At 40.1% G+C, this 72,089-nt stretch overlaps 1 protein-coding gene across 1 annotated transcript; it reads left to right on the top strand.

Annotated features, from left to right (window-relative positions):
* Positions 1-18,334: 18,334 nt before the first annotated feature.
* Positions 18,335-50,358, top strand: FAM204A (family with sequence similarity 204 member A). Its single transcript, XM_032608935.1, is given in 9 exon segments — positions 18,335-18,433; positions 24,529-24,770; positions 25,306-25,393; positions 25,740-25,770; positions 25,959-26,059; positions 32,162-32,172; positions 35,856-35,945; positions 49,337-49,443; positions 49,746-50,358. Coding segments are annotated over 8 exon segments (714 nt in total). The 5' UTR covers positions 18,335-18,433; positions 24,529-24,536; the 3' UTR covers positions 49,798-50,358.
* Positions 50,359-72,089: the final 21,731 nt, after the last annotated feature.

The following is a 72,089-nucleotide window of genomic DNA, read 5'->3' as shown; positions in this document are numbered from 1 at the left end:
CATACACGATGGGAGGAACATCAACCTGGAGGAACAATTTAATCATTTTAAAGTTTGAGACTGTCATGTGGATGATAGATTGGGCAGCCTGCAATTAGCCTGAGTTAATACTTGGCAGAGCCAGATGTACAGCTCTTAACATCTAATCTCACAGAAAGTGTTCTTTAGTTAACAAAAACCAAATGTACTTTAGTTCAGCATCTTCTCTGGAACACAATACATTCACCTCATTGTCTCGTCTCCATTTATGAACCTCAAATGCAGGTTTGGTTCTACGGTGACCAAGCCCAGAAAAGTGTGAAGTGTGCAAGGATGGGATTCTATGCCTCAGCCATCCCCAGAAGTGTCTCCTGCCTTCCTCTGTCTAGCCTGGCCGCGCCCTTCTCCCTGTGGTCCCCAGTCCTCTTTCCTCTTGTTAAATCCTCCTGTCCTGAAATCAGCTGGTCATTTAGTCACAATGCCGTGCAGTTGGCTATGTTTTCACTCCCAAGGATCATCTTCATTTTGATTGCGACGAACCCTGGAGAAAAAATATTTAGGCACCAGGTAAATGTTCCCAGTGACCATCAAATGATGTGACTTCGAACCAGGTTCTTGGGGATATTTTAGGTGTAGAATTGTTGAATCCATGTGGAAGATCCGGGTTCCTTTCCTGGTCTGTGACAACTTATTCTCTCTTTTTTGGAATGGTTTACTCATATACAAAATGAGGATAAAAAAGAAATCTCTCTCAGATGATTGCTGTAATGATTTAATTAGTTAATATGTATAAAAGCAATTGGAATTGTGCTGGCATTTAGAAAGTACTCAGTGCATTTTGTAGATATTCTTCCTCTTCCCCTTCCTCCTTCTCTTCTTGGAGGCAAGAAAGCGCATGGGACTGGGAATCAGATGATCCTGGGCTCAGATCTAGATTCTGCCACTTGCTAGCTATGTGACTGTGGGTACATAGCCTTTCCAAGCTGTAATTTCCTTTGCTATAAAATAAGGATAATAGAAGTACTTTATCTTGTTGTCATGAAAATTAAGTGGGATAATGCATATGCTATGCTTAGCAAGGTGTTTTGCACCTGGCAGGTGCACATTAAGGAATTATTTCTGATGCTAATAAAGGCAGAAGACATACATGTATCTGAGGTCAACAGCACAGTTTTCTAAATATTAAATTGTCTCATAGTCACTTAACTAAATATGAATGTCAGCTTGTTTTCATTCAAATAGTGGGAGTTTCCAGGTTTATGAATCATAAATACGATTTCCTTTATGTAAATATTTTTCCACGATTCAAAACAAATAAACAATAACAAAAGAACACAATAGTATTATTTGGAGAACATTCTAATGAAGTGCTAAGGAGGTGCTAGCAAGCGGGTTGTTACTAGAAAGAAAAAAATTGTATCTGTGAAAGTATGAATGTTAATTATGTTAAGTAGTTATGTTAATAAGACTTCAATGAACAAAGAAGTAGAGAAAAGAAAATATAGAAATTCTATTATTAAGCAAAACTGGGGAGAAAGTTCCTTGAGTTTCTTTTTAATTAAAAAATTAGAAAACTGAAAATTATTCTTTCTCTCAATATCTTTAAAGTTCCATTACCATTTAAAGGTAGTTTATGATTATATTAATATATGCATCAGATAATTGCCTTTATATCAGCAAAAGGGAACCCTAGGTATATACCATACTAACTGTAATCTACAATCTGGTTCTACCAGTGTCCATTAAATTCCCTGAGTTTTCACTTCTTTTTTTCCTCCATAGAATCTGTTGCCAGATTGTTTATATTTGTACCCTCATTTTCATTTTCTGTTTCAACGAGAGACTTCTTCCAAAGTCTATGGTTGAAACAGAAAACACAGTCTTTTGTTTTCAGGTGCAATCTACTTGCAAGTACTTTTCACCTGCATTATTGCTATAGCTTCCTAACAGGCTTCCCCAACTACGGTCTACACGCCTCTATCAACCTGTCCTTTAGCCTCTCCACAATTTGATTTCCACTTTTTCCCCCCCCCCCCCTTTTTTTTTTCTGATGATGAAACAGGTTCAGGGAAGTTTAAGGAGTTGAACAAAGTCATACGTATCCTGTGACTTCAAAGTTCAAGGTCTTATCACTAAGCCATGCTACTCTTCCCCAAACATGACCTATAATGTGTCAAATTTTCCTAAAATGAATTTCCCTATCAGCTACACCTATTAAGTTCTTCGCATCCTCCCAATGCCAGTATATAGGCTACCTTTACCAAGAAACTCTCCTGGAATTCCAACCTGATTTCATTGCTTCCTACTTACTGCAATCATAACACGTTGTTCTCTTCTTGAAATAGCATTTAGCATTGTCTGCTTTATATTAGGATTATTTATATCTGTCTGTCTCCCCAGCAAGATTTTGGATTCTTGGGTGGCAGGGACCTTGTCTTATCTGTCTCATCCTTCCTTTCATTCTAAAATAGTCAGTGTTTCCCACGGTGCCTTGTATCTAGTAGATATCAAATCAATATTGAATAAATTGCATAAAAGCTTCATTTTAAAATGTAAGAAAGTAGGCTCCTGTGTTTCTGAAATAAATTTAAGGGCTTTATTTTGTTCTAATAGCAATTTTTATGAAAAATAGCTGTCATTAACTAAGTGTTCTTGTATAGAATAATTTTTTTCAACAAGAATGTATTCTGTATAGGTAAGGAAAAGTTTATGCTACGTTAACTCATTATTCATCATGTAATAATTGACTGAGTGCCTAACATATAGGACAATAGAGTATGCAGATGTTGGGTGGTGCCGAATATAAAAGTGATCAGTCTTGATCTTAAAAACTATAACCTAAATATGAATAAACTCAACAACAATAAACAACAATAAGATTCCATGAAAAACACAAGGATGTTTAAGAAGATATGCACCTATCTGAATTAGAAATGCTTGCATTTCCAGTCATGGCCAAGTAAGCTCCTGTCTGACCAACCTTTCTACTGATGACAACTCTATAGACTCTGGAAGAAGCAAAATAGCTTCTTGAAGGCACTGGAGAGTGAACAAAAGCAGTCAGATACTGGAGGGTTCAGATACTTCGAAGAAGCAAACTGCAAGGGATGACTTTATCATTGCTTTTCAGCTCTTAGCCTCAGGGAAGTTCACAAGTAGCATTATGTAGGAAGGCTAGAAATTGAATGGAAATACAGTCTAACTGGGGAAAGAGTTTGGGTCAATCACAACTGCTAAAAAGTGAAGAGGCATCTTGAAAAGAAGAGAGGTAGAGAGGGTGAGCCTAAATTCTACTTATGAACTATGCCCTAATCTTTGGATGACCCTTGAACTATGCAAGTGAAGGACAGACTCCCAGCAGCACAGCTAACACTAAAATAACCGAACGTAGATTTGAACTGCCACCTATAACAGGGAGACAGAGCTTGTACCTTGGGCTTAGCCAATTAACTGCCTGCTTTAAAAAACAAACAAACAAACAAACAAAAAAATGTTCTTTGGAGGAACATAACAGAATCTAGAGTTTTACAACATGTCATTCACAATTTCCAAGATGAAATCCAAATTTTTCATTATATAAAGAAACAGGGAAATATGAAACATTTTCAAGAGAAAAGAAAGTCAATGGAGACTAACTCTGAGATGACCCCAATGTTGGAATCAAAAAATAAGAATTTTAAAAATAGTTATGCTGAGGACTGAAAGGAGAATACTATACTATAATGAATGAGAGCATAGGAAATCTCAGTCAAGAGATATAAACAATAAAAAAGAACTAAATAGAAATTATAGAACTGAAAGATAAAATACATAAAGTGAAAAATTTACTTCAAGGCTTAACAGCAGCATGGATGTGACAAAAAAAGAGATTCAGAGAACTTGAAGATACATCATTATAAATCATATAATCTAAAGAACAGAAAAAAACATTTGTAATAAATGATCAGAGCCTCAGGGTCTTGTAGACCAATATCAAAATGGTAAATATTTGAGAAATGGAGTGACAGAATCAAATAGAAAAAGTATTTGAAGAAATAATGGCTGAAAATTATCCAAATTTGTTTGAAGACATAAATTTTCTAGTTCACAAGTTCAGTGAGCTCCAAGCAAAACATATAAAATCTAAACTGTGCATCTAGAAACGTTATAGTCCAACTGCTGAAAACCAAAGGTAAAGAGACACTCTTAAAAGCATGCGAGAAAAATGGCACATTTAATACTGGAGAACGATAGTTTGATGGATTTCTAACAGCTCATCAGAAACAACAGAGGCTAAAAGACAGTGAAACAACAGCTTTAAAATAATAAAAGAAAAAACCCCACATCAACCTAGAATTCTATATCCAGCAAAGATATCCTTAAAAAAATAAAAATGAGTTTCATTTCCACCTAGAATGTGAAAGCTGGAAAGGGCATCATTCATACTCTAAGAAAGTGCTGTATAAATGACAAAATTATAACCTTCCTTGAGCCCATCAGAACACTAAGTTTATAGGGCAAACAAGTAGCTAGAAATCCAAGGAACGACAGACGGCCAAAAGGGAGAGGTGAGATGGGAGCACTTGCTTACCTGAGATAAGCACTGAAAGAAGGAACAAAGAAGAGACTGAACAAATAGAAAATAACTAGAAAGATAGTAGATTTAAATCTACCCATATGAATAATTACATTAAACATAAATATTCCAGGTACAACAATTAAGAGACAGAAGTTGGCAAGATAAAAATGCAAGACCCAAGAATGTGTTGTCTATAAGAAACACATTTTAAGTGTAAGGGCTCAATATTTTAAGAATAAAATAATGAAAAAAGATGCCATGCAAATATGAAAAAAAATCCCAAACCTAGGTGGCTATATTCATACCAAACTAAGTAGACTTCATAGCAAAGAATATTACCAAGGATAAAGACAGCTATTATGTAATGACAAAGAAGTCAATTCACAAAGAGGTCATAGAAGTTCAAATCTACATGCACCTAAAACTAGTTTCAAATACTGGAAACAAATTGCTACAAATAAAAGGAGAAATAGACATACCCACAAGAAGGATTGAACAAATAGAATATCAGTAAGGAAACAGAAAACCTGAATAACACTATCCGACAGTTTGATCTAATTGATGTTCACGGAACAATCCTAACAACAGGAAAATCCACATTCTTTTCAGGTGCACGGTCTAAATTTTAAAATTGTATTTCTATTTAATAACAATGAACCGTTGGAAATTGAAATTAAAAACAGTACTATGTACAATATATCACAAAACCATGAAATACTTAGGCAAAAATCTGTAATATGTGCATGACATATATGCTTAAACCTATATGCTTAAATGCTTAAGCAAAATATGCTTAAACCTATATGCTTGCTTAAATGCTTAAGCAAAATACCCCTGAGGGAAATTAAAGGAAACCCAGATCAATCAGGAGATAAACTGTTCATCAATTAGAAGACTCAGTAATGTTAAGATGTCAGTTCTCTCCAAACTGATTCAATGCACATCAAAGTATTGTGTTTTTTGGTAGAAATTGACAAACGAATTCTAAAATTTGTATGAAAAGCAGGCAAACTATAATAGTCAAAACAATTTTGGAGAAAGAAAGGACTGTGTCTTGGACGACTCAGACTATCTGATTTCAAAACTCACTATAAAACCACTGTAGTGGGCTTCCCTGGTGGCGCAGTGGTTGAGAGTCTGCCTGCCGATGCAGGGGACACAGGTTCGTGCCCCGGTCCGGGAAGATTCCACGTGCCGCGGAGTGGCTGGGCCCGTGAGCCATGGCCTGCGCGTCCGGAGCCTGTGCTCCGCAACGGGAGAGGCGACAACAGTGAGAGGCCCGTGTACCACAAAAAAAACCAAAAACAAACAAAAACAACCACTGTAGTTAAGAAAAGATATATACATATACACATAGACCAGTGGAACAGAGTTGAGGGTCCACAACATAGATCTACATATATATGGTCAATTTGATTTTAAACAAAGGTGAAAAGGCAATTCAATGGATGATGGCATTTCAATAAATTGCCAAAAAATAAACCTTGACTTATACTTTGTACCATATACAAAATTAACTCAAAGTGGATCATAGCTCTAAAATCTAAAACTGTGAAAATGTCTACAATAAATCAGAGGAAAACTGTCTTTGCGACCTTGGGCGAGACAAAGATTTCTTAGACATAACACAAAAAGCACAAACCATAAAAGAAAATGGCAAAAAATTGAACTTTATTAAAACGGACAATTTCTGTGCTTTGAAAGACACTTAAGCAAATCAAAAGACAAGTCACAGACCTCATTAGTCATTAGGGAAATTAAAATTAATGCCACAATGAGATACCACTAAGCACTTATTTGAGTGGGTAAATTTCTTTTTAACGTCTTTGCCAAGAGTTTGGAGCAACTGGAACTTTTGCACATGGCTGATAGGAAAGTGGTACAGCCACTTTGGAAAACAACTGGTAGTTACTTATATAGTTAAACACAAACTTACCATACAACCCAGCAATCCTACTCCTGGGTATTGACTCAAGAGAAATGAAAACTTTATTCACACAAAAACCTACATGAGAGTGTTTTTAGCATGCTTTGTTCATAATTCATAATTGGTAAAGATAAAAAACATTTCAAATATCCTTCAACTGGCGAATGGATAAACAAACTGTTATAGCTACATAATTAAATACTACCCAACAATAAAAAGGAGGAAACTGCTGATACATTCAACATGAATGATCCTCAAATGCATTACGTTACGTGAAATAGGCCAGACTCAAAAGACTGCACACAACTGGATTTCACTTATATGACTTCATTCTGGACAAGGCAAAACCATGAGGACAGAAAACACCTCGGTAGTTCCCAGGAGCTGAGGGTGAGAAGCGGTTTACTTCAAAGAGGCATGAGGGAACTTGAGCTGATGGCAAAATTCAGTGTACTGATTGTGGTAGTGGTTACATGACTATTCATTTGTCAAATCTCATAGAACTTACACTATAAGGGGTAAATTTTATTGTACTTAAATTCTACGTCAATAAACTTGACTGAAAACAAAGAATGAAGGTGAAATAAAGATGTTTTCAGATAAAAGAAAACTAAGAAAATCCATTGCCAGCAAAACTTCTCTAACAAGACATGCTAAAGGAAATTCTTTAGAACGCAGGTAAATGAAAGCAGATATAAACTCAGATCCACAGGATGGAATGAAGAGCATCAGAAACACTAAATAGGTAAGTAGATGTCAAAAACTAATTCCACCTCTTTATTCCTTTAATATACATATATGGTTTAAAGCAAACAAATACTGGATTGTGGGATTCACAATGTATGTGGCTGTAGTGTATGTGACAATATCAAGGGTGTGTCCAGAACAGTAAATGGACCTGTATAGTTGCAAGGTTTCTACATTTTTCATGAACTGTTAAAATACTAACTTTAAGTCGTCTGTGAAAAATTAAGGATGAACATTGTAATCCCTAGAGTGACCACTAAAATATAAGACAAGGAGGTAAAAAGAAAAAGCCAGTATATAAAGTAAAATGAAATTCCAGAAAGGACCTAGGAAGTGTGCTTGGGGAGAGGGAAGACGTTGCTCTAGGGATGGGCAAGGCTCGGAGCTGGGAGGGCGAGATGGCAGCGTCTGTGTGGCTGAGTTTCTGATTTGTTTGGCTGGACTGAGAGCATAACCACAGAGTAAAATGTACTTTTCTTTCTTTTTTTTTTATTGAAGTATAGTTGATTTATAATGTGTTAGCTTCAGGTGTACAGCACAGTGATTCAGTTGTACATTTATATATATACACACACACACATATATATGTATATCCTTTCTCAGATGTTTTTCCCTTATAGGTTATGGCAAAATATTGAGTAAGTTCCCTGTGCTATATAGTAGGTCCTTGTTGAAAATGTGCTTTTCGTAACTGGAATTAAATAAGTAAATTTACCCAAAGTTTGTATAGAAAGCAATTCGAAAAAAATCCTAAGACAGAACCTAGCAAGGGTAAGATGGTATGAGGCAGATCATTCAGGATAACCTCAATTTAGCAAGTACATGGATTCAAGTGTTTATTTCCAAATAGTTACAGGAAATTCAGAATAGTCATTTCATTAGAGACAGACAATATCCTAAATGCCAATTACATTCCCAGGTCATAGAAGATAATTTCACATGGTAATAAAAAAAATCAAACAAAATAATACTGAATAAAAAATGATTCTCCCTTACTTTGAATGGTGGAAACTTTGGGAAACATTCTGAAGGGTTCTTCTGGACACATTCAAGGTGAGATGCTAGTTCTTTAATTAGTTACTTCACTTTAAACTTCCAGCTTTCTTTTTCTTCGCCAGCACATCATCACCTTGTGCTTGGCAGTCAGGATGAGCGTGGTGGGTAGCGGTGTTTTATGTGTCACACACACACACACACAAAGACGATGAAGAAGAAGACGTCAAAGTTATTGAGCTAAAACTGGAAAAGAGGTTTCCAGATGGGGTACCTGTATCTACGAGGAAGAGATTAGCTGGTGTGGAATTTCCATCCTGTGAACTGTAAGAAACAAAGGAGAGGCAGAGCACACTTCTTCTGTTCTCTGCACCAGAGGAAAATGTGTCAGGTCAGCCTCCAAGCAGACCACCAGGAGGCCACCTACATGACCACTGCTCATCTGGAACAGTATTGCTATTTTTTAGAATAAATTGAGGATGTTGTGCTGAAGGTAGAAGGGAGGTGAGAGGTGGCATACAACAGGTTGTTTGTGGGGGGGAGTTCCTAGTGAAGGGTATCCTCAAAGGCTGGGTTGAATTCATCCAACTGAATGCAGAACATGAATGGGTAGAAAGCAGGGAGCAATAAAAGAGCAAAGGCATGAAAGCAAGAATGAAAGGGAATGAATGAATGAATGAATGGAGAAAATATTAGACTTGACGATCAGATTTGTCTCTTATCCTCCATTACCACTGCTTTTATCCAGATGCTAATCATTTATTCCATAATGGTCTTCTAACTAGGTGTCTTTCATGTTGGCTCAACTACTTCCAAATACATCTTTCATATTCACAAGACTATAACATTACTTTCCCTGGAGCCCCTTGTTTATGGTTTCCTTTGCTGTGCAAAAGCTTTGAAGTTTCATTAGGTCCCATTTGTTTATTTTTGTTTTTATCTCCATTATTCTAGGAGGTGGATCAAAAAAGATCTTGCTGTGATTTATGTCAGAGTGTTCTTCCTATGTTTTCCTCTAAGAGTTTTATAGTGTCCGGTCTTACATTTAGGTCTCTAATCCATTTTGAGTTTATTTTTGTTTATGGTGTTACGGAGTGTTCTAATTTCATTCTTTAACATGTAGCTGTCCAGTTTTCCCAGCACCACTTACTGGAGAGGCTGTCTTTTCTTCATTGTATATCCTTGCCTCCTTTGTCATAGATTAGTTGACCCTAGGTGTTTGGGTTTATCTCTGGGCTTTCTATCTTGTTCCATTGATCTATGTTTCTGTTTCTGTACCAGTACCATACTGTCTTGATTGCTGTAGTTTTGTAGTATAGTCTGAAGTCAGGAAGTCTGATTCCTCCAGCTCCATTTTTTTTCCCTCAAGACTGCTTTGGCTATTTGGGGTCTTTTGTGTCTCTGTACAAATTTTAAGATTTTTTGTTCTAGTTCCGTAAAAAATGTCATTGGTAATTTGATAGGGATTGCATTGAATCTGTAGATTGCTTTGGGTAGTATAGTCATTTTCACAATATTGATTCTTCCAATCCAAGAACATTGAATATCTCTCCATCTGTTGGTATCATCTTTAATTTCTTTCATCAGTGTCTTATAGTTTTCTGCATACAGGTCTTTTTTCTCCCTAGGTAGGTTTATTACTAGGTATTTTATTCTTTTGGTTGCAGTGGTAAATGGGAGTGTTTCCTTAATTTCTCTTTCAGATTTTTCATCATTAGTGTATAGGAATGCAAGAGATTTCTGTGCATTAATTTCGTACCCTGCAACTTTACCAAATTCATTGATTAGCTCTAGGAGTTTTCTGATGTCATCTTTAGGATTCTCTATGTATAGTATCATGTCATCTGCAAAGAGTGACAGTTCTACTTCTTCTTTTCCAATTTGTATTCCTTTTATTTCTTTTTCTTCTCTGATTGCTGTGTCTAGGACTTCCAAAACTATGTTGAATAATAGTGGTGGGAGTGGACATCCTTGTCTTGTTCCTGAACTTAGAAGAAATGCTTTCAGTGTTTCACCATTGAGAATGATGTTTGCTGTGGTTTTGTCATATATGGCCTCTATTATGTTGAGGTAGGTTCCCTCTATACCCACTTTCTGGAGAGTATTTTATCATAAATGGGTGTTGAATTTTGTCAAAAGCTTTTTCTGCCTCTATTGAGATGACCGTATGGTTTTTATTCTTCAATTTGTTAATATGGTGTATCACATTGATTGATTTGCGTATATTGAAGAATCCTTGCATCCCTGGGATAAATCCCACTTGATCATGGTGTACGATCCTTTTAATGTGTTGCTGGATTCTGTTTGCTAGTATTTTGTTGAGGATTTTTGCATCTATATTCATCAGTGATATTGGTCTGTAATTTCCTTTTTTTGTAGTATCTTTGTCTGGTTTTGGTATCAGGGTGATGGTGGCCGCATAGAATGAGTTTGGAAGTGTTCCTTCCTCCGCAATTTTTTGGAAGAGTTTGAGAAGGATAGGTGTTAGCTCTTCACTAAATGTTTGATAGAAATCACCTGTGAAGCCATCTGGTCCTGGACTTTTGTTTGTTGGAAGATTTTGTGTGTGTGTGTGTGTGTGTGTGTGTGTGTGTGTGTGTGTGTGTGTGGTACACGGGCCTCTCACTGTTGTGGCCTCTCCCGTTGCACAGCACAGGCTCCGGACGCGCAGGCTCAGCGGCCATGGCTCACGGGCCCAGCTGCTCCGTGGCATGTGGGATCCTCCTGGACCGGGGCACGAACCCGTGTCCCCTGCATCGGTAGGCGGACTCTCAACCAGTGCGCCACCAGGGAAGCCCTGTTGGAAGATTTTTAATCACAGTTTCAATTTCATGACTTGCGATTGGTCGGTTCATATTTTCTATTTCTTCCTGGTTAAGTCTTGGAAGGTTACACTTTTCTAAGAATTTGTCCATTTCTTCCAGGTTGTCCATTTTATTGGCATAGAGTGGCTTGTAGTAGTCTCTTAGGATGCTTTGTATTTCTGCGGTGTCTGTTGTAATTTCTCCTTTTTCATTTCTAATTTTATTGATTTGAGTCCTCTCCCTCTTTTTCTTGATGAGTCTGGCTCATGGTTTATCAATTTTGTTTATCTTCTCAGAGAACCAGCTTTTAGTTTTATTGATCTTTGCTATTGTTTTCTTTGTTTTTATTTCATTTATTTCTGCTCTGATCTTTATGATTTCTTTCCTTCCGCTGACTTTGGGTTTTGTTTGTTCTTCTTTCTCTAGTTCCTTTAGGTGTAAGGTTAGACTGTTTACTTGAGATTTTTCTTGTTTCTTGAGGTAGGCTTTATAGCTATAAACTTCCCTCTTAGAACTGCTTTTGCTGCATCCCATAGGTTTTGGATCATCGTGTTTTCATTGTCATTTGTCTCTAGGTATTTTTTGATTTCCTTTTTGATTTCTTCAGTGATCTCTTGGTTATTTAGTAACGTATTGTTTAACCTCCATGTGTTTGTGTTTTTTACGTTTTTTTCCCCTGTAATTGATTTCTAATCTCATAGTGTTGTGGTCAGAAAAGATGCTTGATATGATTTCAATTTTCTTAAATTTACTGAGGCTTGATGTGTGACCCAAGATGTGATCTATCCCAGAGAATGTCCCGTGTGCACTTGAGAAGAAAGTGTAATCTGCTGTTTTCGGATGGAATGTCCTATAAATATCAGTTAAATCTATCTGGTCTATTGTGTCATTTAAAGCTTCTGTTTCCTTATTTATTTTCATTTTGGATGATCTGTCCATTGGTTTAAGTGAGGTGTTAAAGTCCCCCACTACTATTGTGTTACTGTCAATTTCCTCTTTTATAGCTGTTAGCAGTTGCCTTATGTATCAAGGTGCTCCTATATTGGGTGCATATATATTTATAATTGTTGTATCTTCTTCTTGGATTGATCCCTTGATCATTATGTAGTGTCCTTCCTTGTCTCTTGTAACATTCTTTATTTTAAAGTCTATTTTTTCTGATATGAGAATTGCTACTCCAGCTTTCTTTTGATTTCCATTTGCGTGGAATATCTTTTTCCATCCCCTCACTTTCAGTCTGTATGTGTCCCTAGGTCTGAAGTGGGTCTCTTGTAGACAGCATATATATGGGTCTTGTTTTTGTATCCATTCAGCCAGTCTGTGTCTTTTGGTGGGAGCATTTAATCCATTCACGTTTAAGGTAATTATCGATATGTATGTTCCTATGACCATTTTCTTAATTGTTTTGGGTTTGTTATTATAGGCCTTTTCCTTCTCTTGTGTTGCTTGCCTAGGGAAGATCCTTTACCATTTGTTGTAAAGCTGGTTTGGTGGTGCTGAACTCTCTCAACTTTTGCTTTTCTGTAAAGGTTTTAATCTCTCCATCAAATCTGAATGAGATCCTTGCTGGGTAGAGTAATCTTGGTTGTAGGTTTTTCTCCTTCATCACTTTAAATATGTCCTCTCAGTCCCTTCTGTCTTGCAGAGTTTCTGCTGAAAGATCAGCTGTTAACCTTATGGAGATTCCCTTGTGTGTTATTTGTTGTTTTTCCCTTGCTGCTTTTAATATGTTTCCTTTGTAGTTAATTTTTAAAGAATTAATTAATTTATTTATTTTTGGCTGTGCTGGGTCTTCGTTTCTGTGCAAGGGCTTTCTCTAGTTGCGGGGAGCAGGGCCCACTCTTCATCGCGGTGCGCGGGCCTCTCATTATCACGGCCTCTCTTGTTGCGGAGCACAGGCTCCAGACACGCAGGCTCAGTAGTTGTGGCGCATGGACCCAGCTGCTCCACGGCATGTGGGATCTTCCCAGACCAGGGCTTGAACCCGTGTCCCCTGCATTAGCAGGCAGATTCTTAACCACTGCGCCACCAGGGAAGCCCTGTATTTAATTTTTGACAGTTTGATTTATATGTGTCTTGGCATGTTTCTCCTTGGATTTATCCTGTATGGGACTCTCTGTGCTTCCTGGACTTGATTAACTATTTCCTTTCCCATATTAGGGAAGTTTTCAACTATAATCTCTTCAAATATTTTCTCGGGTCCTTTCTCTCTCTCTTCTCCTTCTGGGACCTCTATAATGTGAATGTTTGTGGATTTAATGTTGTCCCAGAGGTCTCTTAGGCTGTCTTCATTTCTTTTCATTCTTTTTTCTTTATTCTGTTACACAGCAGTGAATTCCACCATTCTGTCTTCCAGGTCACTTATCCATTTTTCTGCCTCAGTTATTCTGCTATTGATTCCTTCTAGTGTAGTTTTCATTTCAGTTATTGTATTGTTCATCTCTGTTTGTTTGTTTTTTAATTCTTCTAGGTCTTTGTTAAACATTTCTTGCATCTTCTCGATCTTTGCCTCCATTCTTTTCTGAGGTCCTGGATCATCTTCACTCTCATTATTCTGAATTCTTTTTCTGGAAGGTTGCCTGTCTCCACTTCATTTAGTTGTTTTTCTGGGGTTTTATCTTGTTCCTTCATCTGGTACATAGCCCTCTGCCTTTTCATTTTGTCTATCTTTCTGTGAATGTGGTTTTTGTTCCAAAGGCTGCAGGATTGTAGTTCTTCTTCCGTCCCCACTTCTCTTCATCTCATGCCTTGACATCTCCACTTCCATCATCCATCCATCCTCTCCACAAACATTTACTGAGCACCTACTGCAGGACAAGTACTGTGCCTTCAGAGGAGTTCACAATCCATCAGGGAAGACTCACCTATGACAAATAATTGTATTTCAGTGTGCTGAAGCCCTAGTTCTCTGTGTATCAACTGTTATGAACACACAGAGAAGAAAGGCATGAACAGTATGAGTCAGGAAAGGTTTAACTTAGAAGGTAATATTTGATCTAGGTTTTGAAGAATGAAAAGAAGCTCAACAGCTAGAAAAGAGAAAGGTATTCCAGGCAAAGGAAATAGCACATTCTGAATTCCATTCTGGGACTTCTGTAGTTTCTACTTACATCATGGACCTCATAGTTTTGGTACTTATAGTGTAAAACGTATCATTTATAACCTCATTATATGTCTTGGACTACAAACTTCTTGACACGTCAGTTCATATACTTCATTTGTATTCTCCTCAAACCTTAGCAAAGTGCTAAGCATTGGGCACATAGTAAAGACCACGAAGATGTTGACAGAGTAATCTGATAATCTGTCAACATTTATGTAATCAGTTTTTTTGTGTGTATGTATTCCCATAGAACTTTATGGACATTAAAATTTGGATTTCATGTAATTTTCACAAGTAATGAAGTGTTATTCATCTTATGATTTTTAAAAACATTATCTTTAGAGCAATTTTAAGTTCACAGCAAAACTGAAGGCAAGGTATAGAGATTCTTTCCTATATGAATTGCCCCTCCCCCACGACTGATATCCCCCACCAGAACGGTACATTTGTTACAAATGATGAACCTATACTGACACATCGTAAATCACCCACAGTCTGCATTACAGTTTGCTCTTGGTGTTGTACACTCTATGAGTTTGGACAAATGTATCTATCATCATGGTATCAGACAGTATTTTCACTGCCCTAAAAATCCTCTGTGTTCTGCCTGTTCAATTCCCCTTGCCCCAAAACACACACACACACACACACACACACACACACACACACACACACACACACAGTTTTTATGTGTAAGGGAAGGGAACTAATGTTTATTGACTATTGACTGCATGCTAGGATGAGTGTCAAAAGCTTTACACGTGTTCCTTCATTTAGAGAGATTAATCAGGCAATGGGCTGTTTCGGAGGATGAAGGTGTTAGGAAAAGGGAAAGTAACATAGATTTCAATGCAGCAATCCAGCAATAATTGAAGAGGATGCCTCTGATGGGATTTGATCACTCACTAGGTACTAAGAGAGATGGAGAGAGAAGACACATTTTGCTCCTGAAGCCTCTCTTTTCACGAGCTCCCGCCCGGTACACATCCCACTGGGTGTTAATGGTGTCTACACTTTATTGACTGCACTATGCTGGGATTTATCAGGAACTTCACTGTAAAAGGGGTAGCGTGTGACGGCAGAAAGAGCAGGAGCCTCAGAGTGCAGTGAAACGTCCCCACCTTAGTTTTGCATGTTACTAGCTGTGTGACATTAGGCAAGTTTCTTAAAACTCTTGAAGCCTTAATTTCCTTGTCTGTCAAATGGATACAATAATAAGTACACCATAGGTTTATATGACATTAGTTGCAAAATACCTAGCACCCAGACATGCTTCCTCTCCTATCTTCCTATGTACAACCTATTGGACCTGAAGAATTTGAAAGTACCAGACATGATGAATAAAGAAAAAGTACTTTTCTTTGGCAACATCCTATATTACAGAAATTTTGTTTCCTCCAATATCAACAGTTGCTGATGTCATAGTGTTAGTTGTTCAACATATTCTTGGAAGATTAACATTGTTATCGATGCTTCAATTTGCAAATTAAAAACAAAATTCAGATAGAGAAATTGTTACACAATTCCTAAAGTTCAGAACTCTCTTGTTTCTATTCTTTCACATAAGTCACTAGACTACTTTTTCTTCAATGAGGCATTTTGTACAGATGGAAATAACTATTCTCTTTCTCAGTTTCAGCAAGAAGCACATTTATCCTTTGTTCAACAAAGTCATATTCACTTTTTACAACTGAGAAATAGTTTAGGGATTTCATTATATTTGGGGAAATTTTCAACAATCAGAGATTTAGCAGCTGTCAAAAAAGACCTCCACAATTAATCTTTTATGAGTGTGACTTGTAATCTCTACACTAAGGATAAAAATTACTAAATATAAGGGAAAATAATTCATAAACTATAATATTTCTTGGCAAAGAAAAACTGCTTTATTCTTTTTAAGATGTTTGAAAATTTAAATGAAACTTACATGTTTGAAATTAGTGCCAGATGCAACACAATTCACTAGCTGCATCACATTCACTATGATTTAGTAAAAGATATTCAATAATTCTATGTTTCATAGAAATCTCACAAATACAAGTATTTCATTCACAAAATGCATGGTTTGGCAGGGTTCCAGGACAGGAATTTGCTGGAGGGAAGGTAAATTTATTGATTAAAATAAATCAAATGACTGACATTTCCTCCAGAAAACTGGCAAAATAATAATATTCAGAGACTGAAAGTCTTACAAGCAAAACTGGAAGAAAGGTCTGAGCTATTTACGTTTCTCATAGGAATCCAATAATGTCATAAGAGTAAACAATCAGATATTTGAGAATTCTCAAGTTAACATTGAGAACATTTTAAACTACATATTTTTGGAGTAGGACTTTCCAGAAACCTTTGATGTGAAATCTGGTGGCTGTAAGTCTTTGGAGTACTTATAATTATATTCCCCTTCTATCCCTTGCACATTTATATGCACTAAACAATGAGTATTCTTTGATGGAACATATGTAGAAACAATCCAGATAGTTCTGAAACAGGCCAACAATATTTCCTTCCTACCTCATGTCTCAGTTCTTCCCCTTCTGTGCTCTCTTTCCCCATTTTGGTTACACCTCCACCATCAACATTTGTTATGGACTGAATGTTCGTGTACCCCTAAAATTCATACGTTGAAATCCTAACCCCAGGGTGGCTGTATTTGGAAATGGGGCCTTTAAGGAATTAAGGTTAAAAGAGGCCATAAGGGTAGGGCCCTGATCCAATAGGATTAGTGTCCTCTTAAGAAAAAACAAACACCAGAGAGCCCTTCCTGCCCCCACCCACCCCATTCTCTCTCTCTCCTTCTCCCTCTCCTTACACAACTGCACAAAAAAGATTTTATGAGCGCACAGCAAGATGGATGCTGCCTACAAACCAAGAGAAGAGGCCTCAGAATGAAACCTACTTTGCTGACACCTTGATCTTAGGCATCCCAACCTCCAGAACTGTGAGAAATAAATTTTTGTTGCGTAAGCTACTTAGTCTGTGGCATTTTGTTATGGCAGCCCCAGCAGACTAAGATAGCAATTAAAAGGCACAATGTAACGGTCACAACAGCATTTTCCTACACATCCTCTCTTTAACTACTTTTTATGGATTGGATTCAGGGAAAAACACTATTGAGGGGCTGGACACGTTTGGCCAGGAGAGTTTCATACAGATCCTCACACCACTCAGCCCAGCTTCTAATCGAGCATCAGAGAATGTGAGTGTGAGAAAGGACTTTAGTAACCCAAACTTGTCATTTCAGGTTTTGCTGTGATTCTGGGGTCATAGAAAACTACTCCATACACCTGGCACATGTTCTGGAAAACAATGGGGGTGAGGTAGTTGATAGTTAAGTATTACACTTAAACATCGGTTTATACTAAATTGTGATATGTTATTGAGTGCAATACAAAATTCTTTCACATTTTTAGAATGCTTCAAAGAAAGGCATTACTGATAAGGCTAATGCCAATACCAACTGAAAATTATTGTGGGCAAGGTAGTGCCTTACGGGGTTTATGTGTATTTTGTTACATAATCGTTACAACACTAGAAAATAGGAATGTGTTCTTCTTATTATTATTACAGAACGTTATTTCAGAAAATGGAAGCATTTCTAAAATAGCCCCACTCCCATCACGGTCATATTATGCCGTTTTATTTTCCTCATAGAGCTTTTTTTTTTCCCGTTTTTTTTTCCCTTGCTTATTTTCTATGCTTCCCTAAGCCCCTTCTCAGAGCCTAAGACAGTGGCTGCCACGGAAAAGGAGCTCAATGAGCTTTTGGCCAAGGCCACGTAGCTGGTCCGTGAAGCAGCTGCCACGATCACCAAACGGTAAGCGCCACTAGAGCAGAAGTAGGGATCATTTTGCTCTAAACATAGGCTGGCAGGGTGCCTGCTCAATAAATATGTACAGAAAGAAAAAAAAGTAAGGAAGGGAGCGAGGGGAAAAGGGTGTATGAATGGAAACGTTCCCGGAAGGGTCTAGAGAGCTTCTAGAGAGCTTCTGCAGGGACTTTCCGTCCTTGGGGAATGAACTCAGTTCAAGGTCTAAGCCAGCACTTTCCTCACCACGGAGTACGGGAAGGAATGGAGAAAGAAGAGTCTTTAAAAACGTCCAGAAGAAAGAAGAAAACGGCGAGAGAAAAGCTGGGAGAAAAGAAGTAGAAAGAAAGGAATCAACCCCTTCCGGCCTATTTAAAAGCACAGCTGAGCGCGGCCGGTTTCCATGGCGACCCCAGGCCAGAAAGGCCTTAGCCTATTGGCTGAGATTCCGGAGCCAATGAGAAGGCGCGATGTTGACGGGTCTTAAGATGTCTGCTGGACGGCCGGCTACGGACCGGTGAGTAGAGCTGGTGGCTGGCCTGGCTCCCGGGCTGCCCGGACTCCGGTGTGACGGACCTGGGAAGGCCGGGTGCGGGGAGCGAGGGAGCCAGCGTGGGTGGCCTCACAGCCTCTCCGCGGAGCCTTCCAACCCTTTGGCCGGGCCCGCGGGAGAGTCGGCGGAGCTGGCCTCCGCTTTGCTTGGACCCGGCGTCGTAGCGCCTTCCCCGTCCTGTTGGTGGGAGAGGGGTTCTTCGTCCCACCTCAGCCAGAGTGAGAGGAGACTAGGAGACAGACTTTCGGTCCGGGAAACAGTCTCTGGTTTACAGTTGCTGTACCCGGAAGACAGCTGCAGTCAATGGGAGTGTCAGCAAGCTAGACGTCCTACATCAGAATTTGCAACGCTTAGTTCTGTTGTGGGAGGGGATTCTTCCCGCTCGGGGATCGGAGTGTGACCCTGCTGCCGGAGAGCCTGCAGAGTTACGGGTTGTGCAGCCAAACAGGAAAAGATGTACCTTTCTAGAGCCACCCTATTGCTGTCTTGCACCCTGTAAGTATTCTCACAGCTGCATCCAATTTGAAATGAGCCTCGAAGTGTTATTGGTTACTTGTAAATCCTTCCGTGTAGGGTTTTGAGTCTGGGGAAGTGTTGGCTAAACAAAACGCTCACTTTGATGAAAACATAAGCATGCATGCAAAATCCTGCTAAATAGTTTATCAGGGTAATCAGATTGGTAACTTAAATCCGAAGTCAGGCCTGTGATTCAGTTGTACTTTCTCTACCTTTTTGAGAAAAGGGAACGTATTTATTTCATAAACATGAATAGGACATTTACATTAATGTTGATGACAGCATGCTTAAAAGTATTTCAGTTAAGTAACTAATTCCCAGTCACAGAAACTGATTATTGTGTAAATTATTTAACACAATCTTGAGATCGGTGGGTGGTGGCTTGTGACTGTCATACAAGTAAGATTAAATTCAGATCAGACAAGATTCAGATTTCTTTATTTCTAATTGAATATAAAATCTGGGAAATAAGACAGCTTCATTTGGTAAAAATGGAATTGAAATTCTGGAGTACTAGAGGCAGGAGACATTTACCCAGTAAACTGCTCAGATTGAGTTTTGGTTATACACAGTTGCCTGGACTTCCAGAAAGTGTGACATTATTACCCAGACCTCTGAATGTGACTTCAATGTATGCGATTTAGCCTAGCATTTTACATAGCTTTCTGCCCTTAGAAAGTGAGAAGAAAATTCTCACTGTTAACAAATGTTAACAGAATTACAGGCTGGAGACATTCTTCAGACCCATTCTCTAATCTGTGTCACCAAGAATATATTACTATTTAAAGTTTATTCTCTATAGAGTTTTCAAGCTATAGAGTTCTATTTTTCTAAGATAAGTGGATTACAGTGCATTAGGTGAGTCCGTTACCTCATCTGTAAAAGGGGTTTAGATAATAATTCCTAGTGGAAGGGTCACTGGTGAGGATTAAGGGTAAAACGGTGCCTGTCACATTGTTTGTATGCCATGTATAGCGGTGACCTGCTTTGTTTTTCGTTTTGTTTCTGTTTCTTCTGTCACAGTTGGGGTTTCTTTCCCTTTCTGCAGAGCATCTTTTAGGTGTTCTCTCTGAAGTGCAGAGTCTTACTGAAAACTAGCAAGCTTGCCTGTGGTGGCTGGGTTAGGAGAGAACCCCTATCTTCTGGGGTGTTGAGGTTTAATTAGTATTGTTCTGACTGCGAGAGGATGGAATGTTACAGCAAAGAATGAGGTGATTCTGGGCATTTGGGCACGTATAATACTGAGATCCATAAAGAAACATTTTAGAGCAGCAGGACATCCCAGAGATCTGATCACACCCTTCATGTTATAGCTAAGAATGAAGACCCAGACAGATGCAGTGTCTTCCCCACAGTTTTGTTGTTCAGGACCAGGAACCCATCTTCTGACTTTCAAAACAGTGTATTTTTCTGCTGCTCTACCACTGGTTCTCAATCCTTTCACAACCCAGAACTCCTTTTATTATAATTTGATATCTCCATGGTTGCTATATTTTGAAAGATTGTGTCCACTAAACTATATTCATTAATTTTTGTTCTTGTTTTTTTTTTAATAAAAATCAGGTCTGTAGCTGCCAGTCAGAGTCTCTGCTGAATGAATGTGTGGTGAAGAATAATGTTTCATTGAATTTCGGTCTCCTGACCTAAAGGTGGATGATATTGTTTGAGGGATCATAAAATATACTGGGCTTTTTGAATATTGAAATTAGCTTAGAGACCTCCATTACTGTCTTCATAAAACTTTGGGAAAACCTAAGCTGAGGAACTGCTGAGCTGTGTCGTGTTCTTCTAGGTGCATTGCCATCTGCCCAGGTGTGCTAAGTGTAGTGACTGTGTTTGGTTTCCACGGGCAAAAGAAAGCCCAGCCATTGAGACGAGGATGATACATAAATATTTTTTGTTCATCATAAATCATGTTAGCCCCTGGACTAAAGATGTGTTCTGCATAGCATACACAGCATTTTTTTTGTAGAATAATTGTGCAATTGGAAAAATCTCTCCAATATGAAATGGAGAGGCTGATACTCAAAACCATAGAGAAAAAAGGGATTCTGAATGATTTACATCTTCTTTGGGGCTAAGTGATGAAACTAAAATATTTGACGTGCAGGCTAAAAACGTGAAAATTTATGTATTGATACACGGACTGTTATATAGACCTGGCTATCATCTACACTAAAAAACTTGTTTCTTGTTCTCTGGTATGCCACGTCTCTTGAGAATGGCTGAGTAATTTTCACATGTGAAGGGTAATTTGGAGTGATCTGCTTTAAAATGAAGGAATGCACTCTGGAAGGTATGAGGTGAGCAGCACTTCAAAGAACTGGAGAATCACAATCCAGACGAGCACAACAGAAGAAACAGGGGGCCTGATAGGACCAGTTGGTACCATAGTACAATACAAATGTATAAATAACACGTATGTGCTTTGAGTAGAAAGACAGTGTTTTGGAACGTAAGCCTAAAACAGGTCACGAAGCAGCCACTCCATATTGGCTGATTTGCAGCCAAGCTGCTGTTCAGGTGGGCAGTTTCACTTTGCACGCTCCTCAGTGAATAATCTGTGTTTGTCCGTGGCCACCAAGTTGCCCTGGTATTTGTGTGTGTGTATGTGTCTTATGGTCAGAGGAGAAGGGCACATCACTTTACAGATATTTAGGAGTTAAGTTCAGAAACACACCTTATTTGAACTTTGCCTTGTTTTATGGATTTGGACATAGAGTTCACTTTTTAAAAGTTATTTTAATTTCTTTCCCCTGTGGGCACACACAAGAAACTATCACACCAGTCAGTGGCCTCCTGAGGACAGCTCTTAATGCCACATCAGCAAGAACTTACTAAAAATAGATGATTTTGAGAAAGTCCAAAAGTGATCAAAAATGATTGAGGGCTGATGAGGAAAGGCATGCCCTGTCCACGGCAACTGGCACTGCTTCCCAAGGTGAAACCCATTTGGGTGCCCAGAGCACAGAGTCACCCTGTGGAGATACTGAAGCAGTGGCCCAGTGGAGGAACTGTGCCCATCTGAGCAGTCACAGCTGAAGTCTGGGCTGAGTGGTACTTGGCTGATGGACAGAAGCTTGCCATTTGTATAGAATGTTGGTTCCATGAGGATAGGCATTTTTGCCTGTTTTGTATACTGCTGTTCCTATGTCTTGAAGAGTGCCTGGCACACAGTGGGCATGTAAAAGATGCTATGGACAGGGAGGAGAAACAGTGGCTTCGAACGTAGAACCCCAGTTGGTGCTAAGAAAGCTAACTCTGAAACTTGTTACTGTCCTTAAGTCCTGAAATGGGATAGTGAGCCTGAAGGTATATCATGTCAGTGGCAAAGTCATGATGGAGCTTATTATCACTCCCCTCCCCCTGCTTCTCAAAACAGTAGAAATATTTTTATTAATAGCACAACACCTGTTTTTCAATATTGGCATGTTTTACACTATGTCCTTTGTGCTAACAGAATATCTCAACATAACCTCCATTCCAACTTTTAAAATCCTCAGGCCAGATTTAGGGATGGATCCAGCTTTTATAGGGCTTGGAGCTTATGTAATTTGAGGTCTCCTCTTTAAAAAAAGGAATACAGATTTAAAATATAGAAAATCAGGTATAGTGCTTTGGAAGGACCTGTGAAAAAGAAGAGCCTTGAAGCTTAGGTTCCATTTATCTTCCTGGTAATTTGCTTCTGGTTTTATTGCTCCATTCAGAAAAAGACATCAACATTTTTAATTGAAACTTCAGTCAGACTGTGGAAATCAAGGAAGTAACTGACTTGCATCAATTGTGAAGTGAATGCACCTTAAACATTAGAAACTTCAAAGCTACCTTATGGATGCTGCCACCCATGATAGAAATGATAAAAATGCAGTACCTGGCCACAGAAGTAATAATAATGATGGCAAAAAGAACTTAGCATTGATCGAGTCCCCAGAACCTCCTAAACACTGTGTTGAGTGTTTCAATAGCTTATCTTGTTTCATCCTCGGAATAACCCTGTGTGCAATATAGTTATTCCTGTAAAACAGATGAAAAAACTGAGGGTCAGAGGAGTTAAAAATGATTTCCTCATACCACTAATATGTGGTGGAGTCAGGATTACAGCTGGAGTAATTAGATGTTAGAACCCTTCCTCTTGAAAAGCCAAGAGAATGTTTTGGTGAGGATGTTTCAGAGAGCCAGCAACTAGGAGGCTGGACCCAGACTGGAAAGTGAGAGCTGATTCTTTGGACTTGGGAGGAGGTCCTTAAAAGTTATCAGGCGTCCATTATTCAGAGTAATGCAAAATCCCGTGATACTTTGTCTCAGAGACAGTGCTGGTGGTTTTCTTACTAGGTTAACGCAATAGGGGGCAGAAAGGTTAGCAAAAAAGATTTCCATCTTTCTATTTTATTCCTTTAAGTTGATAGTAAATCTTGAGCAGTACAGCCAACTTCTGTATTCTAGGCCTCTTTTGAATGAACTGGTTTTGGCTCCTTACGTATGCTAAAATAGACTGTGTCGTGGAGATTAATAGTGAAAATGTACTCAATTATAATTTTAGCAAATGATTACCACCTCAGTTTTTAAAAATCATTTTTATTAGACTTAACAGTAGTTAATGGTTCTCTCTACCAATGGGCTGTATAACTAATGATAAGAATTACCCTGAACTTTAACTTGTTTCCCAAATACACTATTATTTTAAAAAGCTGTATGTTTTTGTTAAATTGTTAGGATTGTACTCCATTTAGTATTACTTTAGCAAGCAGTATAAAATGTAAAACTAGGACATCCTTTTTACCACCATACTTTTCTCAAACTACCTGCATAGCTTAAAATTTTTCCTTTGAGTAATACTTTTCCTACTCTGTAGTCCCCTGAAGTTTCGTACGTTCAAATACAGGCGAAACATCCAATTTTATTTTCTTCTCTAACTGTTACAGCTTGAAATATGTATTATAATTCTTAAGTTGCCTGCAGTGTATATTGTTAGGCTCTTAACATTCTTGAGCAGTGAATGCTTTTACTGAATTTCCTCTTTTCTTTGGACAAGATTATCCATATGTTAGAGAATCGAGGTTCTATTGTCATTAAGTCATTCATCTGTAGGTGTGTCTTGTAACAAACTTGCTGAAAATACACTTTTTAAAAATTTATACACACAGGGCTTCCCTGGTGGCGCAGTGGTTGAGAGTCCGCCTGCCGATGCAGGGGACACGGGTTCGTGCCCCGGTCCGGGAAGATCCCACATGCCGCGGAGCGGCTGGGCCCGTGAGCCATGGCCGCTGAGCCTGCGCGTCCGGAGCCTGTGCTCCGCAACGGGAGAGGCCACAACAGTGAGAGGCCCGCATACCGCCAAAAAAACAAAAAATTTATACAAGCAAAATATTTAAATTATCTTAATATGGAGGATACATCCCACTTTATACCAATTAAAAAAAAAGTTTCGATAGACTGTTCCCGAACCACTGGTATAATTATTAGGTTCCTGGGGTATCTTTTAATGGTTTTAAAATTGTTTCCATGTCTACTTTATACGTCTTAATTCATTTTTTTCCCTTTAGCAGAAAAGATGTGGAGTGGGCTGCTACCACCTGGCCTAAATGAAAGTGATGTTGAGTTGAATTCTGATGATGAAGCCACAGTAGAGAGCTCTGAACTTAACTTAGAAGAAGGTAAAGAAGATGGGACCATTACAAACACAGAGGTCTCTGATATCCCTACAGATGGACCAAAAACTGAAGCAGAGGCAAATGTAAATGCATATGAAGAGTGTCCCTCTGGAATTCCCTTAAATATGTGGAATGTAGGTTTTCTCTGACGTGTTCTTATTAAAGCCTGTACCTGTGTGTTTGTGCATGGTCCTGTGTGTGTCTCTGCTGTGGTCAGAATGTATATGTTCTTGGGAGGTAAATAGGCACGGAAGATTGACTCAGAATAATTTTATTACTCTGTGGGTCTGTGGGCAATTCACTGGCCACTCAGATACTTATGTTCATTTTTGTTTTGTTTTTCATAAAAAGAGGAAGGAAAAAAAAACAGTTAGTAGGATTAGCTACTTGGCCTAACATAATACAGTCTTAATCTCTTTGTTGTCTATGAGCCATTGACTTTTACCCTCAGATTATCAGATTGACTTATTTGGAAATAAATGAAGATAAAAACTCAGGTTGTGAAAGTCTCAGACAATAGAGTATCTCAAGAAGAACTGAACTACTTTCATTAAATTTGTATTTTTATAAATGTTATAGTTTTTTATTACTTAACATGTTATTTTTCAGATGTATGCTTTGCTTCAAAGCATATTTGCTTCTCTTTCTTTTTTTTTTACTTTTATGTAGAAATTTCAAGAACTGCATACAAAACATTCTGAACAGAAAATCTCAACTTCAAGATCCAGAAAGAAAAAAAGAAAACGCTCCAGAAAAGGTGTTTTAATTTAGGTTAATTGTCAGTAGTGCTAATATTAAATTGTGACCAATTGAGCTCAACAATTTTTTTTTTTTTTTTTTTGCGGTACGCGGGCCTCTCACTGCTGTGGTCTCTCCCGTCGCGGAGCAACAGGCTCCGGACGCGCAGGCTCAGCGGCCATGGCTCACGGGCGCAGGTGGTCCACGGCATGTGGGATCCCGGACAGGGGCACGAACCCATGTCCCCTGCATTGGCAGGCGGACTCTCAACCACTGCACCACCAGGGATGCCCTCAACAATTTTTAATAACCATGATTTTGAAATAACTGAATACTTGGTATTGACACTGTGAATTCTTTTTCAGGTAAATTGAAGAATGAAGAAGAATCTCAAAGGTAGGTGGAATCTAAAATATCTGTCTGTCCTAGATAGTATTGTAGAACTTATACAAATAGTTGAACTACTTAACCTCTGAAACGTAAGAACTAGTAGATGTAATATAATTGTAGTAACCAATTAAAAACAGTAAACGTAAAAGTGAGTACATTTTGTAAAACATAAGTTATTGTCTCTCTTCTTACAGTGAACAGTCCTCAAGTGAAACCCAGTTGAAGGAGCTTACTCAGTATTTTGGAGTCAACGATAGGTTTGACCCCCCTGTTAAAAGGAAAAAAAATTGAAAAGGTAAGATCTTTTTTATTGCATCTTACATTAGCCAGTGGGAAATGTTTGTAATTAACCTTGCCTAAGGTGTTTCTCCTCATTAATTCGTTCAGTGAAGAAGTTAATGTGTGCAAGATGCTAGATAAACAAGTAAATATATAGTTACAAATCGTTAAAAAAGCTGTTAAGAAAGAAACGAACAGGGTATAGTGAAGAAATTAATATGGAAGCCCCACTTTAGCTGAGTGGTCAGGGAAGGCCTTTCTTAGAGGGTGCCGTCTCACTAAGACTGTAGGATGGGAAGGAACCATCTGTATAAGGAATGCTAGTGTAGAGGTGATAACCTGGGTAAAGATCCTAGGGGTGGAAGAGTCATCATAGAACATTTGAGTAGACGTAAGAAGGTCAGCCTGGCTGGACGGGGTCAGTGAAGAGGAGGGTGGGTGGCCCAAGGTAAGATTGGAGAGGCAGGCAAGCAGGGACCAAACTCTGTAGGACCTTAGAGGACGAGGTAAGGAATTGGGTTTTAGTCACAGTGCAATTGAGAGACATTCAAGGGTTTTAAGTTAAGGGAGTGATGTGATCTAAGTTATGTTTGAAAAGATTGCATCTTACGTGGAAGATGGACCTTGGGGCAACACAAGCAGATGAGAAGAGGACAGTTAAGAGACTCTTCCAGGCATGAGATGATGGCGGCTTGAACAAGAATGGTGCTGCTGAAGGTAGAAAAGTGGGTAGAGTTGAGGTACACTGTAGAAGTAGGATCAACAGTATTTGCCTCCTGATAGCTTATGAGGTGGTGGGGAGATTCAGGATTATGAGGGCAGGGAGAGAACCATTCAGGGTTTTACTTAAGCAGTGGTGTGAATAGTCATGTGAATTACAAAGATGGGAAAGCTTTGGAGGGGAGGTTTCGAGTGGGGCCTAATCCAGAGTTAATTCTGGGGCATGGGTAACATCAGCAAGCAGGAACAGAGTAGACTGTTGGTAAAACAAGGCAGGAGCTTCAGAAGAGTCTGAGCTTGAGATGCATGCTTGGGAGTTGTCAGTCTAGAGATGGCGTTAATATTTAGTAGAGGCTTGAATGAATGAATAACCCATACATTCACTTAGGGGAATGTTGACAGACTCCAGGAGCATGAAAATTGAGCTCTGGGCCATAGGGACAGAAGTACAGAGGCCTACTGGTTGAAGCCCAAGGATATTGTATCCTGCATGTATAGACAGGATCATTGCTGTATACTACTGTGTATAGAGATGATTACCATTTTCTGGTTAATCAGTATTTCTTATGAAAAACCTCTGATTTTTAAACCCGTCATTGGGTGGAATTGCCTCCTTGAGGGCACATGCATTAAGAAACTGACACAACAGAGTTTTACATGCGAACCTTTTGATTCCAAGTTTGCCAAGAATTCCTGTCACCTAATCCCTAGAACACTGTGGAATTGGAACCAGGATCACCTGCTGCTGCAAATAATTAGAGCTATTGAGCAGTCTCCTTTTTCCAAATGTTCAAGCAGGTGCGGAAATGCTAAATTTCTTACAAAGAAAGAACACTGGTAGAGGAGAAACTGAAACCCAGGGTTTATTGCGCCATTCTCAGTTCTCCAGCTTCACTGCCCAAGGGGCTGGTGAGCATTTTAAAGTGTGATTGCTGTGCTCTTGACTCCTGTGATTCTGGTGGGCCGGGAGGAGGGATCTTGCCAGGAGGATGCTCTTGACTGTACCAAACCTGTCCCGAAGCCTGAGGGAGGAGGCTTATGCTGATGGCAGCGGTCCACGGGCCATCTCTGGCCTGCCTGCTTTAGAGTCCCAACCTCTGAATGGATTGTTCTTTTGACGGAAGAAACGGTTAAATGTTGGTTCTCATAGGAAATATTTTTTAAAGTTTTATTTGTGACTTAGGTGGTCTTTGATCTTCAACTGTTAGAGTATTTGTTGTGTTTTCTCATAACTGTATTGACTTTAGAATGTCTGAATTGTTTCTTAGTGAAGTTAAAGCTATGAAATTCAGATTTTTAGCCTTTCTAAAAAGTAGAAATTTTGAAGGCATTTTTTTACAATCTATCTGTATTAGAATATTTTTATTTCCCTACATATATGAAATTGTACCTTCTTGATACTTGCAAGATAAGGCCAACTTATTCTTTGTCTAAAATTTAGAATTTGTGAAGAGTAACTTTAATCAAGGATACTAGGATTTCATGTGCAAAATCTTATAAACAACTCAGTTTTAGGAACTAGTGTTCTGTTTCGCATTGTACATTAGATGAATTCTAGAAAGAATTATAAGTCAAACACCATTTTAAAAAGGAATTTCTGTTTAAGGGAAGACCGCTCTAAACCCTTTTATAATCACCTGTTGATCTGTTTTATAAGTTTGGCTTTTCCTAATGGTAGGCATTCCTCTGTATGAATGGCATCTGCCCAAGAAAGTCATGGCATCACCTAAACAAGGAAACTGATGCCGGCCAGGCTTGTATCTGCCCAGGATGTTGCCAGCACTTAATATTCTATAAATAAGTGCAAGCATAGAGGAAAGGAAGGATTTGGTGAAGCCAGATTATCTCATATTCTCTTGGTAGTTCAGCTTAACTGCACGCCAGCAGGTTCACACTCATTCTTTGGTTTGGGATCACTGTATCACATGCGCCCCTTTTGCTGTCATGCTAAAGTCTCTAATGTGAATCCAACAGAGTAGATAGACATTAAAGAATGTCCACACGGGGGGCACCAAGATAAATGCTAAGAATAAATGTAAGTTCAGCAGATAATAGCACTGCCCAAGAAATCTAGAGAGGATCATGAAAATCCGTGTTGCAGTATGGACAAAACTAGCATGGATTTATAGTCCATTTATTTTACTTCTCTGGAGCAGAGGCTGATCTGTTACCATATCTCAGAGACCCTTTTTAGTCTCTCTTCGCTCAATCACTCAACTCTCAAGAATGGTAAAACAAAACAAACTTCTTACATCTATCGTGTAGTCCTTTTTCTTTTTTATTCTTTTCCTTCTTTTCTTTTTCTCTTTCTTTCTTTCTCTCTTTTTCTTCCTTCCTTCCTTCCTTCTCTCTCTCTCTCTCTCCTTCCTTCCTCCCTCCCTCCTTTCCTTCCTTCCTTCCTTCCTTTCTTCCTTCCTTCCTTCCTTCCTTCCTTCTCTCTCTCTCTCTCCTCTGTCTCTCTCTCTCTCTTTCTTTCTTTCTCCACTGCCAAGCCAAAACTGTTGCTCAACCAAGGATGTGTATTTACAACACTGCTGTCACCTGCTTCCCTGACAGTGCAGAGAGACTTATATTTTTAAAATGTAATCTTCCTAATATCCAAAGCTGTTTTAAAGTGTTCTTTGTATTAAATACAGCTATAATTGTGTTAATGGCAGCAGTTCCGGCACTTATCAATAATTCTGTAATCATAACAATTGTTTTGTGTCTATGTGGGAATTTCTTTAGAATAAATTTTACTCAATTTCATTATAAATGTCTCAAGTATTCTTTAGTTGAATCAGTTTGATTAGTCAGTCCTTTTTGAAAGTAGTTTTATGTATACTTAATGGATACTTTCTGGCAAGAAAAACCAGAGGTACTTTTAAAAATTTTGAGAGTAACTGCACAATGTCTTTGATAATTTTTAGTTGTTTATGAGAGGAAGCTGCTATTGTATAGTACGGCTTTTTTCAAACTTATTTTTTTAGCAGAATACTCTTTCTTACTAGAATCTTACACGGAGCGCCAATACAAAGATCACAGGCTGGTTGCCTTGAGTGGGCGGGTGTTGGGTGGGTAGGGTGGATGGTGGGGTGTAGAGGTACCATGTTGTTCCCCTGGGATCAGGTACAAACCATTCTCTCGTCATCCTTATGTGATCCCCGTCGGGTGGGTAGTATGGCCAGTATTATTCTCACAATACAGATGAAGAAACTGAAGCCTAGCATGATTTGTCTAAGAAAACAGAGCAGGTTGAAAAGTAAAATAGTCCCAAATCTAGATTTTTCTGAAGTAACAGTCCAACTTAGTTTTTTACTTACCTGATTCAAATAATTTAGGTAGGCGTGATTTTTATGTAAAAGTAGTAGCACTTAATTCTTAGTTCTTTTTTTTCTTCCTCCTTTATGGAGAGATTACCTAATTTTTTTCCCCTAGGTATTTAGGTCTAATCATAGAACAACAAACTTGAGTGGACACTTCATTTGTATTAAGGTTTGAAAATTGAATATGTTATCTGAATAAATATTTAATAGCAAAATTTCTCTAGAAATATATTGTTACAGTTTGACTTAAAGAGCTTTAATCGGTATGTTAAGAGATTTTACTACACACATATGGATGGTTAGTCCTTAATGTTAAACCTAATACCCATAAATTTCTTAGATATTTATAGTACTGCCTTGACGTCTGCAACAAAACTGTTAATAGGAGCTTACTTATTGCCTCATGGGAACCTGTCAGATACTGGCCTTAGATGATTTTCCACCTGGGGCCAAATTGCCATCCCTAAGTTTGTCTGTACTGAGGCATATCTGAAGCTCAATTTCGATTCCTGCCAGAAGGCCTCTTAGGAGCATGCTGAGGACCTGCAGAGTATCAGCAGTGCTTCTGTGCCCCCTGCCACTCCTGTGGTATGAAAGATGCCCTAGATAATTCCAATAAAGGTTACTCTGGGGTCCAACTTAAGACTTTTAGAAAGCTTTAATACTCAAATCTTATTTCATGAGACTACTTACTGACTCACAGTTGAAATCTTGGGTCTTATACTTGGGTCTGAGCCCTTGACAAACTATAATGAGGTCTGTAGTAATACAGAGCTGAACCTTCTTTTTGTTTCAATGGTATCCTGATAGATGCAATGTAAATAGCTTATTTATTGAATGACTTCTATGATCTAAAAACTTTGCTAGGTATTTTACTTTTTTTTTTTTTTAACCTTTACCATAACTTTGCAAAGAATGTGGCATTATTCTCATTTTACAGGTGAGATAACTGCAACCTTATAGAGGTTTAGGGACAAAACCCAGGGTTTCTTGGCCAGTAAGTAGAGGAGCTATAATTTGAACCCACGTCTGACCTCAGCAACCATGTTCTTTGTAAACTATTACTAACTTTTAGTCTTAAGGTGATGGAAATGTTTTACCTCCGGTTTTTTGTGTGTGTTTGTGTTAACATGAGCATTTTGAAAATATTTGGAATGTTAGTATATTCTTATAGAAGCAGAGAGTTTGGGTGTGCCTGTGGAACCAGAAATTTTTCAGAGCCAAAAAGAACTATTATATTTTACTTAAATAAATTGCTAAAAAAAAAGAAAGAAAAAAGAAAAGGGAGGAAAAAAACAGTCATGTGTAGCGAAACTTTGTTGAAATAAAAAAAAAACTTTTAAAAGAGCTAAAATCAAAGTTGACCATGTAAGTGGAATTCTCGGATTTTATTTCTAGGAGAGAATTTTGGTCATCCAAGCTGATTCTCTCATTTTCTTGAAAGAAACGGAGCCTTATGAGTTAAGTACCTCTTTTACCTGGCGCTGTGACTGTGTCCTCTGACTCCTGGTCCAGCACTCTTTCCACTATATTACATGCTGCTTGGAATGGCTGGGGGAATGGGAGTTAGTTGATGGTGGAGAGAGAGATTTGTAATTTTAGCTAATTTATTTTTAAGTGAAAATTATACCTATCGGCCCAGCAGTTCATATAAGTTTCCAGAAAAGGGGAATGTTCTTGTTTTCCACTTTGTGACATTAACTGTAATCTGTGGCTCTGTGGCAACCAAAGGGTGTTAAGTTAGCCAGTTGCTGCAGCGAAATGCCTCACTAAATAAGCAGACTGCTGGTTTAGTTCCTGGGCATTGGTAGTAAAAAGAGATCTGCATTATCCTAGGGCCTGGAGTAAAGGTGTACAGCACCCAGGTCCTAAATAATCTCAGGAAGCCTAAATAATTAGAGGGAAACAAGCAGACCTATTATGTGGAATAAGCAGGACAGGCTGGAGAATGGATGCTGTTAGGTTGCTGAGTTGAAAGTGCTGGAGAGAGACGTGGCGTGCAGGCACGGCAGCAAGCAGGGAGCGGTTAGGTACTGGGCATCGGGGAGGGTGCTGTGGGGTCAGCGGGTGTATAGGCATGAGGGAACCTGCAGAGATAGAGAAGGTAACGTTCGACATGAGACTTACAAGGGTGGTTAAGATTTTTCAAAGAGAAACACATCCAGAGGCACAGGGAGTATGAAGAGACTGGTAAATGTGGCCAGAGCATAGGAAGTACAGCCTTGCCCAAGATGGGGCTGAGAAAGCATTTGGGGACCCTGTTGTGAAGGGATTTGGGTGCTATTCAAAACGAGGAAAGAAGTGATAGTGTTTGGAGCTGGGTAATGACATGGGATCTGCTTTAGGAAAACAGAAGACTAGTTTGACGAGGGTTGAAACCTTACAAACAAGAGGTGATGAGGCCCTGAGGAAGCGCAGAAGGGAGACATGAGAAACACTACAAAAACAGAGTGAAAATAAGAGCCAGGGATCGGAGGCGTTGAATATAACGGAGGATTCTCTCCGGGGTGACTAGGGGTCACCCCTGAAGGAGAGTCGGGGCAGGAATTGGTGAGCTTGCTTTTCCACATGATAAACATGGAAGACCCTGCCTCTGCAAGGCCTTCAACATGAAGATGACTAGCAAGCAGCTGGAGACACAGGTCTTAGTACAGGGGAGAGGTCAGGTGTTTTGAATTATTTAGAGATACAAAGCAGCTTATAAGAAATAATTGAAGGCCTAGGATCGAGTATGATACTGAGGAGAGGGAAGAGTAAGAAGAAAAGGGGGCCAATCACAGAACCTTGAGGACTGCTACAATGAGGGGACAACAGGAGGAGATAAAGGGCATCAGAGGAGAGTTAAGATAGACATTTGGGGAGATAGTTTTAAGAATGAGGATGTAGTTGACATAAGAGATGATGGGAGGACAAATGGTATCATTTATGACTGTAGAGGGAGCAGTTTCAGAGGAATGATGAGGACAGAAGGAATAGAGAAGAATGGGAGATGACACGGGACAGCTGATATACTGCTTTCGAGAGAGATGAAGTACCGACATAAGAAGAAATCAGTTTGAGGGAGGTGAGCTGTGTCATCTCATCCAGCCCCTGGTCCAGATTGGGGAGGACAAGCTTATTTATAGGATGGGAGAAAGATGGAGAAAAGAGAGAGAGGGGAGAAAATTTAAAGAGAAGGGTTCTGGCTAACATGTAAGCAGGTGGAATTATGATGAGCACAGGAGGTGGGATAAGTCTTGGGAAGAGAGATGATTCCTTCTTGGAGGCAATAAGGATGGAAGGACAGAGTAAGTGAGAAGCGGGTGAGAGGAAGATTATAGAAAGTACATACGTACCCTTGGTTATCCTCTTCCCTCTCTCCCACCACCTCAGCCTCTCATGAAGTAGGGGTAGAGTTATAATCTGCTGAAAAGGAAGGAGGTAGGGTTGAGGGTATTTGAAAAAATGAAAAAGACATGCAACAACTTCTTAAAGGAGTGTGGGAACTTTCAAGGGCAGAACTGAGAGCCCACCCAGCTGAGTTTGATAAAGAGCGTTTAGTAAAGCCAGTGAATTGAGTCATTTGATTTTCTCTGACTTTGCTGGGACACCTAGATGTTAAAGTAGTGGAAACAAGTGGTTGGGAACAACCAAAACAAGATGTGATGTTGGAGAAAGTTGCTTAGTTGCCTAAGGTATTGCTTAGGTCAGTGGTTCTCAAACTTTAGCCTGGTTAGAATCAATGAATTTCTGGGCCCCAACCCCAGAGTTTCTGATTCAAATCTGCATTTTTAACAAGTTCTCAAGTAGTGCTAATGCTGCTGGTCCAGACTCAGACTTTGAGAACTTTTGGCCTAGAGTCTAGTTTGAAAAGGTTAATCATGGGTTGCAGACCAGAGAGGCAGGATAGGAGACTCCAGGAAGGGGCTGAAGGACTGTGAGAATAAATATGATGGTGACAGAGTATGGGGTTCCAAATGAAGACAAGGCCGGTTCACTGGCTCCGAGGACTTGGGGTAAGTGGAAGGACAGAATCTTGTGTTTAGAGAGAATCCTAGATTGTAAAGCTCTTACATGGCCTAGAGCAAGCGTATTCAAAGTATTGGGCTTCCAGGAAATAAAGAACTTGTGCCTGAGTGTAACTCAGTGTACTACTTCCTTCTTTGAGAAAGTCTTGTTGTCCCCATCCCATACCCTTCCTCCCCTGAAAAAAGTCAGCTAGACAAACCTGTGCGTAGTCAGGTAATTGATTTGCACACTGGCACAAGCTCAGTTCCTAGACTGGCATCACTCGCAGACCTGACCTGATACACAGACCACACTTGGAGAATCCCTGGCCTTGAGTATAGATTCTGGGGTGGGGTATTATTTAGCAGGCACTGAAAATGAAGGATGTTGGAAGAGTGAGTCCAGGACGTTGTTTGGACTATCAGGAGAAGAATTCTGCAGAAATACAAAAAAGAGAAATTTCTGGAGACTGGTGGATGATCACAGGACCAGAATGGGAAAAGGACAGTAGAGCAGCACGGCCTGGGCTCTGAGGCTCTGAGAGGCTACTGAATGCCAGTCTCAGGCTCCAGTCGGGAGCAAGTAAAAGAAGCCTAATCATCCTCCAGGCCCTTGGGTTGTCGAATGAGGGATCGAGAGAAGGAACAGTCTTCACTTTAACGCAGACATCAGTGACAACCTTGCTGGTCTTTGTTTCCAAAAATCGTTTTAGGCAGATTTTGTGTGGGTATTTTTAAAATCTTGTTTCAGTAAAGGCTACATGGGAGCAAAGTTTCTCTTAGTTGACTGGTATAATCAAGCAGTATACTGCTGGAAGAGACATTCCCTGGACTTCTTTTATTAGGTCAAGGAGGGAGAAGTCCATTAACTGAAAATGTGGAAGATACACTAGATAAGCCATCGTTGGGATAAAATTTTCTTCTAAGAAGCATATATTAGACTATTTTTAAAAAGTTATATTTTCTTTAGTAACTATTTCCATAAGCTAAAACTCAGTTATTTAACTCTAAGAAGCATCTTTCCATAAAGTATGATGTATCCTACACAGCCTGTTTGGTGATCCCATGAAAATTTTCATTGTGATTTCCTGAAGTATCTTCAACTAGTAAATAACATTTCCATAGGAAAGTACAATCATTCTTATATGTAACTTTCTTCCCATGTTTAATATCCAACTTAGTACCCATCCCATCGTCAGAGACTAGGAGGGGCTGTTGAATGAAAGTCTCAAGTTACAGGAATAGGCCATAGTGAAAAGAGGCAGAGGAAAATGGTGGTTTAGAATACAGGCTCTGGGCAAACCTAGATTCATGTGACGGTGGCTTTAACATTTACAGACGCTGTGACCTTGGCCAAATTAGTGAGTCTAAGCTTCTGTTTCTCCATGTTCAAAACAGGATAACGGTATAATTTCATTGAGCTGTTATGTGGATTAAATGAGCTTTCTTATAGTACTAAGCACAGGGTGTACCACATAATAAGCATGCCATAATTTCTAACTTATTATCATTAGCATTATATTGTTATTAAGGGAAAGCGTAGTCCTTAGGGTCACAGAAGTTTGGATTTGCATCTCCTTTTTCTTAGTTCAGGAAATGATCTGACCTTGGCTAAGTTATTAATACCTCTGAACCTTCTCATCAGTAAATGGGAGTGGTACCAACTACCGTATACGATCATTGTGAAAATTAAGTAGTCTAAATGTGTAATGTGTTTGGTGTGGTCCTGTGACGTAGTCTTTACTAGCAAATGTTTGCCTTTCTTTCTTGCCTCTAACTTTTAGGTTTCTTTTCTTTCTAGTCGGGCCTTGAAAAGAGCATAGACCAGGCTGTGGAAGAGTGGAACATTGAGAAGGCTGAGGAGCTCAGCAATCAGCTAGCTACTCGAGAGGTGAGTCAGCCCAACTGATGACACTCTTCTGTGCTTCCAGATCTTCTAAAATGAGCGTATGTTCTTTCTGTGATCATGAGTGAGTTCAGTATTCAAATATTTGACCTAAGATTTTCCTTTCCGTTTTCTTCCCTCTTAAATCCACCTTTTATTTCGAAATGCTGGGTTTTATTTTTGTCTTTAATGTTATTAAATTATTCTGATCTAAATCTTGTGCTGGAAATAATCCATGATTAATGTTCAACCCCTAGATTTCATCTAGTTCAGAGAGCTTTTTGCCAGTTATGATTAAAAGGCTAGCTTTCTTTTTCCATTTGCATCTTTAACTCAGTTTAACTCTCCCTGAGGGCAGCCGTGTGTTCTAATGTCACATCTCTCAACATGTTCCTAACCCTTGCTCCCCAGAATGCTTTCTTACTGCATATTCTAAGTAGTTGCCTCAACCCTAAAGAATTTTCAGCCTTTTTTTAAAAACCTGTAGTCTATAGTATAAAACTAGTAGGTTTATTGAATATTCTTTTTCCAAGTACGAAGGCATCAGAAGGTTCTCACTTGCACCCTCTGGGAGGAATATTCCTCCAATTAGGAATGACTGCCAGGTATCGCTAGGTAAAGTCACACATAAAGAGTTCATAATTGGCATATGTTTTTTTGTTGTTGTTTTGTAAATCTTTTTTGTCCTAGTTTCTAGGAAGAAAGCTCTATCAAAGCTTTCTTTTTTAATATATCCCTACCTTCTTTGCCTCATTCTTAAACTATAACTACTCCATGGTGTTTAATTACATAGAGAATATCATCGGTCACCTGTGTAAACTCTTGACACATGCACTGATCTTTCTTATTCACATTTTTGTGAACATTTTTTCTAAACTAAGACTAGTGGTGAAATTACTATTTCAGTAAATTCTTCTATGGAAACACCATTCCACTCTTACATCTGCTGATGTCAAAACATCTACCATTGGTGGCTGTATGTTGGCTTGTTTTCTCTTTTTGGTTGCTGGCCACAGGTATCTTTTGGGATTTATACTTTCATGTAGGGGAGAAAACCAGTTCAGAAGCAAGGCTTAGGGATTCACAGGTTGTCTTTTTTTTCCCCCTAAGCCTTAAAATCAGTTGTCACATTAGATATTGATACTTCCATTTATAATGTTTATGTATATGTATGTGCATTTATTAATGGCTAATCTAAAGAAAATTAGTAAGCTGTGAGCTTGAGTTTGGGACCTAGGTAAGAAGCAGCATAAATGGCAGTTATGTGGCCTTTCAAAAATGTGAGATTTTAAAAAAGGATTTTTTTTTTTTTTTGGTAAGATTCATTCATCCCTCCTAGCCTATGATATTCTTGTGCTTTCAGTTTGAAAATTGCTCTTTTCATCTTTAAAATAACCATATTTTGATTTCATTGATTATAGCATTCATTGAGTATAATAGCATTTTATTATTCTCTTTCCAAGTAGAAAGATTCAGGTATTACATTTGAATGCAGTGAATTTGATGGTGTGTTGAATGGTACCACAAACTCAGGAGGATTTCAGTGTTAGCTGTTAGTTATTGTAGTGGCTTCTTCAGTCACTAAGTTTCCTCAGATCTTTGCCTTGCTAAAGGAAGAAAGAGTAATGCCAGCCCTGGTCTATAACGTTAGAATGTGGGCTGCCCGTGATCCATCCATGGCTGGCTATTGTTCTTTTTGTCTTTTTTTCTGTTTTTTAGCACCCATACCACAGGCCAGGGGAATTCAGAGAGAAGCATTTACTTTACTGCAGCACTGTGTTCCTTTTAGGTAAAGTTAGTAATGCTGAAATTTTAAGAGTTGAACACTTTGATTTTTTTTAAAAAAATCTTTCATCTTGAAATAATTTCAAACTTTCAGCAAGTTGCAAAATTTGCAAAATGTTAACAGTTAACATTTGCTTTACCATTCTTTCTAATTTATGTACCTTATTTAGATTTACCAAATATGTCACTGATTTCCTTTATAGCAAAAGAAAATTTTCTTTTTTCTGGTCATGTCTTTTTAGTCTTCTTTAATCTGGAATGTTTCCTCAGTCTGTCTTTGTTTCTCAGGACCTTAGTATTTTTGGAGAGTAGAGGCCACTTATGTTGTAGGATGCCCCTCAGTTTTTGTTTGTCTGAGGCTTCCTCATGATTAGATTCAGGTTATGCATTTTTTGGCAGGAAGATCACAGAAATGATACTGTGTCCTTCTCAGTGCAAGATATCAGGAGGCATGTGATATCTATTTGTCCAATTTATTGCTTATGTTCCTTTGATTATTTGGGTAAGGTGGTGTCTCCAGGTTTCCCCTCTATAACGTTACTGTTCTTCCCTATATAATTATGAGTATCGTATGGAGAGGTGGGAGATGATTTGAGACTGTAAATACGCTTTTCCTCAGTGTTCTTTACTTGCTAGTTTTAGTATTCACTGCTGATTGTTTTCCTGCTCAAGACAATTATTATTACAGTAAGATCTTGAAAACATTATTTGATTGTACTTTTCATCTTTACCTGGCAAATCAGATCTAAAATGTGCCTTCAGTGAGATACCGGATTCTAGAATCTTTTATGTATCTATACTAAATCTCTCAATAACCTGGTCAATTGGGAATTGGATACAGTTTCCCTAAGTGATGCGCTGGGAGGGCTGGGGTTGCAGTGGCCTTGTGTCCACCAGGGTTGCATGTTCACTCCCTCCTTGTCTGCCTTATCAGTGGCCACGCGTGAGCTCTCCTTTCGCTGCCGCAGGAAGCTGCTTGTCAGAGGGAACAGAAGTAGTGCCTCCGAGGCCTCAGAAATCTGTGTTTCCTTTGAGAATATTAAGTTTCTGTGTTTTGTTTTGTCAGACTGCTATTTTAGAAATGGGAATTGCATAATACTGGCCAGGTATTTTCCATTTTAAGAGTTGTTATTTCCTGTCACACTTCATGGCATATGAATGAGATTGCTTTAGGAATTTATACTATTTTTAGCACTTGTAAGGATAGTAAACACTTTCCCCAAGTGTTCTTTTTACTTCCATACAAGTATAATGCTTTGTTCTAGTAAAAGAAATTTATATAGTGTGGGGTTAAAGAATTCTGATTAAAAGGCAAAACAATAATTTGGGCCCTATTCTTTTACTTGTATAAGTGGAAAAACATCTGGAAAGTTTTTGCTGGTCAGACACAGACATTGGAGAGATACTGATGCCGTGTTAATTAAACACCCGCGAAGAATACCTAAAGTAATCAAGATGGAATTCTTGAATGAATAGTTTAGTTTGAGGTTTAGTTTCTCATGTTTATCTCCTTGGTGCGAATCACTGTGGATATGAAAGATGGGATTTTGCAAAGTAAGTAATTGTGAGTTTGGGGCAGAAACTCTTTATGAATTAAATGTATATGTGCATGGTAGGTGTCCTTTTGGAAATCAGGTATATGGGTTTTTAATCAGTACCGTTTTCTTTTTTTAAGAAGCAGTGACTGGGACTTGCTGATAAAGCCTTTGCTCAAAGGCACAGACCCCAGAGTTCTTAAAGCCTTTTCCAACCATAATAAGTGAAACTAATTTTCGATGTTTAACATTTATAAGCCTGTGAAACCAATAGGGCGGCATCAGTATTGAGAAAAATGAAGCCAAAAGAAGAGCCATGTCTGAGAATGGGCCTTGAAAACAGTTCCTCAAAACAGGGCAAAACAAAACAGAACAAACTGGCATGCCAGAACAAAGCTGTCAGTGCGCTAGCATTTTGACACAGCAAGCACATATTTTTCCAGAATCATATTCCCTTAAATTAATGATGACGTTAAAGATGTATTTAATCTGGTTTGGGGGATGGCTTAAGTTCACATGTTGGAAACCTAGATTGTGCTATCAAGTTTGGTTTTGCCGTGTAGTAATGTGGTCGCTTTGGGACTGTCCCTCCTGTTGATTAAATCCTTCTTTGTTGTTAACAATCTTGGAGGAGAGCTAAAGTGGAAAAGTCCTGTTGATTAAATCCTTCTTTGTTGTTAACAATCTTGGAGGAGAGCTAAAGTGGAAAAGTACACTTGGGTTTGTGTCATACTGATGAAACTGTTCTAATTTGAAAACAAAAGTTCTTTTTTTAAACAATACTATTTATATATATATATATATATCATACGAGTACATTCACACACGCACATGCACACAGGTGTTTGAGCACATTTGTAGCTTGTTAACCTCAGGCCTGAATTGGAAGGGCGTTCCATTCATTGATAGTGATCCTCGAAAATGCCATCCTTTGGTACTTGCCTTTTCTGGCACACCATCTTTGTTACAATCCAGATCATACCAATTTGTAGAAACCAGAAGAAACAAGTATCTCAAAATTAAGTGCTAAAGCCTAGATTTAATAAAGTAAGCTGCACTTCAGCTGAATCTCCCATTTTGGAAAGAGAATTTTTCTCTAGGCGTCTTCGTGGTAGCCTGCTGTAGATAAAAACCAGCGTGGTTTGGCAGCAGTGAGTTTCTCCCATCGAATGAGTCACACCTACGTTAGCTACATCGATTGCTTTCAATTATAGCTGTACAATGTCAGGGCAGAAATGAGCGGGGAAGGGAGGTGGCCTGTGAATTTGGTTTGCGCTTTGTATACCTCATGCCCTTAAAGGTTGCCTTTTCTGTAAGTGACTCAAACAGGATGGCCTTCGGCAGCACCAGCTAAACTTAATTCCTTGAAAACATCAGTACATACTTCATGTTGTAATGTTATAACCATTTCGTATAACTTAGAATAGTCATTAAAAAAATAATTTGCAAGGTTTTAATATTCACATCTGAGATATTTTGGTTATAATCTGCTACCATCTTTGCTAAGGCCAAAACCTTTCAGTTTGGAGTAAAGAATAAAATGTTTCACATTTTAAAGCTCTTTTGCTGCAACTTCTGGATGGAGGCCTAAGGCAATGACTTCAGCCTTTAGTGCTGTTAAGTATAGTATTTATTTAGAACCTAACCAAGGTATCACAAGTATAAAATGATTTTAAAAAAGTATCTCACTTTGATAGTATTCTTTTTATAGATATAGATAAAGATAAATATTACATTGGCAGTATGAATTAAACTGAGAATTTAATTTTAACTTTATTAAATTTATTAAATAGACTACCTAGATTTTTGGATTCCAAACATAGGTAAACTTAATAATGTTGAAATAGTAATAGTTTGTTAATATTTAAATAACAAAGGTAGGAGTGGCCTTTTTAGAAACTAATGTTTGAATTGATTAAGTTGTATTCTTTCCTAGCTCAATACATTAAATACTCTCTAAATTTGGGCAGATTATTAATTTGTTGCCTAAGTTCTATTTTTAGAGCCATTTCCTAGAAAAGCTGAAGGCATTCTCATTGGAGAGGGATACACACACACACACACACACACACACACACACACACACACACACACACACACACACACATTTGAGGAGATAGCATCTGTATTTTATGTTAACATGTGAGAAGTGGTCCTTTCTCAGAAATATTTCAGGTGCTACAGCACTTGGCCCTAGCATTCAGAACTTTTCCAGTACCGTTCCTTGTTAGTCTTTAGCTTCCCTGGGAGGATTCTGGCTACAATTCACCCTTTTCATTTTGGTTATTAATTTTATGTCGATGTACATGCTGTGTTGTCTGATGGAATAAGAGCTTGAATTCACTGCCCGCCCCCACCGCGCGCAAAAAAGCAAAACACCCTGCCCCAAATAGTACAATTTTGACAGATTTATCCATCAAAAAGTACCTGGAGCATTCTCACATCTAGAGTTCAGAATTGAAACATTTGTTTACATTTTTGAGATAGGGATGCTGCCAAACTTGATCAGTTTGAAGTTACTTCTCATCAGTGCTGTTTTCAGAGCTTCGATATTTTAGGAAAGGTGTTTGCATCACATACAAAATAAAGACTAAATTGAAAGACATTATAGTGAAGCAAGTCTTATGGTTCTAAACTCTTTATTCTGTATTCCAGAGAGCAAAATTATTTTCTTCCTGTTTTTGTGACTACTTTTAGAACTATCTTAACAGCCGTGATTTCAAAGGTAAAATGATTTGTTCAGGTATGAAGCTGAACGTGTATTCCAATTAGCTATTGTAAGAATTTATCATTAGAACCATGAAGGCTGGCAGGTGCTTTCTATTCTCTTAATTATTGTGTTTTCTAGCCACTGAAGGTAAGGTAAACAAAGTGAAAATGCATTAAATAGTACTCATTTGTACATATTAAGAGTTTAAAATTAAATATCTCCATTTCAACATTTTATTTTTACAGAAAGGAGATTTCCTTTTTTGCTAGTACGAGGGGTGTATATGAAGAATATATTATTTCATACAAAGTCATCTAATGCCTGCAAACTCTGGCAAAATTTGTTTTATGCCCCTATTTGAAATTTTCCTAACGCTGACTTCCATCCCTTACTTTTTCTTTCTTTCTTTCTTTTTCTCTTTCCAGTTAGCAGAGTGTAGGACCAGTTTCTTTGTGGTATATTTCACTGATTAGCATTGGGAGAGAATCTAGGACACTAGGGAGAGAAAGCCCTCACTGAACAGGCTCTTGCTAGTTGGCAGTGATCAGCCACCTGGGGAAGCCGGCTGCGCTCTGCCTGCCGCGGAGGGAGGGGTGTGTGCTTCCATTTAGGATCATCTAGAACTGACTCACTTTCATTAACTTTGGTCATTTCTCAGTGGTTTTTTAATTTAGATGTTCCTCTGTGTGTCATTTTGTAGTCTGTGCATAGTATGCGGGACTTTTAAATGGTGATTTTAATTCTTTGAAGCCTTGTTCTCCTTAGTTCTTAAAAGTAACTCAGTTATTTCATATAGATGAACAATTAGCGCATCGTATGGAAAATCAGCTATGCCTATCCAGGTGAGGGAAGGCCTAGTTGAATTCCTTTACGTGGAACCTAAAGATACGTTCTTTCCTATAAAAAATGGTGTACATCCTTGAAGTTGGAGCATTTTAGAAATGCTCCAACTTCAAGAGAAAAATAAAAATGGTACCGAGGGATGGGTTTTCCTTTCAGGCTTCTAGGTGTGCTTTTTAGATCTCATTGCACTGAGGACATTTTCTTTTAACCTCTGGGGTATGATTGGGTGATCACCTAGAATGGTGTTCCTTATACTCTCTTTTAATTATGTTTATCTGTGCTTTTAACAAACCTTAAAAAAAAATTCAGATGTTACAAGTCTAATTAAAGAGACAGACAAAGCACAGTTTATACTGTAGATTTTTTCTGCAGTTCAATTAATCAGCATGTTTTCTCTTTTAATTAAAACCATTTTAGTAAATTAAAGCCCACAGCAAAACACATATATAATTTGTTTGTAATTAGCTCTTAATTGGTGGTAGTTGAAGCTTAGCACCCATGGTTTCTTTCTTCATGATTGCCATTTTATTAGCAGCCAGTCATTAATTAATCTTTTTCTAATTAGCTTATAAAACTGTTGATGGCACATTATTGTAAATGTGATTTTAAGTTCAAAGCTTGTTAATAAGCTTTCTTACTTAGAAGAACAGAGATAAAGAAATTGCTGAAAACAGTACTACAGTTCTTTAAAAAAACTGTCTTTCTGATGGGGACTGTGTAAAGCATCTAACAGCTTATGGTTAATTTTTTAATGCTTTTTTCCCTTATGAATGGAATAAGTTGCTTGAATATAAATGTCTGTATCCGGGAGTGATTTCAACAGTATAACATCTTTTCTCCCTGCTTTGGAATACTGTAATCTACATATAATTTGAAGCCTTACCAGTCATCATTAAACCAGGTGTTATATAAACTATTCCGCTATGAAATCAGAGTTGAGGATATGAATCAAAGTCTATCTTCTCATACCTCATGGACCAAATACAAAATTTTTTTATAAATTGCAAGGTGAATCACATACACACACACACACACATATATGTAATATGTCTATACAAATATATCTTATAATGTATTTTAAAAACAGGGTTTGTTGGGTTATGCTTTGAAATAAAAACCATTTGGATTTAACTGATAATGAAGTTGTAGGTATAAAAATAAATAATAGGTGTTTGTACAGTTGTGTACACAACATAGGTGTAAGTAGTACACAAACATGCAAACCTGTGTGTGCACATTTTAAGATGACAGTGAAATTGGGCTGTTTCCTCTAACAGAGAGAAAAAGACTTGATTTACAGTCAGTGTTTAAATGCCTGGATATGGCAGAGCTTATTTGCTGTCCTCAGAGCTTTGGCATCTCAGGTATGACCGTGGAGAGAAAGGTACCAATCCGAGTGGAGACATCCTGAATCTACTATAGCACCTGCCATGTTAAATTGTGGTTTGAGTGAAATACATTAGCCACATCATCTTCCTTATTGAAATATACTAGCGATTTCATAAAACTCCTTAACTGCATGGTGTTCTGAGCTGTTAATATTTTTGCAAAGTTTTGAAAGTTACTAAAAAAAAAAAATAAAGCATCATCAGTCCTTGGAAGTGCTTTTTCTTCTTTGCTTTTTGAACTTTGCATGTTATTTCAACTTTGGCTATTTCTCTGCTTGTTTCTAAGAAGGCATTTTGTGATGCCATGCAGGAGACACTAGAAAGGGATAGCTGACAAGGAAAAAATTAAAAATTGGATAAAAAGTAAATGAATAATGTCATATTACCAAAAAGATGAGAGGCTAATTTGTGCCGACTTTTTGCTAATTTTGTTCAAGCCTCAAAATGAGGAGCTGTCACCCGTTCTGTGTAGCACTGATGACAGTGCCAATGATCCATGAAATAAGCTGCCGCTGGCTTTGTTCTGATAAGAATGAACAAATCTGCACAATGTTCGGCTCCCAGAATCTCATTTTCATACTTGCATGCAGGCGAAAAGAAATAAGCTGTTTGCAGGCTTGATTAATCAGACATTGGAGGGGTTTTTGTCTCTTTGATCTCTTTCGTCTCCTAGGTAACTTGCTTGACATTAATGTTGAGCTCGAGTAAAGACAATCATGAATTGTCGACCAAACTGATATAGAAATTAAAGACCTTAACACTTTAAGTGCTCCAGTAATGGTTCCGCTTTACTTCAGAAAACATCTGTTTTCATTTAATTAAAGAACAAAAGAGAATGGCATAAATATTTTTTCATAGAGACCTATTATTCCATCAAAAGTTAAAGTATGATAATTGGTATTTTTAAATAAGTGCCTTGAAAGTGTTCAGAAGGGAGGAAAACTTCATAAATCTGTTACAAGCTAGTAATTCAAAGATGAGTAAAGTATTTTATGAAATGGATAAGAAGTTTACAGTGATGCTAGATTAAGCTGTTTGAATCAGATGCTTCAAATGATTACCGGCAAACTTCAGTAGGGCAAGGTTTAGTGAGAAAAATGAACTTTATTTTGCGAGTTTGTCTTTTAAAAATCTCTACTGTGTTACAAGATGTGCCATTATATCTATTTTACAACCCAATATGATTTACGCATGCTAAACCTGTAAAATTGAAAGGAATTAAAAAAATGTCGCCGGGTGCATTTGCTTGAGGTTATGCAGACGCTTTTACAAATCTTCCAAGTGGCTGTAAAGATGAATGCCTCAAGGGTCCAGCCAGGGCCCTGCTTTTCCAACCAGCTAAAGCCCTTATCTTAAATCCAAGCAAAGTACCATTAATCTTTTTGAAAGACCTTTTATGGCTTTTAATATATCCCAAATTAGAACATTTTACACCCTTGGTTCCTGAAATATGGTGATAAAAAGCCTTTAGAGCTTAATTTTCCTTACCGTTTGCTCTGACCAATTTGCAGTTCTTTGTGATAATGTTTAGACACCTTAATTAAAATGCAGCAAAATATTGGATGTTCTATATGGAAAATGCTGATACTTTGGCTACACATACAAGAAATTCTGTATATATTTTTGTTTGTTTAAAAAAATTTCTTCCCACATTGTGTTGCTATAGTTATCTGATGACCTGAAACAGTTTTTTAATATAAAAACCATTGACCAAGCTTTTGTGATGTTTACATTGGGCACGAAGATGCATTTTTCTTTTTAGAGAAGCAGAAGGGGGATTCTTGTGGGCCTATATTGTTTGTTTGTAATACGGAAACATAGCACGGTATTCTTTTATCTTCTGGAACTTGGGCTGGTCATCTTGCCTGAGAAAACATGTTTCTTCTCAACTGTGTCTTCTATAGAAGATCTCATGATCCTTTCATATTTCCAAATATTTCCTTTCTTTTTACTTTCTCCACAGGAATAAGTGAAACATTCATTTTAAGCATGGGAAGGACACAACATTGATAAGACTTTTCATCATCATTACAAGCTAAAAGATTCTTTCTGTAAAATGCATTAGACCAGGCTTGTTTAATGTTCATCAGTTAAAGAACATTTCATTGAACCTAACCCCAGGCAAAATACAGTTAGAAAATATACCTTTCCTACAAACAGGTCTGCTTGAACGTATGGCCTGCGTACCTAATCATTTACTATATTTAATTAGTCTACAAAGCGATGGAGCCCTCTCATGTAAATACATGTTTCTTACATTGTAATGAATGCTTTTTAACAAGTTTATGCTATGTCTTCTGTGGCATATGTGCTCTCAGTCTTTACTGTGATGCTGATTGTGCTGGGTTTGTCCTTCGTGTTGCTAGAAAACTAAAATCTTTTACATGGTAAGAGTATATGACCATGCTGAAGAGGCCCCATTTAAATCACATGACCACGGTCAGTGTCCAGACACACTGAGATGCTCTTTGGTTTGTCTATCCCCAAACCAGAAAATCCATACTGGGAAATTTCAGTAAGCTAAAACTGTAAGCTGCGTCTTAATTTACAACAGTTTTAGGAAATAATTTTGTCACGGGGTTAATGGTACGTGGCAAATATAGTTCAGGTCATTTTTGTTTCATGCTCAAAAGTATAGGCTCAATTTAAATATAAGATAAACTAGCTGAGTGGAACTTCAGTTAGGGAGTGATCCTGGCAAAACTATATCATATTTCAAATTTGCATATGCTATCTAAAACATAGGAATATAATTAGATAGGCAAATACTGAGTTCTGTGTTTTATCTTTTGGAGGTGGGGGACAGAGAGGAGACTAAATATCCTACACGAATGTGGAGAGACCCAGCGTACCTCCTAAACCCAGGCGGCAAGCTGCATGTTATGACAGTAGACAGTTCATTAGGTGCATTTAGTGTTCCCCTGATGTCCCCCAGCACCCCTGTGGCCAGCCGCCTCGCAGCCAGGTGGAATTGTGAGTAGTTCTGACCAGACGGCTTTGAGCAGAAACGCTGTGTGTCGCTTCTGGACTAAAGCATTAAAGAGCCAGCGTGAGACCCTCTGGCCGTCTCTAACTCTGCCACAGCGCCTTGAAAGCCACGTGTTGAGATGTTGGCACCACAAGATGGAGAGACCTGCCAGTCCACAGCTGACATGAAGTGAAACACGAAATAAAAGTTCAGCCACTGAGATTTGGGGGTTTGTTTGTTACTGCAGTTTTGACTAGCCTAACCAGACAGGCGTAACTTGATGTTTTTACATTTATGACAAGTGAATGGCGTTTCAGTTGATAGGAAATCCATCTTCGTGATAAATGATTCCAGAGCTTTCTTCCAGAGCTTCGTTTTCTCCTTAGATGATGATGCTATAGCCCTTTGATTCTTAATCTTCTTTATAGTTGACTTATATGAATTTTTCTGTAATAAAGAACTGGAAATGAAAAGAGAGCCAAAAGAACAGGTCCGGGATTGAAGCAGTCAGATGTAACTGGCAACCCCTTCTCCCCAGCTGCCCCCGAAGCCCTCTTTATAACAGCTGTATCTGCAGCGCCTGCAACAGTGCCTGGCAAAATAATGCATTTGTGCCCTTGTGATATTGGTTGAATGAATGTCGTCCTTGTGAAAAAAGATGCTGCTGCTAGTGTTGGCTTGAGTGTCAGGAAGGCTCCGAGTTGGTCTGCTTCCCCAGGTGGGCTCACAGCCACAATCGACCCTCCTTCCTTCAGTGGCTTTCCTTTTGGTGTCGACTACCTCAGCACGCCGGCTTGATTGTCGTATTGCTTCCATTTACTTACCTTCTTTATGTGTATTCTTTCCTAGACTGAAAAATCAGATCTGTTTTTGTTCTCATTTATAAACCCCAGTCAGTGCTTGATGACTGCTTGTTTGTTTCATTCTAAAGGAAACTGTTCTCCAAGATGAGCTGAAAGGAGTGTTGGGCATGTCAAACCTCACTTTCCTAAGTCGGCTTCTCTCCTTACACACGAGCCCCTGACCGCCTGCCGTGCCTCACTGTTGGCCAGCAGGTCCCTAAACCTTGGGCTGTAATACTTTGACTTGAGAGTAGCTTCTGGGTCCTTGCCTCTCGTCCACAAGTCTGCTGGCTACTGAAATGCAGTAGGCTGTGTACAGAGAGAGAAAAGGAAAGAAATAACAGGAAGAGATTTTTAGCCTTTGTTGTTTAACCTGGGTTCTTAACAGATACTTTTGAGCCATCCATATAGCTGGGCGTTTTTAAAATCAGAGCCCACCAAAACTAGGGGATTACCGTGCCTGTCCTGGAGACGCTCGCCGAGGAACAGCTCTGTGGTCAGAGAGCTGTACCATGGGTTATGGCACAGAAGCTGAAGGGCTAGAGAAATAAAGAAATAAAGACTTTGTTGGGTTGAGTTAGAGATGACTTCCGGGGGTGGGGCTGAGAGGAGGCTTTGTTCTGCTTCAACCTTCTAGCACTGGGGCAGATGGGTGTAAGGGGGGAGCATGCAGGCACGGGCGACTGGCAGAGGGAACACTTCGGTACTGTGGTCCTGGTGCCCCGCCTCTTTGCCTCTTGGCACCCCTTGTATTCCTTTTTCTATCAGTGAGTGACAAGCGATTGCCCATCACACAAACTGTTTATGAAGTAGTAATTAGCTTTCCTGTGTTTTATTAATCACATCTATGACTGCCAATCTGAGCTTCTGATCAGCGTGAGATAACGGGTACACCCATACTGAGTTTCTGTAATTCTAGCCCAGAGCAAAGAAACTGGATGTCTCTGTCAGCCTGTGCAGCCTTATCGGGGTAAATTCCTGTCTGGCCTACTGAAATGCTGAAAGCGCTTCAAGATCTTCATCCACAGCCCTCGTGGAACCTCGACGGGCCTTAGTGTGGGAAGGAGTTCCGTCTGGGAGACTGGGAGGCTGGTACAGCTGGGATAAAGGTCTGTGGGAGGTTAGGAGAATAGGGGCTAGCTACATCTTTGCATTTGTTGTAATTCGGTGGTTTTGGGGGCCGAGCATAAGAATTTCTGTTCTTAGCGTGTCTAAAGCAACGCTGACATGGGTTTCATACCCACAAATTCTCGAGTATTTGTATCACTGTGATTCTTGTATAAGCTAGAATATTTATTTTCACTTTTCCTCCTGTGTAATTCTTAGCTTGGTGTAAAAATTGCCAAAGCGATTGCCTGCCACAACTTTGTAAAAGCCAAAAAGGATGCTGAAAATTCACAGGTTGCTCGAAAAAAGAAGAAACTTGCCTGGGGGTGAGTTCAAGATTTTTTAAATTAGTAATTCTGCTAAATTCATAGGAATTACAGAAATCCTGTGATATATTTGGTGAATCCAGTTTATGTGTAATTGTTATTCATTTTATTCTTTGTATCTTTGCTGAATGTTTATCAGATTATAAATATGGAGGCATTTCTTCCTCCTGTTCGATGTTTATTTTGTAATTGATGGAGTATGTGAAAACTTTTAAAGTTTATTTTACTTTGGCACTTAGTAAACATGTTACTTCAGGAAAGTATTTAGAAATAAATTGGGATTTTCATATTCTTCATTTTAGGTTTGAAGCAAAGAAGAGGTGGGAAACCAAAAGCAACATGGGATATATGTGACTTGCCAGAGTTCTTCAAGACCTTTGAGACTTCACTTGAGTCTTCAGTTGCTTAATTTACTGAAAAGATTTTCCTGTTCATGTTAACTATGTTGGGAAATTGATGGAAATAGAAAAAAATAAGCATAAAATTTGGAAGTTGATTATCAAATCTTTTTTCAGTCTTTTTCTAAAGAGCTCATCCTGCTGAAGTGAATGAAATGGAGCATTCTGTTATTTGTACAAGAAATCTAAGCATACATACAGGAAAAAAGAAAGATAGGATTTTATTTATTTATTTATATAGACCTTCAGTATAAAATCAATTTTACTTTTCATCCACTTGGTATAGCATAGCCAATGAGCTCCTTGTACTTTCTTATCTGTACTCAATGTAACTGCACTTATTCTGGAGCTGTGTTTTTAAGATTGGCATTTGTTTATAATGGATTAGTCATAAGTGCAAGAAAGATACTGTCTTCACAAATGACTTTATCTTAATGTTATAAAAGTAATTATTGGTTCTTTATTGGAGACAGTAGAGTTGATATTTCACAGTCACATAATAAAAGCAATTGATTAATTTTTGTGTACCTTCAGATTAAATATCACAGTTTTTAAAAAGGACAGAATGTAGTATTTAGAGGATGATTTAAATTCACGTTCTCTGCCTGGAAGTGTCTTCCTAAATCGCTCTCTCAGCCATGTCGTTCTTTAAATTATGAGATAGTTCTTAGAAGAGAAATTGGTATAATAGTATTAGACAGTTATAACTCAAGACAGGGTAACTCTGAACCTTCTAAGAACAAACATGGTTTGATTATTTTTTCTCCTCTTCCCCATCACTCCTGGAGAGACTGAGTGAATGAATGAGGATAACGGGGATTGGTGCCCTGGGAAGTGGTTTTCACTGAAAGTGTGTTTCGTAGTCCGAACTAGAAGGGGCTTTGAGAAATTGTCACAAGCTGATGGACAAGACCACAGCTGGATGTTGTGATTTGGGGGTAGGCCTAGGTATTTTGGCACCTCCTCTTGGTGCCCAGTGGAGGTGAAGGACTGCTTATTGTGACTTTCATCAGGTCTCTTCCCTTCTTCAGCCTTCATCAGAGGTGTCTGCTGTCTGACACAGACTTTCTCTAGGTTGATAATATAAATTCAGGAACATAGAAAATGAGTCATGATGATATTAGTAGTAGTATTATTTTGTTATTTTTATTTTATTTTATTTTATTTTTCTTTGCGGTACGCGGGCCTCTCACTGCTGTGGCCTCTCCCGTTGCGGAGCACAGGCTCTGGATGCGCAGGCTCGGCGGCCATGGCTCACGGGCCCAGCCGCTCCGCGGCATGTGGGATCTTCCCGGACTGGGGCACGAACCCGCATCCCCTGCATCGGCAGGCGGACTCTCAACCACTGTGCCACCAGGGAAGCCCTATTTTGTTATTTTTAGACTTACAAACAGTAATCAAATTTTACTTATTTGTGGTGGCATATATTTTTTTTCTGTGTTCTGGAATAAGTGAGCAACTAATTGCTGTTTACGAGAACAAAAATAGTATCTTGCTTCCACTTAGGTGACAAAAGCCAGTATAATAGAGAAAGCAAGATTTTTAAGAGATTGTATACCTTCTTATAGAATTCATAATGGAGAGATAGTCAGACTAAATATTGGAAAATCTAACATTTTATGATTTAATATTCCCTGTTGGGTTCTGTGGATATGATCATACCCTGCTTAGCTACAACGTCTTATTTCAAACTCCTTATAGGTGAATACAGACTTAGAGTATAGGAAATTTTCCTCTAAAAAAATCCTTCATGGGGGAAATATCCGCTACACAATCCAGTGGTTTTGTCTGAAGCATGAAAAATGTTCGCTTTGAGCAGGCAGGTATGAGTATTCTCATGCAGAGGGCCCCAGCACAGGCATCTCCCTGCAGTCTCTGCCCGCCTTTCCCCCTGGATCCACTTCCTTAGAGCAGTGAGTGACCCCTGCAGGCACATCCCCACTCTGCTTGTGCTGAGGCCTTGCCGGAGTGGCCTCCCTTAGGGTCTGATTTGGGAGCCCCTGAACCCAGAGTTCCCCTGACCCTTCTTCTTCTGCCTGCTCCGGGGCCAGAGGTTGCCCACTTCCCGCACTCAGAGGTCCCACGTGGATGGGAGCTTTTTCCCTGAGTAGATGGCATTATGGTGGAATCAGGTAGCAGGGGATTCATTTGAGAAGGGGAGCCATGACGCCTAAGGCCCCACTCTTCGGGGCCTGGGTTTTGAAAGGCTCTAAAACAGTGCAGCCGAGGAGGGGGTGGGAGGGGAAGAGGGTTTGAGGGAGAGGAAGGGACTGGTTTTCTTGGGTTAACCCTGCTGGCATGTCATTTGGGAACACTTTACTTTTAATCTGTTTTAATTTGAATTAGACATTTTACTCATTAAAGCATTAAAATGGGGACATTATTCTTAGAAAACCCAGGTTGCCCCCAAAGTGTAGTCATTTGTCCTCTCCGTCTGGTCACAGTGAAATAAAGATTCTTTTTGGATCAGTAGTAACTTCAGTTCCCGAAGCTTTAACGTGTACATTTACTACCACCAGAATGACTGAATTAGATGAGTAATGTAAATGTCAGTTATTGTTAACTGAGGTTAATATGTTTCAGGCCATGGGTATGGCATTAATGTAACTACAGTTTACTGTTTGAGTACTTCAGGCTAAAACACCTTACTAAAGAACAGTAATTTTGAGCTTTGCAGCACTGGTTCTGAGAATTTGAACTTGATAGTGCATTCTTCTTTGGGAACCCTCAGGGTGTTTCTGATTTTCAGCAGAACATTCTATTCTTTCACCAAAAGAAGAGTTTGAGTATATAATCTCAGGTTTGCTGTAATTAGTTCTGATGACAGACTTAAAAACCTTGGCCAAAACTGCAAATCAGTAGTTAAGCAGGTTTTTGCAACTGATCATAAATCTCAAAACTCCGTATTTTAAACGTGCTTATTGTTTTTTAGAGAGACAGCTAAGGGAGGAGCAGGCCAAGGACAGGAATAAAATGTTACCTGAACTTGACTAACAGCTTAAAACCTCACCTTTAAAATCTGCTGATTTCCCTGATACCTATCGTCTAAAATGTTATCTAAATATTTTAATAACTTAGCTTATTCTTTGGTAAGACAAGTTTGAACTTAATTTTTAAAATATGAAGGTTGATTTTTCAAATGTTCAAATTTTCATTTGTCCGGTAAAGATATCACATTTTTAGAAAGGTATGTCCTGCTAAACTATAAAAAATATATGAGGTTAATATTTAAATTAAGATGCCAATTGTGAGTAGTTTGTTTTAAGAGGTAATGTGTGAGGAAACAAGAGTATAACAGTAACGTCAGGCCCCATTTTGGAAAATTAACTTAGTGAAACCTGGTAGTCAAATTCAGAACCAACCAAAATATTCAAGTTCTTCCATGTTGGCAGAAGTCGCTTTTATTTGTAGAATCTGGCAGAGCAACAAATGCTTTGCATGTCAGTTTAATGTTTTTTGAAGCCAACTGTTTATTCATTGGCTTAAAATTTACACTCTAGTAAAGTCTTAGCCTTGACTTTCATGAAACAAATAGTAATATTTGGACAAAACATGTACACGAAAATCTTTTTCCAAGACCAAATGTAGATTGGTGTTTGTGGTATCAGTGCTTTCTAACATGGTAATGGATCTGAAAATGCTTTGAAAAGTCTAAGTTGTTATAAACCCAGGGCATGCATTCCAAGGAATTAATTTTTATTATGAAATAATCAGAGCATCTTTCTAGGTTTTCAGATTTAAATTAGTGAGACTTTCTGCTAGAAAGTAGAATCTATATGGAGTAAATTTCAATGAACTATCAAAAGATTCTTTTATCAATTTATTTATTCTTGACCTCAGCATACTGAGACAATGAGATCCATTTTTCCATTTTTGAGGTTGGGGTGCTCTGTAGATTTTGTTAAAATGAGTAGAGCTGTATTCTTTAGTTTTTATTATCTTATCCTCCCTCCACTTTACTCACCTTAAAAGACACACGACACACGCGTGCACACACATTCAGTGTTGTAGCTGTAATCAGCACGAAGACATACTGGGCAAGGGATTCTCAACTCCAGTCGAGAACATGGCAGCATGTAAAAGATCTAGATGCCATGAAGAAACTTAGGAAGGAGTCAGACTGTTGTGCTCTCGTGTTAAAATGAAGTGTGCAGTTTCTTCAACAGCGTCTCCTCCTACTCTCCTATGAGTATTCTGGAGATACGTGTTCATTTTGCTAAAATTTCTTCAGATATGGCAGTGGTGCCACGCTAGCTCTTGTGACCATGATCCGTGGAACACAACTACAGGCCTTTGGTGGGACTATCTATTAAGTGCCATGTAATACGCTGGGTTTTTAGATACGCTTGTAAAATCAAGAATTAGCTGAGGGATAATTATCTTTTTATTAATATTAGTAACTCCCTTTGTAGATTCAAGTAAAACATAAGAATTTTCCAAGTAGGAGGAAATTTAGGAAAAAATTGAATTTTGGTACATGCCTTTTATATCCAGACCAGGTTTCTTAAGGAAACGCAGAATAAAAGGGACTGAGATGGGAACGGAGGGTAGTGTCCAAGAGAAGCCTTGGCTCCTGGGTGCTCCTGCCTGGGGTTCCTCCTGTGTCCTTACTGGTGTCATTCTAGAAGGCCCAGCCCACATCTCCTCCAGGGCTCATGGGCTGCCTCTTGCTGAATTGCTGCAGGGGGCCAGCTATGTGACGGGTATGGAATGAGGTAATCTTTTCCCACTTCTAATATCTGAAAGCTGTGTCTGTCCAGTTATTGTTCATTGAACTGAAAGGTTTAGAAACCAACATCTGCGGTACAAGCTGTAATTATTGATGTCTGTTTCATATTCATCTGTAAGTTCTGACATTTGATCAAGAAGTTAATATATCACTTCATCTTCAGGCTGCATATGCCTCCACTATAAACGTTTTATTTTTTGATGGATAGTATCTTATGACTGCCCAGAATAAAAAGTGTTTTCGTTTGTGAGTGATACTAGAAGTAATTATGAATGTCACAAGGAGTAGTGAAACAATGAAGCCTTGCGTTTCTTTGAATTCCTCCCTACTTGATATCTGAGAGACCTTCACCGAACGTTAGACACTAACTCGTGCTGATGCAAAAATGAATAAGCACAGTGTGATTGGGAAACACATATAAAGCGTGTTTTGGACAGCTTGATTTTTAGGTAGGCTGTTAACACAAAGCAATAATCTACATGTAATAAGTTAAATAACTTAGACGTAAAATTTTTAGTTCTGTGGGTATACGTTCTCTCCAGGGTGTGAAGTCTCGCTGAGCAGCTGCTTACGGTCACTCACTAGCTTAGCACTCACCGCACAGTGAGTGGGACTGACACCCTGACTTTCACCTTATTTCTTAGATTCATGCAGAGGTGAGGGTCACCGATGGGGTGAGACTAGGGGGTGAATGCAACTGTTTTGCACAATACTCCCTAATTTTAAGCTTAAAGCTTTTCTTAGGCTGTACCAACACGTCCTTTGTACTACAATGGCTGTGTCACAGTGCCGGCCCATGTTAGGGAAACGTTAACTACTACAAGAAATATGTCCCCAAACTACAATGACTCAAACACGATAGAACTTTATTTCCTGCTCATGGGACAAAGGAGGATGTTCCTGTCACCGGGGGGCTCTGCTCCGTGCACTCACTCGGAGATCCAGGCTGACAGCAGCTCTCTGACTTTCTCTTCCTAGCAACCCTGGGGGGTCACCATCCCAGTCAACTGGAAGGGAAGTAACCATAGAATAGCACTCAGGGGAGGTGATGGACCTGGCCTGGAAGGGGAATACATTACTTCTGCTCACTTTGTACCAGCTAGAACCTCATTACTTCACCTAACTGCAAGGGAGGCTGGGAAATGTAGACTGTTTCCCAGGAAGGGGAGGAAATACATTTAGTAAAGAGCTAGCAGTGTCTGCCGCGTGTGACCGTTGCATGTGACCCTGACTTGTAGTAGCCAGGTGTTACTGAGGCATGATGTTGAATGCCACAAACTGCGATTTGTGGTTTGATGTAAGCATTTTACTTGGATGTGTTCACAGAGCTGATCAAAATAGCCGCTCAGATTGCCAGGTAATGCGCATGGTAGAGGTCCCGAGCATCTCCCACAGTGTATGTAAGTGCTGAAGTAGAATCACATTTCAACAAGACTCAAATGAGAATGTAGTTGCCACCCGTGGAAGGTCAGTCAAGGTCACGGCAGAGGCGATGCTCAGTTTAGGTCGAAAAGGGTAGAACTGGGACTTCATACAGGAGACCAGTTGAAGCAAGGTCATCCCAGGCAGGAGGAGCAGCATGACACGTTGGAGGCGCAGCGAGGAGTTTAGCAGTGGGGCAGCGTGGGAGTTTGGAGGCCGAGCCGGAGAACCATGGTGCTGGGGAGGGTGGCTGGAGCCCCCCTGCGCACAGACAGTGAGACGCGTGGGGGAGTTTGGACTTGTGTCTCTAGGGAGTCAGGACACATCAACTCAAGCAAGCAAGAAATGCATGTTTGCATGATGAGAAATGGGTTGGGAGGCAAACCTGAAGATAGGTCGGTTAGGGTGTTTCAATAGCCCAGGGAAGAACTGATGAGAACCTAAACCAAGGCTGTGGGAATTGAGGGGAGAGCATGAATGTCGAGGATGTTCGGGGAGAGACTTGACGAGACTTGCTGACTGTTTGCACAGGGGTGCGGGAGGGTTGGGTGCCTGTGGACGGTGATGTGGGATGAGTGAGGCAGGTAGCAGAGAGCAGGAAATGTAGGTCGTATTTAGTAATTTAGTCGTGTTTCGTCGTGTGAAATCAGACATTTAGTAATAGGTCATTTTTAGCAATGCTGGTGATGCTTAGACTCACTGTGGCAAGGTTCATGTGGCATTTCCTTCCGGAAGGTCAGAAGAGAAGGTTGTTGCAGAAGACAGGAAAGAGGCTTATTTGAATGGTGGAGTGTCAACAGCAACAAACACTGCTGAGCCGTCGAGTAAGATGACAGCGGCTTCAGAAGGCCCTGGTCATCTTGGCCAAATCAGAGATTTAAATCTGGATCACAATAAGTGGCACCTCAGATCAGGTTTCTGAGAAGCAACGTCTCAGATGTCTTCTGAAAGTGATGTATAAAGGTGTGCATGTCTGGAAAAACCTGTAAGGGAGAGAGTGAACCAAATGAGGAAGGGAAAGAGCTGGTTAAGCCTTGGCCCCTTATGGCAAAGGAGACAGCCTCTCCTGCCCTTATCCCAGTCGGCCAGTGGCTGTGGGCCTTCCCTGGGGCGTCACTTCCCTGGGCAAAGCGGCCTCCCTCAGTGGAGGGCAGTTCTCTCAAAGAGGGACAGCCGGGCACTGGTCGCAGCTGAAGCAGCAGCTGGGGGATGGATAGGCCCACCCAGGAAAGAGAGACGCGGGGAGTGTGGATGCGTGTGCAGGACAGGACAGACAGTCGTCATCATGGCAGTTGGGCGCAGCTCTATCTGGGGGAGATTATTTGGACAAACAGTGTGGGGTGGTAAACTTGAGGTCAGAAGGGTTTAGGTAATCCCCACCTTGCCTGGTGTCTTGATTACATGAGAAAGAGAGATGCCTGATAGTGCTGGGTAGAAGCCTGCTGGATTTGAAATCATAGGTGTTGTGATTATTGATTCCAATAATAAGTGAAGCCCCTTAATAACCCTCCCTGAGATAGTATGAAAACTGAGCTGCTTAAAGATTTAAAAAACTCGTGAGCGCCTGCAACCGTGAGTACACGGTAGAGATTGAAACCATCTACTGCTGTAAGATATGTGCTTAGGGCTTCCCTGGTGGCGCAGTGGTTGGGAGTCCGCCTGCCGATGCAGGGGACACGGGTTCGTGCCCCAGTCTGGGAAGATCCCACATGCCGCGGAGCGGCTGGGCCCGTGAGCCACGGCCGCTGAGCCTGCGCGTCCGGAGCCTGTGCTCCGCAACGGGAGAGGCCACAACAGTGAGAGGCCCGCGTACCGCAAAAAAAAAGATATGTGCTTAAATACCAATATATAGATAAATGTATGTACATATATTGATAGATATAGAGAGGAGGAGCTCCCATAGTAAGTTCCGTGGAATCTTGGCCCATTAAGAAGAACAGGTTTCTGTGGTTAAATACATTTGGGAAACACTGCATGTTAGCACCACTGTGACCTTGACGGTGCACATCATCAGCACATCAGGGCCTCTGAGAAGCCACTGACCTCCCGCTGCTGTTCATCACAAGCTTCTCAAATTTGTGTAACAATGTGATCTTTCTTCTTTTCCACCTACCACTTATTAACAGTCCACGTGAATGAATCCGTGTATTTAACGCTCTGGGAAACACAAACCTAACTGTACAACATCTAGAATGGTAACACTTTAGACTACCTAACACTGCTTTTGCTTCCGGGAACCCTGTCTGGGAAGGGCCTCTGTGCTTTCCCCCTCTGTGTTTGTGCTGAGCCCCTCCCCTCCCCCTGTCTAGCCAAATCTATCCTTTATTTGAGGCTCATCTTATATCCTCATTCTCTCAAGCTTTCCTTGGTATCTCCCCCCAGGGTGTGGAAATCACATCCTCTGAACGCTTATATTATGTAGATTTCTGAGTTCAACCCAGACCTACTGGATCTCTGAGCCTGTGGTTTGGAACTGTTTTGTTTGATTTTCAAGGTCTCCAGTGATTCTAATGCAGCTAGACTGGCGCAGGATTACAGGCCAACATTTTATGTGAATGGAAAGATGGTGGATGGGTGAATATATACATACCTGGTCCTTCCAGTTGAACCATTTGAAGTCTTGTCTTGATGTCCGTATTAAATATTCATGACTCATTGAGAATATAAGCCTTGGAACTATGGTATTGTTCTACTGAAAAAAACTTTTAAACATGCTGAGAATCAGTATTGTATATGCTCCTGCCTCAAAGAAACACCTTAATTCTACATACATCATATAAAAGTCTTGCCGGTTGAAAAGCTAAAATGTTTTCATTACACGTTCCATACTCTTGGAAGCATCCCTCTAAGGAAGCCAATACACATTATACTTTTTTATAGATGAGGAAACTGAGATGCCGGGAGGTTAAGAGGGAACTCTAAGTCTGTCCCTCTCTCTAGCATACAAGAGCTGGGATTAGGGCTTAGGCCAGGCCTTTGCTCTTTATCCCTCTTCCAGTGATTCTTCCTTTTTTTGTGTGGTACGCGGGCCTCTCACTGTTGTGGCCTCTCCCGTTGCGGAGCACAGGCTCTGGACGCGCAGGCCCAGCGGCCATGGTTCACGGGCCCAGTTGCTCCGCGGCATGTGGGATCTTCCCAGACCGGGGCACGAACCCGCGTCCCCTGCATCGACAGGCGGACTCTCAACCACTGCGCCACCAGGGAAGCCCCAGTGATTCTTAAAGTGTGATCCATGCACTACCAGCAAGCAGAAGAATCACTTGTTAAAAATGTGAACTCCAGGGTCCCTCTCTGGGGGTGGGGCCTGGGATTCTGCATTTTAATAAGCTCCTCTGTGATTAATGCACATTAATTCTGAAGGATTGTTGTCTTGGAGTAGCACCTCCTTTCTACACAGGTAAGCTGGGTTGGGAAAGACAAAAACAAGCCAGTGAAACTTGCACGTCTTATCATAAACCATAGGGAGGGAGGGATACCTCAGTATAAATACTGAGTCTGGGCTTCCCTGGTGGCGCAGTGGTTGAGAGTCCGCCTGCCGATGCAGGGGACACGGGTTCGTGCCCCAGTCTGGGAAGATCCCACATGCCGCGGAGCGGCTGGGCCCGTGAGCCATGGCCACTGAGCCTGCGCGTCCGGAGCCTGTGCGCCGCAACAGGAGAGGCCACAACAGTGAGAGGCCCGCGTACCGCAAAAAAAAAAAAAAAAAAAAAAATTACTGAGTCTAATTCCATTAATATAAATGCTCATATTCCCCAAAAGCCTGGCTCTACTCATAAACCATATTCATTAACAAAAAAAAAGGAACAGAAAAAGAAAAGTTCCGTGTCAAAGAACTCAACTGGAAGCCTCACTTGGGACTCGCTTCCTTACCAGCGGTGCTCAAAAAGAAAAGAAAAGGAGAAAATCTAAAGTCCGTGTGCATAAAAGTTCCATTCCCCATGGCGGAAGGCTTAATTAAAGTTCTCAGATGTTTCTCTGCAGCTTGGAAGACATTTTTATGGAATTCACATATTACTAGAAGTGGCTCCAACAATTCTCGAGGTCAAAAGCTTTGTAAATGGCCTCGCTGCATCAGGAGCACGCCGCCCTCTTCAGGATTCCTGTCCTGGCTCCTTTCCCTCGAGTCTCGTGGTGGGAAACACTGACTGCTCCTGGATGGCACTAGAGTGTTTTCCACAGTTACGGTCAAACGACAGAATCTGGAAGAAATGGACTTCCCTGCATTTTCTTTCCTGAGTCTTTCAATAAATATGTGTTGAGGGCTTGTTATGCTCCAGGTACAATTGTAAGCACTGAGGATACGGCAGTGAGCAAAACAGAAAAATCCTGAGCTTCATGGAACCCATATTGTAGTGGGAAAGACGGATCATAAACAAACTAGACAACATCACAGTGGTTCCCAAGGTGAGATCCTGGACCAGCAGCACCTGGGAGATGGAGAAATGCATGTTTTCAAGTTCCAGGCCAGACCCGAATCAGAAATTGGCATAACAAACCCTGCAGGTGACTCTCATGTACACTCAGTTTGAGAACCACTGTGCTCTCGTGTGGTGAGAAGCTATGGAGAAAAAGACAGTGTCCAGAGCAGGTGTTGCTGATACCAGCAAACGTTAAAACGGTGAAGCGGTTACACCCTGGACTCTGGAGCAGCCCAGATTCAAATGGCAGTGCTACCACTATGAACTGTGTCACCTTCAAGCAGGTCACTCAACCTCTCTGTATCTTGGTTCTCCTACTGAACAATGGAGCTACTAATAGTACCTATGTGACAGACCTGTGAGGATGAAAGGAATTGATGAATATGAAAGTGCTCAGATCCGGATACATAGCAAGTAATATCCCCATGGGAGACAGTTCTCTGGGGTTTCTTGCATTACTCCCATCTTGCAAGCAAGGCGGAGCTACCCTTTTGTTGCAAACTATCTTTGCAAGGATGTTTGTGTATAAACAGCCTTGGAAGATTGAGATAGTGTCTCCCTCTGGATCAAAGAGCAGCCATGCTTACTGTCCAGTATGATAAAGAACGTCTTCCTTTGGAGCTAAGGCAGCCATGCCTGTTCCCATTATAAAGATCTGGAGCAGGTGTCATCTGGCCCTCTTAGTATCGCACTATTGGAATCAGTGCAAAAAGTGCTGAGACAATGGCTACTGCTTGTGAGTAATAAATTGTCCTTTGTCTCTGATCCAGGAGTCTAGTATCCTCTACCAGCATCCATGAAACAGTGGCAGGCTGACTCGCTGACTTTAAGTAGGACGAAATCTCAGCCCCTTCATAGTTCTTGATGATACTTGCATGAATGTTTGGGTGTGTGTTAGTATTACTGTTATTACTCCCCACATGTGCCAAATTTCTGGAAGAAACAAAAATATAACTGGTGACTCCAGCCTTCAAAGAGCTTCCTAATGACCCAAAGAGGTTAAATATCTGTATAAAGATGACAAGAAAGACAGTAAAATGGGTTTGAATCTAGGCTCTGGACTCTCACTCTCTACGGGAACTCTCTAAGCCTCAATATCTTATGTCAAGTGGCGTTAGTAATAATGCTTTACCTTGTGAACTTGTGGACATCGAGATAATGCACGCAGAAAGTTTAACCCGAGACCTGGCATTCAGTAAGCACTCAGTTACCATTGGCTCACATTACTGTATTAATTTTGTGTGTAAAATACGGTCAGAGCATTTTCTATCCTCTCCCTGGATCTTTAGGGAAGTCAGACCCAATACCGTACCGTATTCCAGGCAGAAGCTGCTTTTCAACTACCCAAACCCCAACGCAGTGTATTCCTGGATTCTGCCCAAAAAATTCTCCAAATTAAGCTTCTGTAGGTGGGGTGGATAAAGGACTGACTTTAGTCAGAAAGCTCTCAGTTCATATATAATTTGAGTTCATATATAATATGATAATAATTTGAAGTGTATATGGTTGTTTGTAAAGATTTTATTACTGTACATAAAACTCTAGCACATAATATATATTCAACCAATGTTATTCAGTCCCCTTGGCTGCAACAGCATGGTTTAATGGACCATTCCTTTTTCATGACTGCATCCCTAGGACTTTTCACAATGACTAGCACATAGTAGGTGTTCAATAAAAAATTTTGACTGACTGAATGAACGGAAGTACCTGCTAATTAATAAATTCTTATTTTCCCTTCCTTTGGAGACATTTTTGCTTTTAAATGTCCTCAATATATTTTTCTGAAACCAAAAGATTCTTGACAAAGGTCCTCAGCTTCCTCTCTGCCACTGGCTTTTAAACTTCTGGAGGCCACAGACAGACCCTCTCTCTGAAAAGACACACATGTGAACATATACACTGTATTCTGATATAATTCCAGTGGTTCTTGGTTCTCCTAAACACTTCCTATCTAGAGGACCCTACTTAAAACTCCTGTTCTAGAGTACCCAGCCCACTAAGATAAGAAGGCCAAGAAATCCCGTCCCCTCTATCTGTCCCAAATCAGCAAGCTAGTATGGACAGCCTATAACACAGTGACTATTTCATCCATTTAGTCAGGGCCACATAAGACCTACTTCCAATTACTTGTGTTTTAGAAGAGCAAACCTTAAAGCACTTCACATATTTTGGGTTCCTTAAAATAGATTTGTGGGTTCTGAATAAGCTCAGGGAAATGTTATTGTAAAAATAGGTTCATTCAGTCTTACTGATCATGCTTATCATCCTGAAAAGTCTTAACATACTTTCTATAACTATATTTCTGCTCTCCCTCCATTCTCTAGTTGTGAGAATACCCAATGGTCAAAGATTTACCAACCTTCTCTGGGCCCTAGACAACTGGGCAGTCAGCACCCTCCTGGAAGCAGAAAGGAGGACTGGACAGGAGAAGACTTTCTAAAACTAAATCATGTCAAGTGCCTTGTTTAACCTCAAAAAATACTTCACCAGGGTTGGTAATTGATTGACAGGGAAACTCAAAGGGAGAAATGGGGAATGGATGAAAATACTTAAGTAAAAACTGCCCAGAGGAAGAACCTGAGAAGTTCAGGCATAGATTTTCTGCAAAGATGAAAGTATAGGCTTTAGCGTACTCAAGAATTAGACGAGTTTTCTCCTTTTGGAAGCTAAAAAAAAGAATGATCTGCTGCCCAAGACAAAGAAGAAAATGATTTGGGCCCAGAGGGAACTGTCACTCATACCTACACTGTCCAGGGGGCTAGAGAAGGATTATAGCCGCTATTTTGGCTTCTCTAGAGTGAAGCAGCAAAACAATGTCTAGTAGTTGCTAGGCAACCATTAGCTCATCGCTGCCCTTTTCCATTAAACATTATCTCCCTTCTTAGATTGTTTTAATTTATTTTTTTAAACAGGAAAGGTAATGCAACAGAATTATCAGTGTGACCTAACAATAAAAATGCATTTGAGGTAAAGGTTTTTGCAAAGGTTAGATCACTCTTGGGTGGGATGTTAAAAATAGTGACCATTGACTGAAACCTCTTCCCCCAAATATTTCGTCACTTGACCTCATGTTTCCCGATGCCAGAAATAACACTGGAGACATAACAATAATCTCTGAACATTGTAAAACTTAAGGTCAGACATTTTTACATTGATCCAGTTTGAATAATCCTTTCAGTGCTCTGCTATGACCTACCTCAAGCTAGAGCTTGTCCTATGGCAAGTTTCTCTACCGGAAAAGAATGGTGGTTAGAGGTGGTGAAATGGAGTTCTGGCTCTGATCAGCTCTGCAGACAGCTGAAAGCATATTACTCACAGTATCTGAGCAGAGAGACAGGGAAATACCTCCTGTTTATGTAAGGAACAATTTCTGGAACATAAAAGTGAAAAGTACCTGAAAGGAGACGGTATGAGTCTTTGTTCAGAAACCCATGTGCCTTCAAGTTTTAGAGATACATTTGTGACTTTTACAAGAGGATGAGGCGGTACCCAGCAAAAGGGTATAAAGTCAGGACTGGGAGAGTTACTGGTAGCCTGCCATGCACTATGCACATAGGGTCTTTTTTTAAAATTCCAGTGGGTTCACTGTCTGGCGCTGGGAACCTGTCTGGGAAGGGATTCAGGGAAAGAAGATGGGCTGATTCCATGGACTGGGGCTCAAACACTTAAAGCCGCACATATGAAGTTAGTTCTCTCACTTCCATACACACCCAAGATAAGGAGATGAGAATGGGTGTAGGGCCTGGGAGAGTCAAATATGCAAATAACTAGGTTCCAAGCCTGGTTCTCTTGCTCACAAGTTGTGTGACCTTGGGCAACTTTCCTGTGTTCTTTGTTTGTAAGTGAGGGTAATAATAGCTACTTCGTCAGGGCTGTTACGAGAACTAAACAATATAATGGATGGTAAATGGCAGCCACCATTATTATTATTATTACTTTACTGTTGCTACTAACGCCACCTCGCTACCAACACTGTTCCTCTACAGTAGAGAAACATGGCTTCACACTGCCCCTTTCAGATGTCTGTTATTCCTCCAGGCTGCATTTAGTGTTCTAAATGCAACTCCATCTGGACTAGAAGAGTATATACACCATATAATTCCAACTATATGACCTTCTGGAAAAGGCCAAACTTTGGAGACAGTAAAAAAGATCAAGGGTTACCAGGGCTGGGGCTGGGGGGGAAGAGGAGAGACAAAAAGGTGGAGCACAGAGGATTTGGGGGGCAGAGAACATACTCTGTGTGATGTTACAATGACGGATATATGCCATTGTACATTTGAATGTACAACACCGAGAGTGAACCCTAAGGTAAACGGTGGACTTTGTGCGATTATGATGTGACAATATGGGTTCATCCTTGGTAACAAATGTACCACTCTGGTGAGTGATATTGATAAGGGAGGAGACTATGCCTGTTTGGGAGCAGGGTATATGAGGTAGCTCTGTACCTTCTTCTCAATTTTGTTGTAAACCTAAAACTGCTCTAAAAAATTTGTCTTGGGCTTCCCTGGTGGCGCAGTGGTTGAGAGTCCGCCTGCCGATGCAGGGGACACGGGTTCGTGCCCCGGTCCGGGAAGATCCCACATGCCGTGGAGCGGCTGGGCCTGTGAGCCATGGCCGCACAGCCTGCCCGTCCGGAGCCTGTGCTCCGCAGCGGGAGAGGCCGCAAGAGTGAGAGGCCCGTGTATCGCAAAAAAAAAAAAAAAAAAATTTGTCTTTACATTAAAAAAAGAAAAGAAAAGAATGTAGGTTTCCCTCTTGCAGTCACTTTCCTCTTAAAGTCCAGTGCGGGAGAAAGATGTCATCGGAGTCACCCAAATAGATAAAAGTAAGTGGGGTAAACGGTGTAAAGGAGTTCTTAATTCGAGGAGAGGCCACGATAAGTGGACGTGACTGGGTCAAGATGCAGGAGGACCTGGGAGACTTCCCTGAGGACAGGATAGTGGAGCTCAGCTCTGAAAAGGCGAGCACGGGAAGCATGTTCCACACCGGGGAACAGCCCAAGGCCCTCTGGTGAGGGAGAGGTGACACTCTTAGAGGCTTAAGAGGATTGGGGGTGGATAAGCGAAATCCAGGAGTGGGGAGGTCAGGGGCGAAGCTTCAGGTCAGGAGTAGAATGAGCCCACACAGCATGTTGAAGACCCAAGCACTCCTGCGGTCACTAACATTGGTCGAGCCCACCTGCTGTGGAGGCCCAGGGATCTCAGGGGCTGCCAGCTGCCCGGGCCACCCCTGGACCCAGCCTGGCCCAGCTCCCTGCGGCAGCCCCCTCCGCCATGGTCTCAGCCTCTGGGACCATTGCTGGTGGCCCTCTGCCTTTCTGCACATCCATCATCCACTCTTAGGAGCTTCACTTAGTCATAGCCTTTCCCTCTATGGTTGAAGAAGTTTTACTCGGTGCTTTTACATCTGCTGTGATCCCCCATTGTCCCAAAGCGGATAATGGTTCTGGAAGAGGCTATAGCGGGTGGGAAAACCGTGCTTAGGAATGCAGCAGCTGGACCCCTGGCTGTCCAGAGGAGCTGGCCCTTCCCGTCTCAGGACGACTGGACTCCTCGCAGCCTCGCCACCCTCCTCCTGGGCTCTTTGGGAGGATGATTTTTCCTTGTCCTTTTGTGCCATGCAGACACGCAACACTTTAGGAGAACATCGACAGAGCGCCGGGAAACCCCACGCTACAAAATAACCCGCACTGTCATCACGTACGTGTTTTTATGATCATCAGTTATTTAAAAGGAGGTACTCTAGGTACCTCCTGAGTGATTATTGGGTGGGCCAAAGGTTCGTTCGGTTTCTTCTGTAAGATGGCTCTAGTAGCACTTAGTTGTCTCTAATGTCATTCAAGACAGTTTTGTTAGATTGTATGTGACAGCTGTCATAGCGTGCATTTAAAAAGACTTAATCAAAATTGGTGAATTTTTGTGTAGCCATTTTAATATTGAAGAACGAAGAAAAAAAGCAACATTTTCAGCATATTATACTTTATTATTTCCAGAAAGGTAAAAACACAAGCGAAATGCAAAAAGAGATTTGTGCAGCGTATGGAGAAGGTGCTGTGACTGATCGAACGGGTCAAAAGTGGTTTGTGAAGTTTTGTGCTGGAGATTGCTCGCTGGATGATGCTCCACGGTCAGGTAGACCAGTTGAAGTTGATAGCGATCAAATCGAAACAATAATTGAGAACAGTCAATGTTATACCACGCGGGAGATAGCCGACAAACTCAAAGTATCCAAATCGAGTGCTGAAAATCATCTGCACCATCTTGGTTATGTGAATCACTTTGATGTTTGGATTCCACATAAGTTAAGCGAAAAAAACCTTCTTGACCGTATTTCCACATGCGATTCTCTACTGAAGCATAATGAAAACTTTCTGTTTTTAAAACAAATTGTGACAGGCAATGAAAAGTGGATACTGTACAATAATGTGGAATGGAAGAGATCGTGGGACAAGCGAAATGAACCATCACCAACTACACCAAAGGCCGGTCTTCAGTGAAAGAAGGTGATGTTGTGTATATGGTGGGATTGGAAGGGAGTCCTCTATTATGAGCTCCTTCCGGAAAACCAAGCCATTAATTCCAGCAAGTACTGCTCCCAATTAGACCAACTGAAGGCAGCGCCTGACAAAAAGCATCCAGAGCTAGTCAACAGAAAACGCATGATCTTCCATCAGGATAACGCAAGATCGCATGTTTCTTTGATGACCAGGCAAAAACTGTTACAGCTTGGTTGGGAAGTTCTGATTCATCTGCCATATTCACCAGACATTGCACCTTCAGATTTCCATTTATTTTGGTCTTTACAAAATTCTCTTAATGGAAAAAATTTCAATTCTCTGAAAGACTGTAAGAGGCACCTTGAACAGTTCTTTGCTCAAAAAGATGAAAAAGTTTCGGGAAGATGGAATTAAGAAGTTGCCTGAAAAATGGCAGAAGGTAGTGGAACAAAATGGTGAATACGTTATTCAATAAAGTTCTCAGTGAAAATGAAGAATGCGTCTTTTATTTTTATTTAAAAAACCAAAGGCATTGGGACTTCCCTGGTGGCACAGGGTTCAGAATCCGCCTGCCAGTGCAGGGGATGTGGGTTCGATCCCTGGTGCGGGAAGATCCCACATGCTGCGGAGCAACTAAGCCCATGTGCCACAACTACTGACCCTGTGCTCTAGAGCCCATGAGCCACAACTACTGAAGCCCGCATGCCTAGAGCCCATGCTCTTCAACAAGTGAAGCCACAGCAATGAGAAGCCCGCGCACCACAATGAAGAGTAGCCCCTGCTCGCCACAACTAGAGAAGCAACGAAAACCCCATGCAGCAACGAAGACCCAACGCAGCCAAAAATAAATAAATGAGTAAATTAAAAAAAAAACAAAACTGAAGGCACTTTATGGCCAACCCAGTATTTTATAAGCATGGTTCAGTTGATGATCCATTAGCAAAATTATTTTAGAATAATATTATACTTGTCGGGCTTCCCTGGTGGCGCAGTGGTTGAGAGTCCACCTGCCGATGCAGGGGACACGGGTTTGTGCCCTGGTCTGGGAAGATCCCACATGCCGTGGAGTGGCTGGGCCCGTGAGCCATGGCCGCTGAGACTGCGTGTCTGGAGCCTGTGCTTCGCAACGGGAGAGGCCACAACAGTGAGAGGCCCGCGTACCGCAAAAAAAAAAAATATATATATATATATTATATATATATATTATACTTGTCAGAAAATATAAAAATTATTAATTTGGTCACTACAGTAAACCACCCAGATCATGGGTATCTATTGAGCCATTTCATTAGAGCTGAGATTTTCCTCTGGTTTCAACCTCTAATCAAAAAGTCATTGCTATAAAAAATATCTAAACACAAATCCCTGTCATTTTTTGGTTTTTTAGAACTTTGATACATTGTTATAATCATCTCATTAAATAATATTTTGTTAGGAAAGGATAAAGCATTTTTGACCAGGGGAATTTTAGGGGGATAATAACCCAAACAATAGAATGGCAATAAATACATCTTGCAGCCAGAGAATTTGGCACTAAAGATCAATATTTAATGTTCATTGCAGCATTATTCACAATAGCCAAAAGATGGAAACAACCCACATGTCCCTCAACTGATGAATGGATAAGGAAAAGGTCATAGATCCACACAATGGAATATTATTCAGCCATAAAAGGCAACTAAGTACTAATACGTGCAACAACATAGAATAACCTTGAAAGCATTATGCTAAGTCAAAGGAGCAAGATACAAAAGGCCACATATGATTCCATTCGTATGAAATATCCACAAGAGGAAAATCCATGGAGACAGAGAGTAGATTAGTAATTGCCAAGGAGGGAAGGGGGTATGGGGAGTAATTGCTAAGGGATACAGGGTTTCTTTTGGGGGTGATGACAGTGTTCTGGATTTAGACAGTGGTGATGGTTGTACAACTCTGTGGATACACTAAAAACCACGGAACTCTATCTAAACTTTAAAATGGTGAAATTCATTTATGTGAATTATATCTCAATTTAGAAAAGAGTAGATATACTGGCAGGCCATGACCATGTTTACATTTGCTCAGCTGTTAGTGTTATTGTTTAGACACATGTTCTGCAGATGTGGTCAGGAACCATCTGTACTTTACTGAAGTTAGCTGGTCAAACCGCATTTTCCTGACGCCCCACTGGAATGGAGGCAACAGAATCTGCGTTTCTCATAAGCTCTTTGGTAATTTATTTTGCACAAAAAAATGCCTCAGAGGTTAGGATTTTGGTTTTGGGCTTTTAAAAAATCTTCTAATAAACAAGAGATACCATTTGGGCTCTAAGCTCCTAATAGGAAAAACAACTATTAATTGCAGACCAGAGGTGTCATTCTGAAATCTCCCCACCTCGTCATCCTAGGAATTTCCCTTATCTCCCTCCCATGTTGAGCTCTTATGACCTGCACTCCACATCTTCCTCTTTTTTTTGCGGGGGGGTGGGTGGTACATGGGCCTCTCACTGTTGTGGCCTCTCCCGTTGCGGAGCACAGGCTCCGGAAGTGCAGGCTCAGTGGCCATGGCTCACGGGCCCAGCCGCTCCGCGGCATGTGGGATCTTCCCAGACCGGGGCACGAACCCGTGTCCCCTGCGTCGGCAGGCGGACTCTCAACCACTGCGCCACCAGGGAAGCCCAGCATCTTCCTCTTCCTTAATCTCCTGTTTTGGTGGCACTCATCTTCGAGACATTTCTAAGAAAGGGTGCAGAGGAGAAAAATTTTTCTGAGAACTTGCCTGATTGAAATTGCCTTTTTCTACCCTGTAATTGAATAATAGACTGAGTTTGAAATTATAAGTTGGTATTAATTTTCCTTCTGAATTTTGAAGGCCTTATTCCATTACTTTCTATCTTCTGGTATTGCTGTTGAGAAATCTGAAGGCATCGTGATTCTTGATTCCTTGTGAGTGAACTGCTTTTACTTTTCTTCTTTTTTCATTCTCTCTGGAAGCTTGTAATCTCTCTGTCTCCTGTGTTCTGGAAGCTCATGTTCATATGTCTTTGCAAGGTCTTTTTCATTCATTGCCCTGGGCCCTTTCAATTTTACCAACTAATGTTTGTCAATTATGGGAAACTTTCTTAAAATATTTTGATTTTTTTCCCTTTCTTACAGAAAAAATCTACCTCTCTTTCTAGAATCTCTTGTTTTGCTTTTGCTTTCATTCTGTTTTTAAGATAATATTATCATCTTCCAAGTTTTCAATTGAGGGTTTCATTTCTGCTCTATTTTAAATTCTTAGAGCTCTTTTTACAATTCTCAGAATCTCCCTTTTTATAGTAATCTGTTTTTGTTTTATGGTTGCAGTATCTTAGGTCTCAGAGGTTTACTTCTAATTGCAAATTATCTGTTTCGACCAAATTGCTTATTTATGTTCATTTGTTTGGTTTTCTTCTTTTGCATTATAACCCTTGGTTGTCTGGTTATATTTAAGAGTGGAGAGATGACATGCTGATTTAAAGCTCTGAGGGTATGTGGGGAGCTCAAACACCACAGCCTTATCTATAGGATGACCTAACGGGGCTGTGATTTCAATGACAGTGTTTTAAGTCTTTCCTTTCAGACCAAATTCTCCATAGATGCCACCACTTTCTCCTTAAAGGTTGAAGTCTTGGCTACCAGCTTTGTGGGACCTAAATGAGTCAATGGGTGGGCATCTCAACTTCCAGCATGTGTACCTTCCCTTATGGCCCTGGCCTGGTATGTTTTCCCTCCCTCTACCATGTCTAATATCTCTCAGTCCCAAGACATCCTGTTCGTCTTCTCCAGGGAGAGGGTGGGGAAGGATATCAGCTTAAAAGCCAAATGCTTGGGCTTCCCTGGTGGCGCAGTGGTTGAGAGTCCGCCTGCCGATGCAGGGGACACGGGTTCGTGCCCCGGTCCGAGAAGATCCCACATGCCGTGGAGCGGCTGGTCCCGTGAGCCATTGCCGCTGAACCTATGCGTCCGGAGCCTGTGCTCCGCAACGGGAGAGGCCACAGCAGTGAGAGGCCCGCGTACTGCAAAAAAAGCCAAATGCTTATAAACAGATTTTCGATCAATCCTCCTTACTTTTCCAGCCTCCCTTCACCCCCACGTCTAGAGGTAACTGGAGCCATTAGAATTTCTTACCCTTTGTGCAGTGAGTGGGTCTTGGCTTTTCCCATCAGCCCCTAAGGATCCAATCATCTCAGGTTTCTTCATTGTTTCCAGCTTCTATTAACTTGGTTGCTAATGACTCTTTTTCTATTTACTGTCCTTGTAGATATGTGCCTTTAAAAGATGGTTTTAGTATTATGGTGGAAGGAATGAAAGTAGATAAGTTCCATCCACCATTTTTGTCCAGAAATCTCTCTTAGTTTTTTAAATCAACTTCACGAAATGTGATATACGTATAATAAACTGCATCCCTTTAAAATGTGCAATCCATTAGTTTTAACAGAAGTATATGCCTGTAAAACCTCTACCACAATTAAGATACGAAACATTTCCATTACCCCAAATATTCCTTGTGCTCCATTTGCAGTCCAAGCCTCCTTCTAGTGTCCCAAACAACCACCAGTTTGTTTTTTAGCACTATAAATTAGTTTTCATTTTCTAGAATTTTATATAAATGGGATCGTACAATATTTACTCTTTTGGGGCTTCCCTGGTGGCGCAATGGTTAAGAATCTGCCTGCCAATGCAGGGGACATGGGTTTGATCCCTGGTTCGGGAAGATCCCACATGCCGCAGAGCAACTAAGCCTGTGCGCCATAACTCCTGAGCCTGTGCTCTAGAGCCCGTGAGCCACAACTACTGAAGGCTGCGCGCCTAGAGTCCGTGCTCCGCAACAAGAGAAGCCACCACAATGAGAAGCCCGTGCGCAGCAATGAAGGCCCAATGCAGCCAAAATAAATAAATGTATTTAAAAAAAATTTACTCTTTTTGCCTGGCTTCTTTTACTCAGCATAATGATTTTGAGATAAATGTTTTGCACATACAGTTGTTCCTTTGTATTACTAAGTAGTGTTCCATTGTGTGGACAAACAATTTGTTTAACCATTCTTTGGCTGAAGGGCTTTGTTTCTAGTTTGGGGCTATTGTGACTAAAACTGCTATGAAATTTGTGCACAAGTCTTTGCATGGAACCTCTCATTCATTTTTTTTTTTTTTTTTTTTTTTTTAAACATC

Source organism: Phocoena sinus, chromosome 16, assembly GCF_008692025.1.
Source record: "Phocoena sinus isolate mPhoSin1 chromosome 16, mPhoSin1.pri, whole genome shotgun sequence".
NCBI lineage: Eukaryota > Metazoa > Chordata > Mammalia > Artiodactyla > Phocoenidae > Phocoena > Phocoena sinus.
The sequence above is the reverse complement of the archived record's forward strand: the minus strand, read 5'-3'. Positions and strand labels throughout refer to the sequence as shown.